General features: G+C 40.3%; 3 protein-coding genes across 6 annotated transcripts; 2 read left to right on the top strand and 1 right to left on the bottom strand.

Annotated features, from left to right (window-relative positions):
- Nucleotides 1-14980: 14980 nt before the first annotated feature.
- Nucleotides 14981-33233, bottom strand: DNAJB11 (DnaJ heat shock protein family (Hsp40) member B11). 3 transcript variants are annotated; one of them, XM_063722380.1, is made up of 11 exons: nucleotides 33039-33233; nucleotides 29669-30473; nucleotides 28381-28537; nucleotides 24905-25002; nucleotides 23005-23137; nucleotides 19275-19417; nucleotides 18710-18792; nucleotides 18014-18071; nucleotides 16807-16918; nucleotides 16194-16353; nucleotides 14981-15437 (listed from the first exon to the last, which is right to left on the bottom strand). In XM_063722380.1, exons 2-11 carry the CDS (start codon nucleotides 29734-29736, stop codon nucleotides 15373-15375), a joined length of 1077 nt encoding a protein of 358 aa, XP_063578450.1. In that variant the 5' UTR covers nucleotides 29737-30473; nucleotides 33039-33233; the 3' UTR covers nucleotides 14981-15372. The 3 variants fall into 3 exon arrangements, with proteins under 3 accessions (XP_063578450.1, XP_054409081.1, XP_002814428.1); XM_054553106.2 differs by having other exon boundaries at nucleotides 29669-30071; nucleotides 33039-33181; XM_002814382.6 differs by having other exon boundaries at nucleotides 29669-30135; nucleotides 33039-33159.
- Nucleotides 33234-33284: 51 nt separating this feature from the next.
- TBCCD1 (TBCC domain containing 1) lies at nucleotides 33285-59893 on the top strand. Of its 2 annotated transcripts, XR_010139323.1 has the most exons (9): nucleotides 33285-33369; nucleotides 36256-36634; nucleotides 42088-42243; nucleotides 43890-44256; nucleotides 45433-45619; nucleotides 45766-46263; nucleotides 49223-49373; nucleotides 53527-54087; nucleotides 55973-59893. XR_010139323.1 is itself a non-coding variant. In XM_024244487.3 (8 exons), the coding sequence occupies exons 2-7, from the start codon at nucleotides 36299-36301 to the stop codon at nucleotides 49350-49352; spliced, it is 1674 nt and encodes a 557-aa protein (XP_024100255.1). In that variant the 5' UTR covers nucleotides 33285-33369; nucleotides 36256-36298; the 3' UTR covers nucleotides 49353-49373; nucleotides 53527-54411. The 2 variants fall into 2 exon arrangements, 1 of the variants encoding a protein (XP_024100255.1); XM_024244487.3 differs by lacking the exon at nucleotides 55973-59893 and having other exon boundaries at nucleotides 53527-54411.
- CRYGS (crystallin gamma S) lies at nucleotides 56038-61876 on the top strand. The gene is made up of 3 exons (XM_009239626.4): nucleotides 56038-56161; nucleotides 60878-61120; nucleotides 61507-61876. Exons 1-3 carry the CDS (start codon nucleotides 56141-56143, stop codon nucleotides 61777-61779), a joined length of 537 nt encoding a protein of 178 aa, XP_009237901.2. The 5' UTR covers nucleotides 56038-56140; the 3' UTR covers nucleotides 61780-61876.
- The last annotated feature ends 8793 nt before the right edge of the window (nucleotides 61877-70669 follow it).

Here is a 70669-nt window from a genome sequence, read left to right as displayed (position 1 = left end):
GCATAGATAGCTAGTATGTTTTGTGCAGCCCCAGAGCCTCAGCCTCCTCCAAGCTGTGCTGCTGCTCTCTGGGAACTAGTGGGACAGACCACCTGCAGTAGGGCTGGCGAGTCGGGACCTACAGGCCTGGCCTGGTAACAGAGCCTCCGTGATCAATGGGAACAACAAGAGTGTTGCTTAGATTTGGCTTCTGGCTCAGCCCTACTTTGAACTCATATCCAAGTTCTGTTACAAATAAGAACTGAAGAGACTGTCCCTAGAGGACCCCAGGAAGTTCAGGTATCTCTGTTTTGATGCCTGTTGACAGCTTGTAACACAGCAGAAAAAAGAGGCCTTCTTCTACAGTCTGCACAGAGCTCTGGATGGCCCTGGGTGCTCCGTGGCCTCAGCTGGGGCAGGAGAGGGCAGGGTCCAGTAGCTGGGCAGTGCCCAGGTCGAGGAAGCGGTGCCCAGCAACAGGCCGCAGTGTCTAGGAGAAGGCAGCAGTGCCCAGGGCAGGCAGTCACGCCCTGAAGAAGGGAGTGGTCCTCTCATAGTTCCTATGTCATTTGATCACTGCTAAAAAACAATGTCCACTCACTGTATACTAAAACACAGCATATTCTGAGAAGTGAACAGAGAATACAACACTTAACCAAAAGAAATTTGGGAACATCACGTTTAAGAAGGGATAGGAAATGGTTACCAAGGACGGACATGTAAAGAGGAGATTGTAAAGAGGGGCAGCAGCATTATCTCTCTGTAGAAAATCCAAAACTAACAGGTCAAAGTTCAGTGACTTTCTGATGTAATGAAGTGTAAGTTCAAAGTCCTTTTGTTATTCAGTGTCCAGGGAAAAATTATTGACCAGAGAACCCGAGCGGGAATTGGGGCATACAGGGTGACCTGGAGTGGGATGGGGATGGGGCCTGGGGCACCCTAATTTCCATCAGCACTTCCCTTCCTTTGCTATGAATGATTGGTGTTTTCTCAGTTGAACATAAAACGCTATGTGAGTGCCACTTTGTGACATGTCAGCTGCCTCCCCACTTCCACCTCACCACCGGCCAGGTTACCTGAGCTCCACCCCTGAGTAGAAATTCTAACCCACCAGCAGCTACGAGCCTAAGTTCTGTCTCTGCCCTGCCACTCTCTGATGGTGTCTCTAACACACACACACACACACACACACACACACTCATGCCACATGTACTTTTCCACTTACAGACCAGGCTGTTTTGGGGTGCACAAGGGCAGAGCCAGGGAGCCTACTACTCTGGAAACAGGGCTATAACCATGAGGTTGTCAGGCTTTGATTTTTTGCAATTGCCCCAATTGCTTAGTTTTTTCCTTAGCCAAGGCATTTTGTTAAATATTAAAATAAGTGTGATTTACAGTTCCTATCATATCATTCTAACACTTTCCATTCAGATGCATTCATCAACAAGGAAAGAAGTCACCTTTCAGAGCACACGTGTCAGGTCTGGAGCAGCCACATCTTACCACTGTCCTCACAGTACAGGGCCTGCTTGGCACAGCTCCTCTACTATGGCCCGCTTCTCTTGCTGTAAACAGTGGTGGCCAGGGTCTGGTTCCGTGCCATACATAAAGGAGGTGGTGATGACATTTTCAAAGAAGAATGTGTGTGAAGGAGGAGGAAGGGGAGGTGGGAGGTGATGAAAACCATGCTGCAGGAGTGGAGAAAACCAGAACCAGGGCAGGCGCTGTGGCTCATGCCTGTAATCCCAGCACTTTGGGAGGCCAAGGCGGGCAGATGACGAGGTCAGGAGTTCGAGACCAGTCTGGCCAACATGATGAAACTCCCATTTCTATTAAAAATACAAAAATTAGCCGGGCGTGGAGGCGTGTGCCTGGAATCCCAGCAATTGAGCAATTCTCATGCCTCAGCCTCCTAAGTAGCTGGGATTACAGGAGGATTACAGTGAGCCGAGATCATGCCATTGCACTCCAGCTTGGGTGACAGAGGGGAAACTCTTTCTCAAAAGAAAAAGAAAACCAGGTTGGGGCACAGTGGCTCACACCTGTAATCTCAGAGTGATCTGAGGTGGGCAGATCACTCAAGGTCAGGAGTTTGAGACCAGCCTGGCCAACATGGTGAAACCCTGTCTCTACTAAAAATACAAAAAATTAGTCAGGCATGGTGGTGCACGCCTGTAATCCCAGCTACTTCAGAGGCTGAGGCAAGAGAATCATTTGAACCTGGGAGGCGGAGGGTGCAGTGAGCTGAGATCGCGCCACTGCACTTTAGCCTGGAGAACAAGAGTGAAACCCTGTTTCGAAAAAGAAAGAAGAAAGAAAGAGAGAGGGAAAGAAAGAGAAAGAAAGAAAGAAGGAAGGAAGGAAGGAAAGGAGGGAGGGAGGGAGGGAAGGAAGGAAGGAAGGAAGGAAAGAAGAAAGGAAGGAAAGGAAAGGAGGGAAGGAGAGAAGGAAGGAAGGAAGGAAAGAAGAAAGGAAGGAAAGGAAAGGAGGGAAAGAGAGAAGGAAGGAAGGAAGGAAAGAAGAAAGGAAGGAAAGGAAAGGAGGGAAGGAGAGAAGGAAGGAAGGAAGGAAAAAAGAAAGAAGAAAGAAAGAAAGAAAGGAAGGAAGGAAGAAAGGAAGGAAGAAAAAGAAAGAAGAAAGAAAGAAAGAAAGAAAAGAAAGAAAGAAAGAAAGAGAAAAAGAAAGCAAGCCAGACTCATCTTCAGCAAACCCCAGATGAGGATGCCTAATAGATTGGAAGGCACCTTCTTAAGCTGTGTGTTGGGAGGAGTCTGAGCTCAGGGATCTGCTGCGGAGGACAGGCTGGAGCACGGCCTGCACCCCACCCTGCACTGGCTGGACTCCTCTGTGTAGGAGCTGGGATCTGGGCATCCCTGGTTTCCCAGTGCCTCCTAAAGTTCATGCACATAGAGGCTGTTTAATAAATGTTTAAGCAACGAAGTATATCGTTTTAATCTTATTTTTCCCATTGAAGAAACCTACAATTGCTCCTGTTTCTTTATATCAAATGAAAGCTTTCACGAGTGAGCTCTCCCTCTCTCCTTTTAATGTAATTGTGCCCACTTCATCTCTACACCAGAGACCATGGGCTTTTCTCTGGCTGCCAAGAGTACAGAGAGCCCCTCCTTGAGTCATATGGGGAGGGGTGGGTATGAACAGGCCCGGGCAGCACTCAAAAGGGGAGTTAATATGACACTAGAATAACCTGGAAGCTGGACAGCAACCAATCGGTTTCCCTGCATGACTCTCCATAGTTGATAGAATGGGCACCGGCTCCATCCTTCCCACAGCAGGCAGTGCCCTTTCATGGAAATAGAGGAACGTTTTAAAAAATGTTCTTTGTGGCCGGGCGCGGTGGCTCATGCCTGTAATCCCAGCACTTTGGGAGGCCGAGGAGGGCGGATCAGGAGGTCAGGAGATCGAGACCATCCTGGCTAACACAGTGAAACCCCGTCTCTACTAAAAAATACAAAAAAAAAAATTAGCCAGGTGTGGTGGCGGGCACCTGTAGTCCCAGCTACACGGGAGGCTGAGGCAGGAGAATGGCATGAACCCGGGAGGCAGAGCTTGCAGTGAGACAAGATCACACCACTGCACTCCAGCCTGGGCCACAGAGTGAGACTCCATCTCAAAAAAAAAAAAAAATGTTTTTTGCTTGTTCTGGGCTTTCCTTCTTGAGGGTTTTTGCAAACTGTGCCTTCAAGCTCAGACTATGACAGGGACTCTCAGACCAGCCAGTGGGCTGCTGCCAGCTGTCAGGAATCCAAGTCAGCCAAAAATCTGAAATATCACTGTTTATAGCAAACAACTAATATATTTTATTATCTAAATTGTAAAAATCCCTTAATATTTACCTTAAGGAGATTCATGAAATTAATAACTACACAACACACAAAAAGAGACAAACAAAAATTTTTAAAATAATAGAGCAAACAGGCTGAGCATGGTGGCTCCTGCCTGTAATCCCAGCCCTTTGGGAGGCCGAGGCGGGAGGATCACCTCAGCCCAGGAGTTCAATAGCAGCCTGGGCAATGTAGTGAGATCCACATCTCTATATAAAAAAATTAACAGCATTTTAAAAATAACAAATTTTTAAAGGAATACAGCAAACAAACAAAAGTGGGAGAATTTTGCCAACATACAATTAGAAAAAAAAATTTAAAGATATTTTCAACCTCATCTCTACAAAAAATATGAAAATTAGTCAGGCATGGTGGCATGCACCTGTGGTCCCAGCTACTTGGGAGGCTGAGATGCGTGGATGGCTTGAGCTCGGGAGGTCAAAGCTGCAGTGAGCCATGACTGTGCCACTGCAGTCCAGCCTGGGTGACAGAGTGAGACTCTGTCAAAATATATATATTATATATATATTTATATATAATATAAAATGTTTATATTATATATATTTTATATATAATATAAAGTGTTTATATTATATAAATGTTTATATTATATAATATAAAATGTTTATATTATATATATTTTATATATAATATAAATGTTTATATTATATATATTTATATATAATATATATTTTATATATTATATATAATATATAAAAATATGTTATATATATTTTATATATAATATAAATGTTTATATTATATATTTCTATATAATATAAAATGTTTATATTATATATTTCTATATAATATAAAATGTTTATATTATATATTTCTATATAATATAAAATGTTTATATTATATATTTCTATATAATATAAAATGTTTATATTATATATTTCTATATAATATAAAATATATATTATATATTTCTATAATATAAAATATATATTATATATAATATAAAATGTTTATATTATATATATTTATATATAATATAAAATGTTTATATTATATATTTATATATAAATTTTATATTATATATTTATATTTTATATATAATATATATTTATATATAAATATATATATTTTTCCCTAGAGGCCTTTAAGCCCATAACCATGTAAATAGCCTATCTTCTTAGTGTGTATAAGTGTTTAACATTATTTATTAAAATAAATGGAAAACTGAAATGAAAACCAATTATAATTATGCTTATATTTTTATCATATAGTCAGTACATGCAATAATTTATTTATCTTTAATATAAAGGAAGAGGGTGTATATACAACTTGTACTAAAGAAAATTATTTTCTCCCTGTCCCCTGCATAAATGTGCAATGTAGAATGTTGTTTTCAGTGTGTGCCAATCTGTGAACCAGCTTGGGAAGGCTCTGCCTTGGTCTGGCCCTCCCCTGGCACGTGTTCACCTGGTGACAGTTGTGCTATGGTGCAGCCGGAGCTGGTCTCCATGCACAGCTCTCATGAGTTCCTCCTTCATGAGATAGTCTCAGAACTCAGCCTGGCTCTAGCCCCTCCTGTGCCTTCAGCCATCACTCTGCACTTGCTCGTAACAGTTCTGAATGACGTGAGCTGCTGGGGCTTCCATGCAAGCAGCAGCTTTCATGCTGGGGCTTAGAAGGATCAACTGTCCAGGTTTGCCTGGGACTGAGAAGTTTCTGGGACATGGGACTTTCAGTGATAAAACAGAAAAAGTCCCAGGCAAACAGAGATGATCTGGTTACCCTAGTGCTGGTGGGGAAAGGCAATGGGTCACACCAAGTGCTATAACTAATGGACTGCCAGATCTCTAGCAGTGAAGGTCAGAGGTCTGAGGCTTCCTGCTATACAAACACTCTGCCAGGTGGTGTGTCTCAGGCCAGCTCCTGAGACATCTGCTCTCATTTCTCCTGAGGCTCTGTGGCTGTTTTATCTTTCCCTCTTTTCATGTTTAGTAATAGCCCTCATAGCAGTTTCTGTTTCTCTGGGCCTACAGCAGGCTGAGAATGTAGGATTGGTTTCCATGTATTCTCTGCAGATATTCTTCAGCAGAGACATTCTTGGTTTTTTCCCAAGGAAGGGGTGTCATGGGGTCAGAAATCCACACCTGTGCAGGTCAATGAATGTTTTGCACTGTTTGACATTGGAGAAATGTGTTAGTGTTTCAAAAATATGTCTTAACAGAGATGCAAATTGGTTCAAAAAGTTTAGTCACATTTATTACATAACAGTAATAATACCTAATATTTAATGAGTGCTTGTTACATACCAGGTACTTTAAATATATCATATTGTTTAATCTTCACAGTATGAGTTGGGTGAGGAGACTGAGGCTCAGAGAGGTTGTCATACTTGTTCAAGGTCACAGAGCTAATAATTGGAAGAGAAGGGATTTAAATCCAGTCTCACTGCAGAGCCAGAACTTGGACTTAGAACTGTAGACTTGGTGCTAAGCACAATCACGTTTGAGCAAACCAATGAGAAGACTGCAGTTTCACATACTGCTTTCTGGACAACTGTGGGGTGTATCAATTAGGTGTGTCTCATTCCTGAACCTGGGTCTATGTAAGTGAGGGGGCTCTCAGTTTCTATAGCAAGAGTTAAATAAAAGACAACATGATATCTGTGCGCTAAGTGGATCCAGGAATTATCCACGGTTTGGCCACAATGTCAAAAATTTTGTTATCATTCTGGGATTCATATTCATGTGGGATTCATATCACCGAATTCCAGAGACACCACACTCAGGGCTGGTAGTCTATGGCTACTTCTCAGCTCAGCCAGTTCCTCTCAGAAATGAGCCATGCTGATAAAAGTCTGGGCTTGAAAATTCCTGAGGTTTGTGCTTCAAAGGCCACCATAGAAATAAATTTTAGAAACTGCATACTGTGATAGTTTGTGACAGCTCAGTTTTGCATTCCCTCCCTTGATCAAATTCTCTGTATGCACATACATGCTCAGATGAGCTGGTTTGAGTTCTTCCCTAGAGTTTCAAGTTCAGTGCATTCAAATATTACATCAATAGTGTCTTAGGGCTGGGCAAGGTGGCTCACACCTGTAATCCCAGCACTTTGGGAGGCCGAGGCAGGTGGATCACCTGAGGTCAGGAGTTCAAGACCAGCCTGGCCAACATAGCAAAACCCTGTCCCTAGTAAAAATACAAAAATTAGGCGAGTGTGGTGGCAGGTGCCTGTAATCCCAGCTACTCAGGAGCCTGAGGCAGGAGAATCCCTTGAACTTAGGAGGCAGAGGTTGCAATGAGCTGAGAAAAAAAAAATTGTCTTGGTCTGTTTTCTGTTGCTTGTAACAGAATATCTGGAACTGAGTAATTTATAAATAAAAAAACGTATTTCTTACAGTTACGGAGGCTGAGAAGTGCAAGTTCAAGATGCCAAATCTGGCGAGGGCCTTCCTGTTGGTGAGGACATTGCAGACTCCCCAGATGGTGCAGGGCATCACATGGCAAAGGGGCTGAGCATGCTAGCTCAGGCCTCTCTCTCTCCTCATAAAAGCCAACAACCCTATTGATTCACTGATCCATGAGTAGATGAATCCATTCACAAAGGCAATCACCTCATGATCCAATCGCCTCTTAAAAGCTCCCCCTCTCAATACTGCCACATTGGGGATTTTCAATATGAGTTTTGGAGGGGGCTAAAATTCAAACCATAGCAAGTAGAAATGCCTATTTTTAGGTTGTCCTTATGGGCTTCGCAGAGAATTTCTCAAAGGTCTTGTTCTGAGTTCTAAAATCTCTTTCATTATCTACAGTTTTACCATCTAAGTGGATCAAAAATCGAGGAATCCTTTACATTCTTCTTCAATGTCTTCAAAATGCCCCCTACAAAGGCAATGGCCACACATGAAGGGGACATAGCTTTAACCACTTGCTCATCAACAGACTGGGTTTGCGAGGCCCAGGGCAAAAATCCTGTGATGGATAATGCAGGCAATGCAGAGTGTGGCCTCCTTCTCTGTTTATTGGATAGACTGTTGAAACATGTTTTACTGTCATCTTTTTTTTTTTTTTTTTTTTGAGACAGAGTCCCACTCTCTCGCCCAGGCTGGAGTGCAGTGGCGTGATCTCGTGACCTCGGTTCACTGCAACCTCCGCCTCCTGGGTTCAAGTGATTCCCCTGCCTCAGCCTCCTGAGTAGCTGGGATTACAGGCGTGCACCACCATGCCCAGCTAATTTTTGTATTTTTAGTAGAGATGGGGTTTCACCATGTTGGTCAGGCTGGTCTCAAACTCCTGACCTCATGATCCGCCCGCCTCGGCCTCCCAAAGTGCTAAGATTACAGGCATGAGCCACCACACCCGGCCACTGTCATAATTTAATTGTAAGTGCTCTTTCTGTGGTAAATGAACTCAACTTTCCATAAGATTTCTTACTGGCCAGTGATTCAGCCTTTGTTAGTTTTGCTTGCTGGCTAATTAGGTGTGTGTGTTTTATGTTAAAAAGCTCTCTTATATATCCCAGCACGTAGCACAGTGCCTGGCAATCAGAAGAAATAAATTCAGTGATGATTATGTTGAGTCCTATAGAGTAGTAGAAGATACAATTTACTTGAAGAGACTTTTCTCATACTATTAGGTTTAAAAAAACAGATAGTTGTCCTCTCTTTATGGAACTGGGATCTGAGAGGTGTTGGCAGCTATAGTGAGAAACCAGATCTGTCATTTGACATTCCTTTCAGTTTTGAGTGTCCATAGCTTTGATCAGCATCTCTCATGTTCTCATTAATATCACTGATGTGTAATCCACATTTCCCAGGCCCCCCAGCAGAGAAAGGGATAATCCTAGGGGCCAGAATGGTGTGACATTTGCTCAGATCTCATCCCTGAAACTCCAGCTGCGAGAATGCTTTCCATCCTTGATGGCAGGGATAGGGGTTGGTACTCATGGACTTGCAAATGGTCACCTCATTCTTTCTGAATTCACTTGCCTTTTGTGAGCACCATGTGGCCCCTCCATGGCTGTTCTGATGTTTCACAGTCTCAGCTGCTAACTGTATTGTAGCAGGATGAGTCGCAGACAAAACTCTTCAGACACCAGATTAAAGAAGGAAGAGGTTTTTCATTCGGCCGGGAGCGTCGGCAGACTCGTGTCTTAAGAGACGAGCTCCCCGAAAAAGAAACAGCCCTTTTAAGGGCTTACAACTCTAAGGGGTCTGCGTGAAAAAGTCATGATAGATCAAGTAAGTGTGAGGAACGTGACTGGGGGCCACATACATCAGCTAACAGAACAAAAAGTTTTACAGTGCTTTCTTATACAATGTCTGGAATTTACAGATAACACCAGTAGTTTTGGTCAGGGGTTAATATTATTATTATTTTAGCCACCAGGGCCAGGTGGTGGTGCCAAGGTCATCTAGCTATTTATCTTACTTCTGTTTCTTTCCAACTTTTTGCTTTCTCCCTTTTCTCCTGTCTTATAAACTAGGGAAAAGGGGAGGTTGGGGAGAAACTGAGAAGGACAACAGGAGAAGTAGTAGCCTCATACCATAGTATGGCTGTCTCATTTGATCACCTGGGGAAAACTGTATTTTCCAAAAATGGCCACAACAATATTTGCAGGTCTACATACCCTTCAGAACCTTAAAGATTCTTTTATTGAAAGGTTGAGTCTAATTCTCCTCCCCAGGAAGAGGGATGAGCCTTTGTGGCTGCCTCCATGAATGAAAATGCGATGGAAACGATGCTGCACGACTTATGAGGCTAAGTCGTAGGAAGAACTAAAGCTTCTACCCGTTTCCACTTCCTTTTGGGAAACATGTCTTGGGAGCCCTGAGCCAATATGTAAGAAGTCCAGCTATGTATAGCCACCAGGCTGCAGAAACCACACAGAGATAAAGATTCGTGAGGAGTCTCCCCATTTCCAGTTCCCAGCTGCTTGAGTCCTCCCACCTCCCAGAATGAACTGTCAGACATGTGAGTAGAAATGACTCCAGACCCAGCCTTCAAGCTGTTGTCCCAGCTGACACCAAGTAGAGCAAAGGAGTTGTCTCCATCAGTCTAGCTCATATTGCAGATTTGTGAGAAAAAAACAAATGTTGCTGCGTTAAGCCGGTAAATGCTAGGATAATTTGTTATATGACAAGAGTAACCAGGACATCACCCTTATGTTATCATTACGTTCTCACCTTGCTTCTTGTGAGACCCTTGCTTTTCTTCTATACCAGTTGCTGAGAATTACAGGAAGACCCTTGCTCCCACCAATGTCAACATTTCTTTGCCAGAAAACACAGAGGCATTTAACTCATATTTCGAAGACTTACAGCTTCTTAGAATGGCCCTGGTGGTTATACTTTTTGTTCAACTGACTCTATTTTGTTACAGTTACTCTGCCCACAAAGTGCAAGACCCCTTGTGATTATGTTGGGGGACATCAATTCAAATGACACCGTGATAGCATTACTGTCAAATCATGCTTCCCTCTCAATGCTGTTGATGAAGCTGGTGCACCCCAACCCTGTTCTTACAGGTTAAGTTGCTTTTTCCCACTTGAAACATTGTACAACAGCCAAAACTCATCTGGTCAGTTTTAATGTGTCCTGCCCCTTCCTAGGACTTATTGCAATGACAAACATATAAGAGCTGTGAAAACTCTGTGACTTACACACAGTAGGCACCTGGTGTTTTAAGCTCTCTTCCTGAAATGCTCACTGACAATAAAAGTATTGAACAGATCAGGACTGAAAACATAGCTTTGTTTTGTGCCAGCAAAGACTCTCTTCTCTCCTTTCCAGGTTGACATTGAGCCATTAATCAACAGTATGTTCAACAGTAATTAGTGAGTTATGAATCCAACTATGTGCCTCTATTTTATCTCCAGGGGATATCACAAGATGAATCATAAAACACCTTGCTGAAAACATTATCGCATTTCCCGTTCTGGTTTAATGTTACCTAACTGGTAGAAAACACAGAAGACTTAATTACATGATTGCTTTTTTTTTTTTTGAGACAGAGTCTCGGTCTGTTACCCAGGCTGGAATGCAGTGGTGGCGCAATCTTGGCCCACTGCAACCTCTGCCTCCCGGGTTCAAGTGATTCTCCTGCCTCAGCCTCTCGAGTATCTGAGATTACAGGCACGTGCCACCACACCTGGCTAATTTTTGTATTTTTAGTAGAGATGGGGTTTCATCATGTTGGCCAGGCTGGTCTCGAACTCCTGACCTCAGGGGATCCGCCTGCCTCGGCCTTCCAAAGTGTTGGGATTACAGGCATGAGCCGCCGTGCTCAGCCTTGTTCTTAATCACCTAGTTTGGCCCCTTGCAGTGGCTTCCATAACTAATTCTCAGAAACCATCCTTTAATTTATTATTATTATTCTTTGGCAGAATCAGGCTCCCAATCAAAATCCAGCCTGTATGGAATCTGCCTTGTCTACATTAAGATTAAGGGAGGCTAAAAGAGGAGGGTAGTTAAATGCGTTATTATTTGAGTTTGCATTGAAAGTTATAATTATTATTATTTTACTTAATATCCTGATTTTTAGTGGCAATAGCTAGAAAATGGCTTAAAAAAAAAAAAAAGGGTCTGGGGCTCCAGAGCTGATAGCTCTCACGGCATTATTTTAGCGCCACCTTCACACAAACATCATGCATTGCAGAGGGAAGGAAAATTTTAACAAATCATAAGCCTCCCAAACTTTAGTTGTGCAACATATATTATTAACTTGTTCTTTTTTGCCTGCCTGTCCCAAGAGAGGCATCCCAGTTGTAAATGTCAAATCAACCAACAACTCTATGAAACATGTACTGTTATTATCACCATTTTACAGAGGGAGAAATTAAGGCACAACTAGTAAATAGTAGAACTGGAACTTGAATCTGATCAGTGTGATTCTAGACCATGCACATGGTAACCACTATGGTATATAAAACCTCCCGTTTTGTTTCTATATTCTGCCAAAAAATGATGTTTTCAATATAAAAGGGTAAAGTGAACATCAGTAAGAGGAAACGGAAGCCCAAGAGGGAAGAGGTGATTGATTATAAGAAACATTTTCTTTGAAGGAAATCCTGTCTTCTGGACTGGAGACAATTCCAGAATACTGAGAAAATCACCTAAGTGTGAAAGTGAAGATCCCTAGGGCCCAGTATGGGTTCACAAAGAGAGTCATATCAGACACACCTAATTTCCTAACAGGCTGTTGTCTAACTGGATTTCAACAAGATCTCTCAGCATACCCATGTGGACAAGATAAAGAAATATAGCTAGATGCAAAATCAATTATTTTTATGGAGGTTGATATGACTTTACCCTGATGTTCAGATGATTGTCAACCTGGAAAAAGCTTTCAGTGGCAAAATCTAAGAGCTGACTTCAATTCTTTGGCTAGGGCTTTTATTCACTGTTTAGATGAAAATCTTATGTCTCAGTCAATACAGTGCACAGATAACATCAGGTGGAGAGGTTCATACTGAATGACTGAATTGGAGGATCCCAAAACATGGTAACAGACTGGACCACTGGGCCGATTGAGTGAGGGGGAGGTAACTGAATAGGCGTGAATATGAGGCCCTTTATCCCAAAGTACTAGTCAACTTCTGTTGAGTGACCTGGGACAGCCTGGGCGAGACTCTTAGAGCAGTGCAATCCACCGAAATATAATGTGAACTACATACGTAATTAAAATTTCCTATTAGCCAAATTCTAAAAAGTGAAAAAAAAAAAAAACTCAGGTGAATTTTAGTAATATATTTTGTTTTTAATAATCTATTTTATTTCACCAGTTATATTCAAAATACTATCATTTAAACATGTAATCAATATAAAATTGAGACATTTTACTTTTTTTATACTAAGTCTTCAAAATCCAGTGTGTATTTTATGCTTCATAGCACCTCTGTTTGGATAAGCCACATTTCAAGTGCTCAGTTGCCACATGTGGCTACCAGATTGGACTATGCAGCTCTAGAGGGTTTTCACTGACACTCAGTGTGATGAGACTGCCCCCAAATTATGTCATTCTCAGGCTGGCCGCATTATTAGAGGAACTGTGCTTAAAGTTATACCACTCAGAAATATTTCATTTCTCTTAATGGAATAAGAAAGGGTCGGGGCTCTTTGACATCTAAACTCATGATGGAAGCTGTACTGGTGCCCACTGCCTGTGACCTGTGTCCAACCCTTCACTGTGAGTCCTGGAGCAATTTCAGTGACTAAAATACTAGAATTTAAAAAAGTGAACACTTACCAAGTGGTGTCTTCTCTCGCTTATCTTTCAGAGCCCTTGGATATCTTTTGTTCATGGTAAAGGTTGCTACCGGAGCCAATAGCAGCTTTTTTTCAAGGAACAGAATAAAATTATCTTTCCATTCCCATTTCTAGTAACACCCATTGGACCTTTTCAAACAGGTTTTAAGTTTCCAAATCCTGTTCCCTTTTCAGTGATTTCTGAGCACTAACATCCATCTAGGATTTGGCAATCCAGCACCTAACCAATAGTGAATGCAGCTAAGGGGCAGAAGCATATGTAAGTGAATAAATCTCTGAATAGCCCAAAAAAATGTTTAAGATGCATAAAAGACCAAGCACAAAAATACCCCCTTCATTATCTCCATTTTGCAGATGAGAAAACTGAGGTTAACAGGCTTCCTCAGTGTCATAGCGATTAAGTCTGATTCCAGGCCAAGCATCCTTTCAGCCTCATTGCATAGCTCCCTGGAATGGCTTTTTTCCTTGCAGAACTGAAGACACTATTATCTGTTCTTCCACATTAATTACCCAGCATCCTTCCTCTACAGTGTTTATTTTCCCTTCTTAAGAAAATCTATGGAACTTTAATATAAATCTTTCCAAATTACAATGTGCCTCAGATAAAGCACTTAAAGCTACCTGAAGCTCAGAGTCCAATAATGAAAGAATATTCTTTAACTTATTAAATCACGACAATCTAGACAATGGATAAGAAGGAGTGACAAAGCCCAGGAGTGACAAAGCCCCATTAACATTCTTCTTTGTAGGAAACACATTATCCCTATGGTGTCTTTCTCACCAAGACTAGCAGCTCTAGCTTAGTATCATGACTGACCCTTGCATACATCTTGGAAAAATGGGGATTAGTAAGTGCAAATAATGATCAAGACTTCTTCAGGGCTAAGATGTATAAAGGAAATGACGATCACTCCTGAGAAATGCTCAACTAGAGGCAATTCAGTACATAATGAATCTTACAGGTACAAAAAGTCCACTAAACTTACATACGTATTTGTGTGGTTTCACTTGATTTTTTGTTTTTTTAGAGATGGAGTCTTGCTCTGTCACCCAAGCTGGAGTGCAGTGGCACGATCTCCCCTCACTGCAACCTCCACCTCCCAGGTTCAAGCAATTCTCCTGCCTCAGCCTCCTGAGTAGCTGGAATTGCAGGCACCCACCACCGTGGCCGGCTAATTTTTGTATTTTTAGTAAAGACAGGGTTTCACCATGTTGGCCAGGCTGATCTCGAACTCCTGACCTCGTGATCTACCCGCCTCGGCCTTCCAAAGTGCTGGGATTATAGGTGTGAGCCACCACACCTGGTGATTTCTAAGATATGTATAGCCCAAAAGCAGGGATGCTGCTAGAACTATGCTGATGGCTAGAAGGCAGCTCCACACACAATACCCAACAGCAGTTGTTAAACAGAATTGAAATACTCACTAGCAGAGACAAAAAGTCCAAAGTACATGAAAAGTAGAGTGTGATGTGACTATATATATGAAAATGAGGGAGATTCAAAAGTCAAATGTACTCGTCACATAGCATCTGAATTGGGTGCCATGAGATGAGCAAACATAATTTGCAACTCTAAATTCCTTTTCTAGAACCAGTGGTAGTCCTTGTTCCTAAACAAACCAAAGGCTTTCTAACCATGAGGTCAACTGAAATTATGTACATGAAAGGTGCTTTCTAAACAGTAAAGTGTCCATATCAGATTATTATTCCCAAATTAAATGAGAGAAAATATACTTCCTCAAGGACAATTAGATCTTTGTGTAACCTTCATTCACGGACCCCAATCAACCATTCAGTTTCTTCCAAGCTCCTTTCTAGCAGATGCCGTATGTGTAATTGGGCATGGGGACTGGATCTATATCACTCTTTTGCATGCGTGTGCATCCATCTTGCTTGATGGGAGGACAACCCAAATAGCTCACAGAAGAAACAGGAGTCATGAAAAAAATAACAACAAAATGTATTTAAAAACAGACTTCTCCAGTTGGCATTTTGAATGAAATTGCTAACAACTCCAACCCTCTATGTTGTGTTTCTTTTGCTCCTGGAGTCCTCTTGCAGCTTTAATTCTTGAAACTCAGGCGGCAGCACCAGACATTAAATCCCCAAAGGGAGAGGTATTAGTAAACCTTTTGCTGGTCATTCTTTTCTGAATGCAAATGGACAAATTCTTAAGCCCTCTTATTCATTTCATGATGATCATTAGACAAAAAAATTAAGCCAAACTTGCATATTGAAAATAAAAACAAAAACACACACAAAAAAACCCTGCAGATAATAAATATCGCTTATTCACTTATTTTAAACAAAGTCCAATTTTATTCACTCTTAATATCCTTGCAGTCCATTGTATACCTTCTGCACTGACCCTTGTTTCAGTAGCTGTTTGATACCTGAAGAAAGAATGAACAAATGACTCCATTAACAAAAAAATGTTACTTTCCTAATGTTTAAAGAGCATATTTCAAGAAAAGGCTCATAAAAGGCCTTATGACAAACATGGATGTGAATTAAATAACTACCAGTCTCCAATGTAATCGCATGTAGGTAACCCCACACATGCACATGTGTGTCCAGGATGATCCCTTGTCTCTTTCTTTTAGGCCCACATACCACATACATGTCCCACAAAGCTCTATGAAATGAGGAATGAGAAGAGGCAATCAAAAGGGAAAGAAAACTCTTCAGTTCAGTCTTCCATTCCTTCTTCTGTATCCTCTTTTCAGTTTTTACCTCCTTCATTGCTCTCCTTTCTCTTACTATTTAGGACCCCCAGTGGGGCCCTCTTCTCAACCAGTCATCCTAGACATGCACCCATAAGCTTCTAATCTTTCTCCTGTCTACCTCATCTTCCCTTTTACAGTGTGGTCTAGTTCATTTGTTTTAAGTGATTCTGTTTCACTCCCATATACTCTATCACTCCCTAGGTTTCAAAGCACAGCTTACACAGACTTTTGCAACACAAAGATGCAGGATTTTTAATATATTGCCGTTACAGAGAAAGATTAGTTCATTCCTATCTTAGTGTTCTACTAGCATTAATGATTGATGTCTCATGTCACTGGAGAGTTCTTCTATTGCCATCCTTTTCTCATCACACACACACACACACACACACACACACACACACACACACTAATATGCCATACCTTCTCTTGCTTCCTCTGTTAACTGTTCTTTTGGAAAATCCACATCAAAAGTGATTATCAAAGAGCCCTTGATATTGTTGTTGTCAAAGTTGGGGAGCCCTTCCCCTTTCTTCCATAGCTTCGCTCCTGGCCTGGTGATCTTATCCCGGGAAATATGTACCTAGAAAACCAAAGAGAATGTACTGCAGCAGGAGCAGTACATCTGAAGTACATCACACAGCTTCTAGTGAGCACTGGTACACAAAGCTAATGTCACAGCTCAGCAAAAAGAAAGAATGAGGGAGTAAAGGAAATACCATTAGGACAATGTGAGTCAACAACAAAGGATTTTAAAGAAGAAAAATCAAACACAAAAACAAGTAAACAAAGAAAGGTTTTCGTCAATAGTAACTATAAGGACAAGATTGTCAAAGGCTGTGCAATCCATTCTGAGTAGCTGAAAGGTCTGGCACTGTTATTGCAGTATGCCCAGCAGCAGAGTAAGTACAGACGGCAGAATACGACCAAGAAAGGAGTCCATCTGGTTCTCAATGACTGAAACAGCTGATACATCTCAAAACTACCCACACGAAGGCTTCAAAAGGATGGAGAACAAGTAAATTGGTTTGTTTACCTTGTGACCATCCAAGTGAGTAATATCCATCTCAAAGCCAACCAGTGACTCAACTAATGAGATTGTCACATTTGTGTACAAATCATCTCCTCTCCTTTCAAATATTGGGTGCCTAAAAACAGAATAAGGTAAAAATTATTAATTTCCAACTTTAAGTTCAAACAGTTGTTAGAAAAATCTTGGAAAAAGGTGAACACCACTCTTTCAAACAATAAACATTTCTTAGACATACCTTTGTGTGTAGTATTAATCGAGAATATAAAGTTGTTTAAGTCTTATTAAATGCTACTGTTAAGGAACACACAATCAGCAAAAGCCAGAGTATAGGTAAAACTATAATCATTAGATTATGGAAAAGAGAGAAAGACAGCTTCTGGGGAGATCATCTTCAGAAATAGGTCTATAGAAGTTTTCCTGAGCTGGGCTCACAAGACTAAGTTGGCTGTAGAAATGCAGATAAAATGGGTGGAGGGAAGGGGAAATAGAGTGAGAAGGAATTCTGGCAAAGACAAGGAAGGTGTCAGGTTTATTCAGGAAACAACACATGTTCCAGTTTCTCTAAGAAGTGATGATAAAGACAAGGTAGGTAAAGAAGCTGGGGAAAACAACACTGAGATTAAAGAGTGCAGGAAGGCAAAGTCCCAGACAGTGGGGGGCCATTTCTCCATATTCTGGTGGGAACCCTGTTTTGATGACTCCTTACAGAGACAGAGATATTACTAGTTTCCAAAGTGGTAACAAGAGAGAAACAGTAATCAAGAAAGCCGGAGACCCAGGCAAAACTGTCTAAGCAGCACTTCATGCTGAAGAGAAGCTCACAAAAGAAAAGCTCTCTCTTTATAGAAACTGCATATTATGTAGAAGGTTCTGTCTATGGAAAAGTCTCCTATTGTTGTATGGTGCCATACTTCTTCAGCTAAAATCTCAGCTTTGACTCCCTATCTTGTTTGTTTCTCTTTTATAACTCCTTACTTATCAATTCTTTCCTTTCAACATCTCTTGCATTTTTAAGTCCTAAGTAAATAAATAACTGGGGCTCAATCCTAGGGCCCAACCCCAAGTTTTCAGCCTTGTAGAGGAGTTACAAATCATCGTTTAGGGTAATAAGGGTAAGAAACAGAGAAAAAAGTCTCTAACTGCTCTGGTGGCCACCTACGTCTCCATAATCTGACTCATCTGAGAAGACCTCTAAAATTAGATTACTTACTTGACAACTTTGATTCGGAACCGTAAATCTCCAGGCTCCCCATCCACATGAGGCTCACCTAGTCAGAGCAGATTACAGCATATTGTAAATCATACAAGTTGAATACCACAGATCTATTTGGCAACTGATACATTTTTTTAATCCACTACTTTGGGCATTGACCTGTCAAATCTGTGACGGCTGTGTCTCTGCCTGGTTATATCAAGTTTCAGATTATTAGAAATCATCACCTTTGCCTCAGATACAGCAGTACATAACTTGACCCATTTCCTAAACAAAGAATGATACCCTGGTCTCCTGAACCTAAGTCTTAAAGCTTTTTTTATTTTTAGAGTTTTAAACTTAAGTCTAAAGGTGAGGTCCTGAGAGCATCTTATTAATGCCAACTAGAGTTACATATCTTCTTTCATTGCTGAATTAAAATTCATTAAGGTCTGAACACCCTAAATTTTGATGAAACTTAGGTTACCTCATAATAACTTTTGGCCATGACATTCAAAGGATAAACGGTAATGCTACTGCTTCAGGTAAACAAAAGGTTTTGTATATCCTAAAATTGGCCGAAGAGTGTTGGAAATTATATACGCATTTACTATGTGAACATTAAGATGGAGTAAGGCAGGGGTGAGAGGTATTCACAAACAAGCAGAGAGCAGAAAGTTATCACAATAAAAAAATCAAATATCAATATTTCACCTTCTCCAATAAAGGGGTACTCCATGCCGTCTCTCACCCCAGGCTCTATTTCTACTTCCAGCGTTCGTTCTTCATTCACTAGTCTGAGGTAAAGAGAATTAAAAGAGGAGAAAAATAATGAAAATATAAACAAAACATCAGATATAGATAAAGTTTTATCTATTTTATCAGAGCTTTTTCTTGGAAGACTGTAGTGTGCCTCTACTTGACAAAACTATCAGATAATCATTTACATCTTCTATATGCTAAAATCCAGGGTGAAGCTACTATACATTATATAAACATATAAGGCTTCTCTAATAGTACAAGAAGGAAGAAAATGAAGCATTAATACTTGTTGAAAATGTACCAGAAATAAAGGGCACTGCTTGTTAGTTCAGAAACATAAAAGGAGATATTTAGAAATACTTCAGAAAAAAATGTACATTGTTTTGCTCTATCCTTTTGCAGAACATGGCAGTGGGGAGGGGACAGAGAAAGATCTAGTATGGACCATTAGCATTTGACTAGATGAATGAAATTAACAAGTGTTTCTTGGTAGAACAAAGAAGGTGCTTTCACTTACTTGACATTAGGGCATTCGTCGCAGACCACCTCCTGGGTCATTTGGAAGCGCCCAGGGCCCAGCTGGGTGGTCCGCATCTCTTGCCGACAATTGCACTTCCGTTTGCCAGGAGCCTGCCTTGCCACAGGTTTGTTTCTGACTACCTAGGAAGTGCATAAACAACATCAGCTTCTCTCTTGTGTAAAATAGCCTTTCCTTTCCTCAGTTGATCAAGGCTCTGCACATATGCCGGGACTGAAACTTCCCCTTCTCTGGCAATCTATCCCTCAGAGATCTAAAGCTGACAAAACTCTTTGAAGAGTACAAATCAGCCCCCAAACAGGAATGAAGCAAACACATACTTAAATGCCTCAAATTCTAAAGCTGGAGAAGTAGAGACGGGAGTAAGAAACAAGAGAACCGAAAAATAAAGTGTATGATATCAGCATTTCTAAGCCACAACTAAATGCTACTGAGTTAAAGTAGTTCATGTAATGATTATCTTTTAGGAAATCCGAGCTGTGTAAAGCATAACCCCTGAGGAACAATCACTGCCTTCAAAACCTGGTATGTGGCTACTATCCAGTCCTCTGATTAACCTAATGAAAATGTCTCCTTGTTTCAGGAAACGCAATCCAGGACTATTTTCTGGAGCTATCTCCATTCAGATACTTTAACACGTAGGAAGAGAAACAATGACCATCTCTTTGTAGTTGACTGCAATCAAACATTCTGATCCCTCTAAGAATGTAAAATTGATATATATGCAGAAATGTATTCCTAGTTTTGCCTGTTTAAATAGTCAAACATCTAATCACAAGGTATGTGCTCATGCAGCAGAATGACGAATGCTTGGAGAAAAATCCCTTAAAGCCTACCAACATATGAAAGGCCCAGGTCAACAGAGTAAATTATAGCAACAATAATAGTAATCAGAGCAAACACTTTCTAGCACTTACTACATGCCAAGCAATGTGCCAAACACTTTTACATATTCATTTAACCCTCACAACTGTATGAGACAGGTACTGTTATTACCCCCATTCTACAGATGAGGTAACAGAAGTATAGAAAGGTTAAGTAACATGACCAAGGCCACATGACTAATACATGGCAGAGCCAGGATTCTAAATTAGGCAGTCTAGCTGCAAAGTCCATGCTTCTTAACCATTGTGCTATCCTATTTCTCAAGGTATTTTTTTTTCTTTAAAAAAGAATTTACATACAGAAGGAGCAGGATTGAAAACAAGGAAAAAAAGAATTCAGCATGGGGTTACTGAACCAGCAAAGCCATTTACAGCCTTTACAATAGCTGGATTAAAAAAGACTTTGTTCGGGAACACATTAACAGCAAAAAGTGATGTCTACTGTGTATTACTGACAACTGCAGAACAGGCTTGGAAGGGAACATGGGCGCTAATTAGGCTCACCTCTTTCCTCCCATATAAACAACCTCACTGGTTTATGAAGATTTTTAATGCCCTTTTCTCCTGCAGCCTGAACAGTATTACAAGTCAGTTGCATCTTCTGTGATTGTCTATATCTCTTCTTTCAATTATTCAGAGAAGCAGCTACAACTAAGCAGAATACGCTTCTTGTCAAGATGGCACATATGCACAGGCTACCGGCTGTCTCCTCCAGTATCCTGGAAAAACTACAAGAAAACATGGATTCCAGGAAACAGTAACTACAACACAGAATATATGAGAAAATCCTACAGATAGAGGGCTGTTTTGAACTGTTTCCGATGACTGCAGAAAACAAAAGACTCCAGACAGCAAACAAAACAAAAAACACCCCAAGACACCAAACAAAACACAGTTAAAACCAGCGGGCCAGGGCTCAGCCCAGGATGCTCTGCAGGGAAAGGTAGTTGCTGGTACCTGTAAGGGAATATCAGCTCAAAGGCCAAGACAGCTAGATACCTGAGAAGGTCTATCATATGCCCCGCAAAAGACAACAAACTGAATAACACATATATTTTAAGCAATTGTACTTTGCTTAAAAAAAGATTAGACAGACCAGGAACTTAAAACAAGCATGATAATACTTAAGGAGGGAAGGCATTAGTAAAATGATATAGAGTAAGAAATAATGCAAGAATCAAGTAGAAATATTATGCATAAAAATATGAGTTGAAATTAAAACACAGCAGATGGGTTATTATTAGAATGGATATAGCTGAAGACTGAAGTAGTAAGCTGGGAGATCACAATGAGGTACCTCCCAGAAGGAAGCAGTGAAGGATAAAGAAACAAAATTTGTTTTTCATATTTAAAAGAAAGTTAAGAGCAGACAGAAGTAGGAGTGATAAAATAATTATAAAAAATAATGAGACATATTTTCCAGAATTTAAAAAAGATGAATAACCTCATATTAAAAGATCCCAGAGTTTTAGCAGAAAATATAGACAGACAGCTTTCTTATTTTATTTTAAAATTTTTTTCCAGAGATGAGTTTCAGTTATGTTGTCCAGGCTAGAGTGCAGTGGCTATTCACAGATGCAATCACAGGACACGACAGCCTCAAACTCCTGGCCTCAAGCAATCCTCCTACCTCAGCCTCCTGAGTAGCTGAGATTACAAGTGTGCTCCACTGCACATGGCTGCTTTCTTATTTTAGAACAAAAAGGAATTTCTTTAAAAAGACACAAAAACTAACCACTAAAGACTGATAGATTTAATTACATTAAAATTAATTAGTTCTGTTTGCTGAAAATTGAAATAAATCTTAAACATAATGAAAAGACAAGTTACAAACAGATAGGCTATATCTGCATTACATACAGCCAACAAAGAATTAGCAGCAAGAGTGAAGTACTCTTAGAAATCAATAAGAAAGAGGCAAAAGAAAGAACAGGCATTTCACAAGAGAGGAAACAAATATGGCCAATAAACACAGGAAGAGATGCTGATCCTAATTGGTAATTTTAAAAAATGTAAAACAAGACCATAATGAGATAATATTTTATACCCATTTGATGAGCAAAAATTAAGAAGTCTAATAATTCCAAGTATTAGTGAGGCAGTGAATCTATAGGATCTCATAAATTGCATGTAGAAGCATCAGTACAATCAATTTCAAAAACAATACAGTATTAACTTGTAAAAATGAACATTGGTTCATATTACCCAGCAATTCTACTCTCAAGCATATCCACCCAAGAGATATTCTTGTTCATCTGAACCTGGATATATGGATTAAAATGTTCATAAAAGCGCTGTTTGGAATTGAATAAAACTGGAAGAAACAAAAATGCCTATTAATAAATTATGGTCACAATATAGCAATAAGCAACAAGGGTGAATCCTAGTAACATAATAGTGAGTGAAAATAACCAGTCCCAGAAAATAATGAATAAAATACCATTTCTAAAAAATCAAAAACAATACAATAAACAATACATTATTCAGGTATTCATATATACATGATAAAATAAGAATGGCAAAAGAACAATAAAGACATAATTCAATACACTAGTTACCGCTGAAGGGAGGCAGGGTAATGGAACAGGGAAGTGGCATGTAGGTGGATTAAGTCATGGTAATGTTTTACTTAGTTCTTAAGCTCGGTGATAAAACAATGACATCAGTGTATCATGAACCAAGCATTATAATTAATTCAATTTTGTGCATTTGATCACTCCCTCTTACCCTCAAAAAGACAGAGAAGGTACATATAAACCTCTTATTTTTAGTCAAAAGTACAAGTTCTGGGAGTCAATATGAACAGCTATATTGTTTGAACTTACTTCCACAAAATTTCCTGCATATACTTCTTCCAAAGTGACTTCTAGATCTACAATAATATCACTTCCTCTTGGAATATTTCTGTCTTGCTGACGAGGGGTTCCTCCAAACATGAAACCAAAATCCCCGAAGAAGCTAAAGATAAGTGCAAAATCATCAGGAAAAAAAAATTAAGATTCCATGTTTCACAATTAACTCATTTTCTTTACATTGATAAACTATTGTTTCTACCAATGCATTGTGCAAAACTACAAGGTATTTTTTAATACAATGGAGTCATCTATCATACATAATTTTAAATTTATATACTATCAACCATATTGTAACTATATGGTCCCTTACTACAAAAAAATTCACTTTTTAACAAAATATAGCCCATACATATAGTACAGTACATACACAGACAGTATGCCAATGAATTCAATGTTGGACCCAACCAATGAAATAATAATCTTTCAATATTGGGAAAAATATTGGGAAAAGTCTGAATTTCAATATTGGGAAAAATCTGAATATGAAGACTTATTGAGAAAGAGTACAGTATACATAAACTTGTGTAATGCTAAATGTAATGGTTAATTTAAGAAATTTTTATCGGTAATTTTAACATATGTAGTGTTCTCTTTACATGCTTTTTAGAAGCTAACTTGTTGAAAGAAGCTACTGCTCTACACAAAAATCTTGAGTATGTAATTAAATAAGCTAAAAAAGCATCAGCCTTATTAAAATCCTAGTGCTTAAGGAGAAGGAAGTTCTAGCCTCTATAAGACCCAAACTAATTTTTGTAAGTAACAAGAGTAACTTGAGATTAACAAAAAAGGTGACCTTCAATCCTACAGGTGGTTTAATCTAATGTTAATTTTTGGTGTTATTAAGAAGCCTCACATATTAGCACAGCGATGATGATAACTATATAACTCCCCCTCCACCAACCAACTCAGGTGAATGAATTCCCTGAATCTTAAATAAAGGCAAGGGGAGAGAACAGGGTGGGGGCTGGGGAAACTGTTTCTCTTTCTGATATCCCCTAGGGATCACTTCAGCCAGCCAAATTGATCCTGGCGGGGGTGGTGGGGAAGATGTCCTAATCATGTTACTCACACATCTTTACAGGCCCTAAAATCTACTCCCCCACCCCAGGCCCTCCAACCAAGCACTAAATGGTGGTAACTACTATATGCAACAGTGATTCTTACTTCTTTTGGGGAAGGGTTCATAGAACCCTTTGAGAATCTGAAGAAAACAATGAACTCTCCCCGCAAAAAGGCAGATTCGAACATCTTTTTGTTTATAATTTCAGACCTGAAACCCCAGATTAAGGTCTCTTAGTATATGTAATCATCAGGGAATGTGGAAATTCAAATGCTCAATAAAGAGTGGTTCAAAGAGTGAGGAGGAAAGTGTTTATTATTCCAACCACCCAGCACTCCCAGAAAGCAAGAGATAAAGGTCCTCTACCCTAATTCCTTCCCCTAATGCTGCTTATTATAATCACCCTCACTTGCTGATAGCATGAGGCAGTGGCAGCTCTGGGTATGGGAGCAGGAATTTTTCTATCTCTGCTAACAATAATTTTGCTCATTAAGTGGTTTGCAGATTCCAAGGTAGCAAGTAGGCAAGGATGAACTGATTTCCAACACATGTCCCCACCACAAATTGTCCACACTGATTTAACTGATACGGTTGGCTAGATGGAATGTCCTTTCAGTGCCATCCATCTTTCCTGAAGCTTTGTGAAAATAGAAGACTATCTTCCCACAGGGAGGACAATAATTGATCTTTGGATCAGCTAAATTGTACTGTTCATCAAAAGCTTCTGAACTAGGGAATGAGAATAATTCTTTAATCGCTAAGTGACCCTCTCTCAGACACTAACACTTTGCAGATGGGTAAATTACTCACTGTGAAAAAATGTCTCCATGGGAGCTCTGATGACCATCTTTTAATCCCTCTTCACCATAAGTATCGTACTGTTTCCGTTTCTCACTATCTGACAGAACCTGGGGATAAAAGCCAGTGGAGGAAAAGATCATGAGTTGGTAATATCCAGTTAAGGCACAGTCATATTTATGTTTGTTTTTACTTTGACAATGGGTCTAAAATTTTAATAGAATGTAGTTTCCATTATGTACTGTATTAAGGCATATTTACAAAGTTATTTTCTCTAAGGCTAAATTCTTTGATGCATTGTTCATTCCACATTACTCCATTCATGTTTTTAATTTAAAGTTGTCGAAACTCACGTAGTCACTAAAAAATAATACCTGAGATTAGCAATGCAGCTGTGAAGGCCAGGGTGGTTACAGGAAAGAGGTAAGACGGATTCCTCAGGTTTACTTCCCATGCAGTTTGACTCTGGTGCTTATGCTGTTAACCACTGGCCCCACAGGTCTATAACTAACACACACACACACACACACACACACACACACACACACACACACACACACACACACACACACACACACACACACACACACACACACACACACACACACACACACACACACACACACACACACACACACACACACACACACACACACACACACACACACACACACACACACACACACACACACACACACACACACACACACACACACACACACACACGGAGATTGTCAAGTCAAGGAAATCAAATGACAGGCCCTCCAGAGAGGCCTACACTGATCTTTTCATCCTCCTTTTTCCATTTTTTGGTATATGTAGAAATTTTTTGGCATTTGTGGAAGAATGCTGCCTGCCATATATATATATATATATATATGTTTAAGTTTGTAGTGTCCTGAGTTTGAAATGCAGAAAGAGTAATAAGTCAAAATACTCTATGAAGGTTATTCAAGGTCAATTTCATTGCTTGAAATAATTCTTGAAGTTTTAAGTTTCAGAGAACTACATACACAATCATGACTATGCTTTCTCTCTGTATATTAAAGAATGTAACAACAAAATAAGCTTCCATCCTTTTCAAAATTTGCCTTCAACATGCAAAAATAACTTTCTCTTTTATTTAGAGCAATCTGATATATATGCACATATATACTTGTGAAAATTAAATGGCTTTAAAATCTTCCTTTGATATTTATAAACTCCTACTTAGACAGAGGCTGAAGGAGAGAGTTATTTCAAAACCATACTCATGGTGGCCCAGAAAAAGAGAGGTTCAAAGTAGATGTGGCTTGTTGACTTAAAAGAAAGGCATATTCACACAGGACACACTTTTGGCTTAGGGCCCAAATGAGGTGTAAGGAGTCATGGCAAAAATGTATTAACATTTAAGATATCCTTGAAAGGATAAATAGAAATTGAGTATACAAGAGAGTGAACATTCTTAAAAGCAAAGGCAAATGGGTTATTCTAGAAGTGACCACAGTACTTGATTAAAGCCACTATGATAGAAAAAGGGAGAGGAAAGAATGTTTTCACAAGTATCTTTAGAAAATACGTACTTTGGGGAAGCGGAAATGGGCACAGTTAACTTAAAAAAAAAAAAAACCCTTATTATTATCTGGATCTCCAATATTTTCACTTTTAGTCTACTTCTCTGATCTTATCTTGGCAAATAAACGAACCCTGCATTTGAGACTATAAAAAACACCATTTCGAAACCCCCAAAGACTAGTTTTAAGTCAGTTTCTTTTTAGACATCAGAGGCTTCTGTAATAACCCCCTAAAAACTACTCTTGAAGTCATTATCATTTACTTCCTCCTCACTTTTCTTCCATCAAGGAATGCAATTTTATTCCATGGTCTTGGAAACTATTTTAAAAGAAAAAAGGTTTTTAGTTGATTGGCCAACCAATACACAGATTCTCAAGTAATTAAAATGCCAGCAGTGATCCTAGCTCTGTAGAGAAAACAAATTTGTATTCACAAAAGATTCTTCATAACTGTAATCGGATTCTAATTTGTGAACACTAATTTACCTAAGACTAAAGGCAATCAAGCTTGAATGATAAAAAGAAAAAAGAAATTTGAACTAGTGGCTAAAAGGATTGTTATAGTTAAATAAACCACGATTTCATGACTGACCTTTGTATAGCCTGCCTAGGTCATGGATAAAGAACGTGAAGATTCTTTAGAGAGCATGGTAAATTCAGCTTCCCTAGAAAACGTTTTTGAGTATTAGGTTCCTAGCAAACAAGGGGACTATTCATGGAAAATACAGTGCAAAATATAGAATGCATATTATCAACAAGAAACAAAATATTACATATAATTTAGGATGGGCCATCAACCTTCTCAAGTTTATTGATGTGCCTCAGGTTAAGAATTTCTGTCCCTTGGCCAGGCACGGTGGCTCACGCCTGTAATCCCAGCACTTTGGGAAGCCAAGGCAGGTGGATCATGAGGTCAGGAGTTCGAGACCATTCTGGCTAACACGGTGAAACCCCGTCTCTACTAAAAATACAAAAAATTAGCCGGGCATGGTGGTGCACGCCTATAGTCCCAGGAGGGGACTTTTCTTGAAAATTTTCAACTTTTCTTGAAAAATTAAATCATCCAGGAACATACTGTTTGCATTTGTATGACAAAAACTGGCTGGGGTTGAGTAACAGCTGCTCCCTTGAAATGGGGCCAGAAGACTTCAGTTTGTCAAAGTCCTCAACAATCCTTATTGCTTCCCAATATGGAGGCAGAATATCTGCTGCCATGTTTTAACTTATACCTGCCCTGCATGTTATTTGTCTAGTTCATATGAACACACAGGTTTGCAACTCTCATGAAGGCTTTCTTTTTATTTTTGGTTCTAGCTCCTAAACTGATTGAATGACAGACCAATCAGTTGATCTACTTATTAATCTATCTTTTATTTATTCTTTTTCAGCATTATTCTCCTTATTAAAATAAATATTAATATCAAAAGGCAGAAAATGGCATCTACTAACATGAATGTAATATCTAGTACAATACAGCATCAAGTACTACTTCTACTTTTATCTACTGTCTATTTTTAAATAAAAGTGACTTGGGCTGGGTGCGGTGGCTCACACCTGTAATCCCAACACTTTGGGAGGCCGAGGTGGGTGGATCACTTGAGGTCAGGAGTTCGAGACGAGCCTGGCCAACATGGTGAAACCCTGTCTCTACTAAAAATACAAAAATTAGCCAGGTGTGATGGCATGCGCCTGTAATCCCAGCTACTTGGGAGGCTGAGGCGGGAGAACTGTTTGAACCCAGGAGGTGGAGGTTGCAGTGAGCGAAGATTGCACCGCTGCACTCCAGCCTAGGCAATAGAGTGAGGCTCAGTCTCAAAATAAATAAATAAAATAAATAAATAAATAAATGTGAGCTGAAAGGGGTCTTTCTCTGTATTGTATGTTTTTTCTAGAGCTACAGATTTTATTCGTACTTTATCACTTTTCCCGACTCACCTCATAAGCAGCACCCAGATCCTGGAATTTCTCCTGGGCTTGTGGATCATCAGGGTTCCGGTCAGGATGAAGCTGCAAGGCTAGTTTCCTATAGGCCTTTTTAATATCCTTTATAGAGGCACTTCGAGGCACCCCCAAGATCTTATAGAAATCTCGTCTGGGAAGTAGAGGGAGAGAATACTTCATTAAAGAGTTACATGTTATATTTTTCAAAATAAAAGATTTATTTGTCCTCTACATTTAGGTTTGTATCTGAGCAAAGAGGTACAAAAATGAAGGTTTATGTGACACACACACATACACAAAGAATGACTAAAAAGAGAACACCAGAATTTGTAATGAATCTTATATATTGAAGTAATCACAGTAAGAGGCTATATACTTCTTTTCGGATTATTCAAAACATCTGTGGCACTTTTCTTTCAGAACCACCTTCAGTCAATAAAACCACTTCCTTATTTTATGGTCTCATGTTATCTTTAGGCAATAACCATATAATCAAATTAACTCTTTCCCCTTTCCCTATACTGGCTTCAAATGATTTTGACTTTTCTAAAAGTCAAATAACACTCTCAAAGGATGATTTTCCTTATTTAAAAAGATTATGCCACATAAATGTCCTAACAGTAGCACTGCCAGAATGTTAAAGATGAAGCAACTTAAGATAATAAATAGCTCAAGAAGCTGGGAAGTACAAGGGCTGTCTAAAGAGTCTTTTTGCTCCCCTCCCGCACCCAATTTCGTTCAGTCCCAACTCGGCCTGGCATCATCCACTCACTTTAATGTCAGCCCCCCAATGGCTCTTCGAAGGCTTGGCATAGAGCATCGTCCGCTTCTCCACCTCAGCGAGGCACAGCAACTCACCTCTTTGATCAAACAAACGTCCATCCCCTCAACCTCAACCTGGCACTGTCACTACCTTTCCTTACAGTCAGGCATCCCTCTTTCTTCCCCAGCTCTACGTGACACTGCTTCAGCTCACAACCACCTTCTTTACCTCATCCCCCAAATGCCGTTTGGCAATGCATCCAACTCCCACTCCTCTGGGCAAATCTAGCTCTACCTAAGACCCTCTCTGGACCTAAGGCCCTCTCACTGGTGTCACCCACGGTTCTCCTCTCACCCCACTAGCCTGGCCCATACTACCCCTTCCTCCGCCACCCCGCCAACCCACAGCGATGCCCCTCTCCACTCCGTCAGTCTGGCAATGCCACTTCCCTCACCCCCTCCCACCCCCCAGCAAAGGCTGACCCAGGGGCCCCGTTGTCTGCGAGTGTCTGTTACTTACCCGGCAATCACGGCCCCGATGAGGTACAGCAGCAACAGGCAAAAGGTGCTCAGGTTCTGCGGAGCCATGGTTCCTCTGTCCCGGGTCCTGTTCCACACACTTCTCCCAGCCTCCTCCGCTGCCGAGTCGGCTCGCCAGCCCACCCGGCCCTGTGAGGCCGCCTCACACCGGGGGGTGCGGAGGTCTCCTCCTTGGTCCGCAGAGACAGCTAGCTAACCCCCTCCTCTGCCAGTCCACTTCCCGGGAGTCCCGAGTCCCGGTGAGAGAAGCCCCCGGTAGGCGAGAGCCAATCGTTGCCCGGGACATCACACGCGGCCGGCGCCTGGAAGCCAATCAGCGCAGTACACTTCACCTCCGAGGCGGCACGGGCAACCAGTTAGGCTTCAGAACTGCAGTCGCAGCTCTTGACCAATTAGAAGAGGAGACGTCAGAGGGTCGCGCCGCTGCAGGAACCCGCTCAGCCTGAGCTACCGCGAGTCGTAGAAAATTACGTAATGATAGGGGGCCGGTCCGAGTGAGGGCACCTGAGGTACACGAAATCTCTCCGGCTTGCCCACTTCCTCGGACTTTCCACCAATCAGGAGGCTCCTCCCCAGCACCAACCAATTGTGGGAGAGAAGTTTTCTCTGTGCTACAAGCCTGGAATTTCATTCATACCCAGCTACGCGCCGAATGAAGGAGCAGAGGTACAGCGGCCGAATGAGCGGTGACAGTTATTCCACGACAACTGTACATCGGACGCATTGCTTAGGCCTCTTATTTTACGTTCTCCGAGCAACTCCGTAAGACAACTGTCTCGGAAAGGCTACAGTGATGACAGACCGACTTAAATTCGGATTCGGCTTCCACCGCTTCTTAGTGGTGATACCCCCTACCCCTCCCCTCCTCCCAAGTCTAAGCCTAAGTTTCTTTATCAACAAAACTAAGGCAAAGCACTTATTGTCAGTTCTGTGAATTTTAACAGGGAAAAAAAATCTGTAAATCGTCGGGCATGTATAGTAAGCAGGCAACGAGTAAAAACCATTATTACAGTTCGAGCAGAACTCTTTGATTCCCCGTCTTCCCCCCGATTTTGCTCATCACAGTTACACAACACCTAGTTGATCAGGACAAAACTCTAGGTGTTTTTATTCCTTTCATGCATAAGCTATCCAAATCTTTACCTCTGAACTGTACTTGAATCTGTTCACTACATCTCCATTACTAGGATTCTGGGTCACAGTGTATCTCTCACCCGGCCAGGGCCTCCTAACTGGCCTCCTTGCCCCCATTCTTAATATCTTCCTTAGTACCTTAATATATGTTGCTCATCCCTGTCCCTCACTCCACGATTAAAAAAAAAAAAAAAGTCCGGGCGCGGTGGCTCACGCCTGTAATCCCAGCACTTTGGGAGGCCGAGACGGGCAGATCACCTGAGGTCAGGAGCTTGAGACCAGCCTGGCCAACATGATGAAACCCTGTCTCTACTAAAACTACAAAAATTAGCCGGGTGTGGTGGCGAGCGCCTGTAATCCCAGCTACTCGGGAGCCTGAGGCAGGAGAATTGCTTGAACCTGGGAGGTGGAGGTTGCAGTGAGCCGAGTTCCTGCCACTGCACTCCAGCCTGGGCGACAGAGTGATACACCGTTTCAAAATAAAAAAAAATAAAAAAATAAAAAAAAAAAAGTCAAATCATGTCACTCCCCTGCTTAAAAGCCTGGAATGGCTCTTCATTTGCACTTAGAATAAAATCCCAACTCCATGCTAGTTTACAAAGCCGTTTATGCTTTGTACTCTCACCTATTATACTCCTAACCATGCTCCAGCAAAACTTGCTTCCTTTCTTTTTTTGTATACACCAAGCTCATTCCTGCCGAGGGCCTTTGTGCTAGCTATTCCCTTTGCCTGAAACACTATACTCTCCCTCATGTGCTAACATGGGTGATTCCTTCTTTAACTCATATATCAGCTTAAAGGTCGCCACCTCAGGGAAGACTTCCCTGACCAATTAATCAAAATTAGCCCCTACTGAGTTCCTTACTCTTACACCACCCTGTTTTCTTTTTTTTTTTTTTCCTGAGATGGGAGTCTCGCTCTGTCGCCCAGGCTGGAGTGCAGTAGCGTAATCTTGGCTCACTGCAACCTCCGCCTCCCGGGTTCAAGTGATTCTCCTACCTTAGCCTCCCGAGTAGCTGGGACTACAGGCACACACCACCATGTCCGTCTAATTTTTTTGTATTTTTAGTAGAGACTGGGTTTAACCATGTTGGCCAGGCTGGTCTCGAACTCCTGACCTCAAGTGATCCACCCGCCTCAGCCTCCCAAATTGCTGGGATTATAGGCATGAGCTACCACGCCCGGCCTCCTATTTTATTTTTTTCATCCCTGGTCCCTAGACTTACACACTGAAATGCCAGTTTCGTAAGAGCATGACTCTATATTGTTCTGTTCACAGCTGTATAAAAGAGCACCTTAGAACAGTGCCTGGCATGGAGTAGGTGCTGAAGTACTTTTGAGTCAAAGTTACTTGGATGGTGATCATTGTATGGCTGGCTTCTTACTCTTCAGGCCTCAGCTCAAATTTGGCACCACAAAGTGGCCTTCCCTGACCCCCCGCCCCAATTTTCATAGCATTTATCACTATTTGAAATTATCTTATTTTATTCCTTAATATGTATCGTCTATTCTCCCTGTTATACACTCCAAGAAAGCAAGGACTTTGTCTGTTTTGTTCACTCCTGTCATTCTAGTGCGTACCACTGTGCCAGACACACAGTGGTACTCAACAAATAACAGCAGGGTCACTGAGCTAGTAAGTGGTGCAGCCTGGATCCTAACCCAGGTATGTGTAAATTTGAAGCCCCTGCTTTCAGGAAGATACCCAGTAGGGACAATGGCCACACAAAAGAGGAACTAAATTGCATTTTATGGTCTAATTTACCTTTGTTATCTTCCACACCTAGAGAGGCCATAAACGAACTAAAAAAAGGAGGAAATGTCCAGAAATCCTGAAATGGAAGTTTAAAGGAAGGACTGATGGCTTCTGCCCGGTAATCTGAAAAAGCTTCATGAAGGGGGAAACACGGCAGGAAAGCTAACAGAGTTAAGGAGCTGACACTGAGGGGCTGCAGGGAGTGCCAGTCTTGCTTCAGACGCCCTGGGTTTGAATCTTGGCTCCATCTCTTGTGTGACCTTAGGGTTGTGTTATTTTCACCTTTCTACGCCCTAGTTTCTTCATCAGTAAAACGAATGTACTTAAAGGGCTCTTGAGAAGACTGAGGAAATATACATAAAGTTGCTTTACACAGTGCTGAGACCATAGTAAGTGCTCTATAAAGGCAAACTGCCATTAGTATTAGTAGCATTTCTGATGAAAGCGTGCTGATCTTACCAGCAGCTATTAGCTGACCACAGTTATGCGGAGCAACAGAAAGCTTCCTACCCTCCCTGGGTTGAAAGGCGCGACACCAGAAAGCGGTGGCTCTGGCTCCAGGTTCAACTGTTGCCGACTCTCAACCCCAGCCTAGATTTTCTCAGACGCTTAAGCCGCAATCTGCCGCTCTAGCAACGGGGTCCGCCAGTTCTCGGTGGTGCTGGGCCTCGCGCTTGCGCAATGGGCACGGCGGCGGCGCGCGGAGGAGGGTGAGGGGCGGGCCCAGCGAGCGGACGCGGGGCGCGGCGGCGCGCGGAGAAGTGCGGCGGAGCGGCCCCTGCATTAGCAGGTAACGGCGCACTGGGTGCGCCAGGGAGGGTGGTGTGGATTAGTCAGGCTTCAGGCTTGGGCCGGGGAGGCTGCCTTCGCGCTTACCGCGTCTCGGGTCAGCTACCGACCCTGTCAGCGTGAGCGTCTGTGTTCCTGAAGTCCGGTCGCGACGCTGGGGCGGCCCACGCAGAGTCCCACCCCGGATCGCGTCCAAGGTGGCGGCGAAGCCCCAGGACAGCCGCCTTGGACCCACGCCGATCTCCCGATCTGAAAAACCTTAACCTCAGGGCACCGCCAGGGTCAGAGCCCCAGTTTCTGTTTGTTTACGGATTGAGCCCTCTCGATTCTCGGAGTTAGAATGGAGGGCGCATCCCTGGGATCTGGCTGTTGACAGCGGCTCAGTACCTCACAGAGCAGCCTCTTTACATTTTGGAGAGAACCGAGGTCTTCCTTGCCTAACTTTTATCGTCTGGTTTTACTCAAAACGACTCCAGTCTCTCCACATTGGAAGACAGCTGCCTTTTGCCCTTCCACGCCCTTCTTTTGAGTTTACTCTCCCTGGTTCTTTCACCTGGCTTCCTGTCTAAGCCTCTTTATTCTGGAAATTGTCTTCTGGATCCACTCCCGTTTTTAAGAGATTCTCCCAAAACTGGATTCCTAGAGTACATTTATAGTAATGCAGTTCTCAAGTCAGACCTGAATCCTAATCTAGGGCTGTGCCAGCTAAGTAGGTGTCCTTAGGGAAATCTCTTAACTTCGCTAAGCCTCATTTTTTTTTCATCGAAAATGTGTACAGTCTTAAGTACTGTATCTCCAGGTGGTTGTGAGGATGAAAGGAGGTGAAGTGTGCAAAATCATTAGCATGCTACCTGCTACATAGTAAGCACTCGACTGATGTCAGTTATTTTTCCGAACAGATGATTCTCGAGAGAAGCACAGTTGGCAGGCCGGGTGCGGTGGCTCACGCCTGTAATCCCAGCACTTTGGGAGGCCAAGGCAGGCGGATCACCTGAGGTCAGGGAGTTCAAGACCAGCCTGGCCAACATGGTGAAACCCTGTCTGTACTAAAAAAATACAAAAATTAGCCTGGCGTGGTGGCGGGAGCCTGTAATCCCAGCTACTCGGGAGGCTGAGGCAGGAGAATCGTTTGAACCTGGGAGGTGGAGGTTGCAATGAGCCGAGATCGAGCTATTGCACTCCAGCCTGGGCAACAGAGCGAGACTCCGTATCAAAAAAAAAGAGAGAAGCACAGTTTTCTTAGAATCAAATGCAAAATATAATAATAGCAATAAAAAAATTTTCATCAGTCATATAATTGATTTTTTAAATTAGTTTTTAGATTTTTTTAAAAATGATGTTGCTAATGTTGAGGAGTGCATAGTGAAGTGGGTACCAGAGTCAAAGGATGGTACAATTTGATAAAATCATTTGGAAACAACAAAGATATATTTCACAAGCTTTAGAAATGTCAATTACTTCATTTCACAAAAGTACATCTGAAAATTTTCACACAGAAATAATTCGTAATGCAGAAAATATGAAGAAAGATGGTAGTGATAGCATTATTTACACTGGTGACAACATTTGAACTTTGTAATGAAATTTTTTAACATACACAAAAATAGAATCAATGAGTCCCCCATGTGCCCATCATCCCACTTCAATAATGATCAGTATTTTGCCTATGTTGTTTTTGTGAAAAATCTGAAACCTAGTAAGGTGTTTAAAAATGGGAGAAGAGTTGAATAAAATGGGATACATTTATTTAGAACACTATAAAGCTTTTGAAACAGTACAGAATTGTGTATGTAACATCACAACTGTGAAAATTCAAAAACTAACATCTAATTTATATGTAGAAAAAGACAAAGAGGCCAGGCATGGTGGCTCAAGCCTGTAATCCTAGCACTTTGGGAAACTGAGGCGAGGGATCACTTGAGGTCAGGAATTTGAGATCAGCCTGGCCAACATAGTTAAACCCCATCTCTACTAAAAATACAAAAATTAGCCAGATGTGGTGGTGGGCGCCTGTAGTCCCAGCTACTGGGGAGGGTGAGGCATGAGAATCACTTGAACCTGGGAGGTGGAGGTTGCGGTGAGCTGAGATCATGCCACTGCACTCCGGCCTGGGCAACAGAGGGAAACTCCATCTCAAAAAAAAAAGAAGAAGAAGGAGAAGGAAATACAATAAAATATTAATTTTTTGCCCTTTACTTGTGGGGATTGTGGATGATTCCCTGTTTTTGTATTCTATAAACATTCCATAAAAATCATGTATCATTGTTACAACAAAAAAAAAAATCTAAAAAATCACACCTGAACTGAGCAGGATCAAATATGCCAGAGTGGGTTCACTGTATAGAGAATAAAGACACTGTAACTTCTCCTGATCTATTCTTGCAGTCTACGTTTACATTAGCATTCTTGCCTGCTGCCTCACATTAGCACTTCATATTGAGTTTATATGCTCAGCTGACATGTCCAGATCTTTAACCAACTGTCTTCTGTGTAAGTGATTTAACTCTGTGAAATGTATTTCCCGTATTTTGAACAGTGTTCCCCCTCAGAGTAGAAAAAGGTTTCCTGTGATAGGATGACTTTTTTCCCCTCATTCCTTTTCTTCCTGGGATCTTACTCAGACTTCATGCATCTACACACACTTCCTAAAACAAGGATTTCTAACAATTCAAGTAAGATCATTTTGTTTTATCACAATTTTTTTCTCAGATTATAATGAGATCTGATTAAAAAAACTGTTCTGCTCTTGGTTGGTGAACTAGAGCTGCCTTTTAAGCTGATGATGTAGTACATGTGACACAGTTGAGAGAGAGGAGTCACCTTCCAAGAAAAAATGCATAAATGAGACTTGTTTCAAATCAGTTTATGAAGAAACTTTGTTTCCTAGGTATGCAAAGAAGCCTTTTCACCCAGATGTCCTTAGAGATAATATGGATCAGTCCAGAGTTCTCCTCTGGGTGAAAGCAGAACCCTTTATAGTGGGTGCCTTGCAGGTCCCCCCTCCATCCAAGTTTAGTCTTCACTATCTCAGGAAGATATCCACCTATGTGAAAATCCGGGCCACAGAAGGAGCTTACCCGCGCCTCTACTGGTCTACATGGAGGCACATCGCTTGTGGGAAGCTGCAGTTGGCCAAGGACCTGGCATGGCTTTACTTCGAAATATTTGATAGTCTTTCAGTGAAGACACCTGAGGAGCGCCTGGAATGGTCTGAGGTTCTGTCCAACTGCATGTCTGAGGAGGAAGTTGAAAAGCAGAGAAATCAGGTATGGATTGATATGTGTGTATGCTTAATTACTTTTGGAAAGAAACCATTCTTTTTTAAATTAAAAAGTGTTTTTGCTTATTACAATTTTTAGATAGAGACAGTCTCACTTTGTTGCCCAGGCTGGTCTTGAACTCCCAGCTTCAAGCAGTCTTCCCGCCTCGACCTCCCAAAATGTTAGGATTACAGGCATGAGCCACCATGTCTCGCCCAATAAACCATTCTTAATTTTTGTATTAGCTGTAAAATTTTAGGTTTTAGGCTAATGGCCATTGTAATCTCAAGTTATCATTTGAGTTTTAGTAGTTCCAGTTTGGCAGTATTTCATGTATTCAATGAATTAGTCCTTACTTACCAGACCTTACTCACCTACTCCCAAAGCAGTAATGTTACAGGGACCCTGTTATTGAAAAAGGGAAATGTTTTACTGACTTTAAAAAGATTTTGGGGTGAATGAGTGTTATGAACAACTGATATGTTACAGTCAGAGCACCTGACTATTTTAAAATGAACATCTGCTACATGATGGGATTCAAAGATGATTAGGATAGTATCTCAGCCCTCATGGAGCTTATGGACTAGTAGAGGAAGCTGGTATTTAAAAAAAGATGCTATTTAATAGTGTGATATGTATAATAAAAGAATACACAAAGTACAGAAATTGAATAAAGAGTGATTTATTTCAGTGATCAGGAAAGACTTCACAGAGAAAGTATATTAATCAAGTAGACTGATTATAGTAATAGACAACCAGTATTTCAGTGGCTTAGAACAGTAACAGTTTATTTCTCATTCAGGCAGCAGTCTAACACAGATGCTCCTGGTTGGACAAATCTCTGGGCTGCTGTCATCCAAGCAATGACCAGGGATCCATGCTTCTATCACTTGGAGTCACTATTAATCAGCTTTGTTAAAAGCTGATTTCATTCATTAAAAACAAACAAATGAAATTCCAGTGGCTTACAGGGGAAAAGGTTTATTTCTTGCCCATTTTACATGTGGGCTTCATTTTTGCTATGGCATTTGTCCAGGCTCTGTGTTTCCCCATTTAGGGACACAGGCTAAAGAAATAGCTTCTGTGTAGATCATTCCCATTCTTATAACAGAAGGGAAGAACAACAGAATGGAGGAAACTCATGATGTCTCTTTTTAAATTCTTATTTTATGTATACAGCTCAATCAGTTTGGGGATAAGTATATGCTGTGAAACCATCATGACCGTCAAGGACATAGACATACCCATCACCCCCCATAGTTTCCCCCTCCTCTTTTATTCTTGTTATTTTGTGTGTGTATGTGTTAAGAACACTTAACATAAGAACTACTGTCTTAGAGAATTTTAAGTATACAACATATAATTGTTATCTCTAGGCAGTATGCTGTAGAGTAGATCTTCAGAACTTAATTTTCTTGCATAACGGAAACTTTGTAGCCTTTGACCATCACCTCCCCATTTTCCCCTCCTCCTAGCCCTTGTCAGTCACCCTTCTGTCTGTTTTTATGAGTTTGACTATTTTAGATTCCACATATAAGTGAGATTATATAGCTTTTTCTTCCTGTGTCTGGCTTATTTTACTTAGCATAATGTCCTCCAGGTCCATCCATTTTGTTGAAAATGGCAGGATTTCTCTCTCTTTCTTTTTTTAAGAGACAGGGTCTCACTCTGTTGCCCAAGCTGGAGTACAGGGATGTAATCATAGCTCACTACAGCCTGGAATTTCTGGGCACAAGCAATCCTTCCACCTCAGCCTCCTGAGTAGTTAGGACTACAGGTGTGTGCTATCACGCCTGGCAAATTTTTGTATTTTTTTCATAGAGGTCAGGATCTCACTGTGTTGCCCAGGCTGGTCTTGAACTCTTGGCCTCAAGTGATCCTCCCACCTCAGCCTCCCAAAGTGTTGGGATTACAGGCATAAGCCACTGTACCCAGCATGATTTCTTTCTTTTTTAAGGCCAAATGATGCTCCATTATATATGCATGCCAAGTTTTCTTTATCTAGTCATCCATCTGTGGACATTTAGGCTGCTTCCATATCTTGGCCATTATCAATAATGCTGCAGTGAACATGGGAGTGCAGGTATTTCCAGGATCCTGATTTCAGTTCCTTTAGATAAATACCCAGAAGTGGTATTGCTAGATCATATGGTGGTTCTATTTTTTATTTTTTGAGAAACCTCTATACTGTTTTTTTTTTTTTTTTTTTTTTGAGACGGAGTCTCGCTCTGTCGCCCAGGCTGGAGCGCAGTGGCGCAATCTCAGCTCATTGCAAGCTCCACCTCCCAGGTTCACACCAGCCTCCTGAGTAGCTGGGACTACAGTAGTTCATACTCAGCCTCCTGAGTAGCTGGGACTACAGGCACCCGCCACCACGCCTGGCTAATTTTTTGTATTTTTTAGTACAGATGGGGTTCACCGTGTTAGCCAGGATGGTCTCAATCTCCTGACCTCGTGATCAGCCTGCCTCGGCCTCCCAAAGTGCTGGGATTACAAGCGTGAGCCACTGCGCCCGGCCCTATTTTTTATAATGGCTGTACCAGTTTACATTCTCACCGACAGTGTACCAGGGTTCCCTTCTCTTCACATCCTTACTAATACTTGTTAATCTTTTGTTAACAAGTGTGAGGTGATATCTCGTTGTGGTTTTGCTTTATATTTCTCTAATGAGTAGTGATGTTGAGCACCTTTTCATATACCTGTTGGCCATTTGTATGTCTTCATTGGAGAAATGTCTATTCAGGTCCATAGTCCATTTTTTAATTAGGTTATTTGGTTTTTCTTGCTATTGAGCTGTAGGAGTTGATTATATATTTTAGATATTAACCTCTTACCAGATACATGGTTTACCTTTTCTTCTGTTGATTGTTTCCTTAGTTGTGCAGAAGCTTTTTAGTTTGATATAATTCAACTTATTTTTGCATTGGTTGCCTGTGCTTTTGGTGTCATATCCAAACAATCATTACCAAGACCAATGTCAAGGAGCTTTTTCCTTATTTTTCTCTAGGAGTTTTACCATTTCACCTCTTACATTTAAGTTTTTCATCCATTTTGAGTTGATTGTGTATGGTATAAGCTATGGTCCCAATTTCATTCTTTTGCATGTGTAGATCCAGTTTTCTCAGCATCATTTATTGAAGAGACTATTCTCCGTTTTGTATTCTTGACACCCTTGTGGAAAATTAGTTGACCATATATGTGTGAGTTTGTTTCTGGACTCATGATGCCTCTTAAAACCTTGCTCAGATTTGACATAAACTAAGACTGCTTTCATTCCATTGGCTAAGGCATTATTCCCATGAAGATAGGAAGGTAAACCACCTTTCAGGAGATAAGGAAAATCCCATGGCCATGGGTAGGGCTGTATAAGCCTCTTAGAGAATTTGAAAGTGAACAATAGCAAATAATAATACAATTTGCCACAGCCATGCCCACTGGGGCCTCAGAGTCCTTTTGCTTCCATTTCTTTTGAGAGTTTTATGATTAAGCTTGAAAGTGATAAAGATAATTCATTCACATTCAGTTGCTGTAATTCATTTATGCCATGTCTAACTCCAAGGGAAGATGGGAAATGCCATCTAATTACATACCCAGGAAGAAGAAAAAAAGTATTTAGTAAGCATCTAGCAGTCTCTGCCGTATAGGGTCATATCTAAACAATGTTTTGGAAATTGAAAAGAAGTTTGTCAAGCAATGAAGAGGTAAAGGGCAGTACATTTATTCATTAATCAAATATTTATTATCTACTATGTACTCGGTATAGTAGTGGATGCTGGGCATGTAGAGATGAATAAAACCTTCAGGAAGTTCCAGATTTTTTGAGTGCTTTTTATGTACCAGATGCTTTGCTAGTTACTAGGGGTATAAAAATGGAAAAGGCAAGGATCTTGTAGTCTCCATGAAGAAATAATGATAATGTAACAAATAATTGTTTAAAATGGAAGTATATATAAAATCAGGGAATTATACTTAGTGAAAAAAGCCAATCCCAAGAGGTTACGTACTATATGATTCTATTTACCTAATGTTCTTGAAATAATAAAATTATAGAGATGGAGAACAAGTAAGTGGTTGCTAAGGGCCTAAGAAGGGGTGAGTGGGACAGAGAAGTGGGTATGGCTGTAGAAGGGCAACATGAGAGATTCTTCTGTTGATGGAAATGTTCTCGTATCTTGACTGTATCGGTGTCAATATCCTGATTGTGATATTGTCCTATAGTTTGGCAAGATGGGTAAAGGGTACATGGGATCTTTCTGTGTGAATTCTCACAACTATATCTCAATCTACAATTATCTCAGGAGTTCAATTAAGAAAGTAAAAATTTATAAAATATACAAATTCATGGGGCTTCACATTGATAGTTGATTAAATAGGTCTGGGTGATCCTGAGAATCTGTACTTTTAAGTTTCTCAGATGATAGTGTTTTTAGCCAGGTTGGGAATCAGGGTGAATATAGCTGTAGACCCAGATGTATTACTTTACTTTTTTGCCTCTCCTGTATGGGGGTGGATAGAAGAGGGTAATCAGGAGCTTCAAGTCATGAGCTTCAACCACACCCTTCCTTGAATAAGAAATGACTATACGTCTATCAGACCAACAGTGTTTTTGTCTTAAAGTGAAACACCCCTTTAAGAATTTGCTGAAAACCTGAGACCTACTCCCTTGAAAAATGCACATATACTAAAAAATTACATACAATTTCAGGTATTGCACTGGTATCCTAAACTTTCTTGATAGGTTTGTGAGTCTTAAGTTAGACCTCTATGTCTTAACTGAATTTTCTTCTTTCTTACTTCCGTCTACTTATTTATTCAAATTACTAAGGTTGGTTTTTTTTAAATTGTAAGTTTAAACTTCTGAAATAATGTACTTAAAGTATGTACTACATCCTTTCATCAGTTTTGAGAGATAATTTCTATAGCCATAGACGTTATACAGCTTTCTGTGAAGGTAAGTTATTCCACTTTAATTCATTTTAGGAACTCTTGGCCAGGCACAGGGATTCACACCTGTAATCCCAGCACTTTGGGAAGCCAAGGCGGGCAGATCACCTGAGGTCAGGAGTTCAAGGCCAGCCTGGCCAACATGGTGAAACCCTATCTCTACTAAAAATACAAAAAAATTAGTTGGGCGTGGTGGCACATGCTTGTAATCCCAGCTACTCAGGAGGCAGAGGCAGGAGAATCTCGCTTGAACCAGGAAGGCGGAGGTTGCAGTGAGCCGAGATCGCATCATTGCACTCCAGCCTGGGTGACAAGAGTGAAACTCTGTCTCAAAAAAAAAAAAAAAAAAGAAACTCTTACATCTGGGTATCAGAGACATACATATCAAAACTAGTAATGTTTCTAAGTTGGCTTTTTTAGGATCAGCCAACTTGTGATTTTACTTCTACTTAGTTGTTAGACTAGTGGTTGATGTTTTAAAACATCTGTTCATCTTTTATTTTCTTCTTGGACAGCTTTCAGTGGACACGCTACAGTTTCTGCTCTTCTTATACATTCAACAGTTGAACAAGGTCTCCCTAAGGACATCTTTGATTGGCGAAGAGTGGCCCAGTCCCAGAAACAGATCTCAGTCTCCTGACCTGACTGAAAAATCTAATTGTCATAATAAGGTACTCCTTATATCTTGATCTCATTCTCTAAAAGGGACAATTTGTGAGGGAGATGGTTCACTTGCATTAAAAATTATGATGGGATTTCTTACATAAGCCAGTGATTTGATGGCTTGTTTTGTTTTTCACTTTTTTTAAAAATTATAAAACAAAATCAGTGTGTACAGTCTTAATCAAAATAGAGAAATGGTTTCAGTTCCTTCACTGATAGAAAAATCACTTGCTTGATTTTTGGGCAGATCATTCACTATATTCAATTAGCATTGCCATTTTCAAAATGTTAATGAATGTGAATCAACTTATTTGATTAAGGATCATCAAGAAGATGTAGTGCTTGCAAAATCTTTTGAAATCTACTGAAAAAAATTATAAAAATATCTTCTCATGTTGTTTAAGTAATTACATACGTGACAACCCAGAAGCTAAATTTAACTGCCTCACATTGTGAATTTTAGAGGATGTCTTATTGCTTTTTTTCTTTCTGTTTTTGTAAAGAGAACCAAAATATTTTTACTTGTTCTTGTGTAAGTATTTTGAAAAACTTTAAGTAAAATGTAGACCTCAGTATTAATGCCACGTACAAGCTCTTTAAAAATGTTCTAAAGCTAAGAAAAAAATATCTCTTTGCTATTTGGAACTCTTATAATCTCCTTTTTAATAAGTCACTCCTCCTTTATATTCCATGATGCTGTTACTCTTGGTTTTGCTTCTAACTCTCCCTTCTCACTTTCTTTCATAAATTTCTCTCCCCTGGCCCTTACAAGCAGCTATTCTGTCTGGGGCAATTTTCTCTTCTCTCCTAACTTACTCATTCAATATAATTCTTTATATTCCTATGACTTCATATATCTCAGTGACTCCCAACTTTGTCTCCTTCCCAGAGCTCTTCCTTTATACTTACCACTTTATATAGATGCCCTAGCTATAGCTTAAACTCAGAATGTTCAAGCCCAGATGTATTAGAGATACCAGTCACTACCTCTCTCTCCACATGTAGTTCCTGCAGAATGGGCACTGTTAGGAGACGGTGTTTTGAGCCAAGGTAGCCTCCATTCATTTCTACCTCTATCATTTAATATCATTTAGTCATACGATTTTAGGCAAGTCAGTTAACTTCTCTATGCCTTGGCTTCCCTTCTCTAAGTGAGGATAATAATGCATATTTCTGAATGGCTGTGAGACTTCAGTAATATATTAGCATGGGACTTGTTGCATAGTAAGCACCAGTAAATGGTGACTTTGGTTTATACTACAGCATGACCTCTCCGAGTAACTGATTGGACTGGGGTGGACACTTGGGTAGCCCATTTATTGCTATACGTTTGAAATTGGCCAGATTTAAAGTGACAATCTGGGCCAGTCAGTTCCCCCAGGAAGAAATTATGCATTGGTGATAGGTGTTTGAACTGAAAACCCGTTTGACATTGGGACTGGAATAGCCATCATGCTTGTTAATGAACTGGAGTTATAAGGGATTAGAAATTCTGAGGCCAAGCCGGGCGGATCACCTTTATAAGGTTTATATAACTACCTAATTCCTTTTGGGGGATGAGGCAGAGTATAAATACAAAATAATTAAAATATAAAAATTTTAGATCTTGTAGAATCTCTTTATTAAGAGTGCTTTCTTTTAACTTTTTTTTTAGAACTGGAATGATTACAGTCACCAAGCTTTTGTCTGTGATCATCTGTCTGATCTCCTTGAGCTGCTTTTAGATCCAGAACAACTCACTGCGTCATTTCATTCAACCCATAGTAGTCTAGTGTCTCGAGAAGCTGTTGTGGCGCTCAGCTTCCTTATTGAAGGTACAATAAGTAGAGCCAGGAAGATCTATCCACTTCATGAACTTGCACTGTGGCAGCCACTGCATGCAGATAGTGGCTTCTCAAAGATCTCTAAGACTTTCTCTTTCTACAAACTGGAAACCTGGTTGAGGTCCTGTTTGACTGGGAATCCATTTGGTACATCAGCTTGCCTCAAGTCTGGAAAGAAATTGGCTTGGGCTCATCAAGGTATTTTTTAATATTTTAATCTACATTAAATTAAATGACAAGTTAAGGAACCTAGTGTTTTCTAATATATTAGTGATCTTGTGTCTTCTCTAGAAGACCTAAAAAATACTGCTCCTATAAAAGAGAAAAAATATTTTTATTTTATTTGTAATAAAAATAAACAAGAAATGTTTTAAAAGAAGAATAATAGCATACTCATGTGACCTCCCAACATTTCACTAGTATTGTTTACAAGGGTGTCCCAGTGGCTTGCAGGGAAGTACAGTCTGAGAAGGCAGTCACGTAATGGTGTGACTGTTAGGAGGGGAACCTACACATATTTTTTGAGTGTCAGGTTGTGCAACACACTGTGTGTGATAGGAAGATGTGCTCTCAGATAGTAATGATCTTAGGAGTAAAGACATAAACTCAGGCTGGGTGCGGTGGCTCACGCCTGTAATCCCAGCACTTTGGGAGGCTGAGGTGGGTGGAAGGTCAGGAGTTCGAGACCAGCCTGGCCAACATGGAGAAACCTTAGCTCTACTAAAAATACAAAAATTAGCCAGGCATGGTGGCATGCACTGGTAATCTCAGCTCCTCAGGATGCTGAGGCAGGAGACTCTCTTGAACCTGGGAGGTGGAGGTTACAGTGAGCTGAGATTGCACCACTGTACTCCAGCCTGAGGGACGGAGTGAGATTCCGTCTCACAAAAAAGAAGAAAAAAAGGCATGAACTCAAATAGGATTAATGGGATAATGTGGTAAGTTAGGAAGGATACAGAATTAATATTATGGTAATTTAGAGAGGTGAATTATGTTTGGGATGATAAAGTAAAGCATCTTGGAGGAGAAGATATTTGAGTTAGGACAGCTTTGCCACTTACTAGCCATATGACCTTAGGCATAGACCTTAACTTGAAGCGTAGACACGAAAAAGTATCTTAGACCTATAGGCAATCTTGAATGCATTATAGGTTTTAAAATTTTTTTTATAACAAAAATGAAAATTCCAAACATACAGAAAGGAATAGAGAATAGTATAGCAAATACCTCTATCCAAAGCCCAGATCTAACATTTTTGTCCCTACATGTGGTATCTAATTTGAGACATATATACATGTAGACATGTGTAACCTCATACGTTTGTTTTTCTTTGATTTGATACTGTCTCATCTATTTATATGTTTTCTTAAATAGTTGAAGGGACCACCAAAAGAGCTAAGATTGCTTGTAATACTCATGTGGCCCCTAGGATGCACCGACTGGTAGTGATGAGCCAGGTTTACAAGCAGACACTGGCTAAGAGCTCAGATACTCTGGTGGGGGCACATGTAAAGATTCATCGTTGCAACGAATCTTTTATATATCTGCTCTCTCCCTTACGGTAAGCACAGTTTTCATGGTGTTCTGATGTTCTGACATTTTCTTTGGACTGTGACTGATTCTTTTTTTGCCATCAGATAATAATATTTTAGTCAAATTTTTAAAATCTTATTCAGAGGACTTCACCTCATTTTTCCTTTTTTTCAGATCTGTGACAATTGAGAAGTGCAGGAATAGCATCTTTGTCTTGGGCCCTGTAGGGACTACACTTCACCTCCACAGTTGTGACAATGTTAAAGTCATTGCTGTTTGTCATCGTTTGTCCATCTCTTCTACAACAGCTTGCATCTTTCACATTCTGACGCCTACACGCCCACTTATTCTCTCTGGGAACCAGACAGTAACTTTTGCCCCTTTTCATACCCATTACCCAATGCTAGAGGACCATATGGCCAGGACTGGCCTTGCTACAGTGCCTAACTATTGGGATAATCCAATGGTTGTGTGCAGAGAGAACAGCGACACAAGTGTCTTCCGGCTTTTACCACCTTGTGAATTCTATGTATTTATTATTCCCTTTGAAATGGAAGGGGACACGACAGAGATACCCGGGGGTCTTCCATCTGTATATCAGAAAGCACTGGGTCAAAGAGAACAGAAGATACAGATCTGGCAGAAAACTGTGAAGGAGGCTCATTTGACAAAGTGAGTATTTTTTACAAGTAACAGTTTGTGTTTTTTGTGAAACTCCATGGAGAAACAAATTAGTCTGCACATTTTTACAGCTGTGCTAAAGTAATAAAATATGTAAGTCTGGGCGCAGTGGCTCACGCCTATAATCCCAGCACTTTGGGAGGCCAAGGCGGGTGGATCACCTGAGGTCAGGAGTTTGAGACCAGCCTAGCCAGCATGGTGAAACCCCGTCTCTACTAAAAATACAAAAATTAGGTGGGTGTGGTGGCGTGTGCCTGTAATTCCATCTACGTGGGAGGCTGAGGCAGGAGAATTGCTTGAACCCAGGAGGCGGAGGTTGCAGTGAGCCAAGATCGCACCGTTGCACTCCAGCCTGGGCAACAAGAGTGAAACTCTGTCTCAAAAAAAAAAAAAAAAGTGTTTTTAAATTAAGGTTTGGATTTCAAATTAGTATTTCAAACACTGTTAGGTTGGGGATGGGGGTGGGTAAATATCCAGTATTAGACTCCCTTTTCTTAAGAAGCTAAAGTTTAGTTGGCAAATATAAGACTTATATGAATTTAAAAAATCATACATAGAGTATGCCACATAATCCAATACCATTCTAGGGACCTTCTATGTACTAACTAACTCATTTATTCTTTGTAATAACACCTTATTACAGGTGAGGAAACCGAAGAACTGAGGAATTAAGTACTTTACCCAAAGTCACACAGGAGCCAGGATTCACACCTAGTCAATCTGGTTCCAGAGGTTCTTTTTTTCTCTGTTCTGGCTTCTTAAGAACCAGAGGTTCTTAAATGCCTCTAGTGTCTTCACTGTTTTCTTTCAAATATTGTCATACCATATCATACTGTACAATAATAACATTATAATAATTTGTTGTAAAAATGGATGATCATGAAAAAACATTCTTATAAAGCAATTCTGTTGTTTGAATGGTTCTAGTATTTAAATGGTTAGATTCTCTACACTTGATCTCAGCCGAAAGGCCAAGAAACGATTAAGTGCTTAGATTCTCTTACATGTGAAAAGCTTATACATATGCATGTGCAGACTGTAGGATGTAAGCACTTAATAAATGCTGACTCTGAGTCAGTGTTTTCAAGTGGTGAGATCCACAGTGATCCCAGAAACAATGAAAGTAGTCAGTTTAACTTTGGGAATATAGGAAGACAGAAATCAGTTTGAAACAAATTGCCAGTGTGATCCTTTTAACAGTGATTAGATCATGTCATTTCCCTGCTCTGACCCCTCTAATGGCCTCCCATTATACTTAGAATAAAATCCAAAGCCTTTACCATACTTACCAGGCTCTCTCTTCCTCAATTTCTGCCATTCTTTTCCTCATTTCCTCCTTCCCGGCATACAGCAGTCATCTTTCTGTTACTTACTCACTGCCCTCTGACCAAAGACCACCAGGAACACATCTATAGAACAAAGGTGTATTGTGTTGACTCATGGAAAGGAGGGAGAGAAGTGTGTTTCATCTCAGTAAAAGGTTGGGGAACATGGAAAACTGTATTTCAACTCAGTAAATGGTGTTAAAAGGAACTTATTGTTGGATTTTGGCTTGTGTTAATGATTTGGGGGAGAGTTCTAGGAAGCAGGACTATCTGGAACTGAGAGTAATCTGTGATTTGGCAGTTTAATAATTTTTATATCTAAGGCAGGAGGAAGGAAGGAAGAGCTAAAACTGTAATTGTAAAGAAGTAGCCACTCCTCCAGGAAAGGAATGTTTGGTGATTTTATGGTTTGGGTGACAACATTTTTTTGGAGGTTGGTATGGGGGTTTCTGAACTGAGATACGATTACGGAGTGATCTTGTTCTTTCTTTGGTCTATCATCATTCCAGAGTGGCTTTGTCTAATGATGGTGGTTTAAGGTATTGTTTATGTTCAACAAAAGAATACAATAGCAAGTCCAGATCCTACACCAAGGCCTAGCTGACAGTGCTAGGCTAGCTCCTGGCTGTCAGGAGCTACTCTTCTCTTTCTTACCATGAACATGTGAAATATGCTCTCGCTTTAGAACCTTTGTACTTTTTTTGGTCTCTTCTGCCTGGTATATTCCTCTCCAAATACTCATTCTGCTTATTCCATCATTTCATTTAGACCTAAGCTCACATGTTATCTTAGGGAGGCCATCTCTGTCCATTCTTTCTCTGAAATAACATTTCCAGAATTGCTATTCCTTCACCCTGCTCTATTTTTCTCCATGGCACCTAGAACTACTTAACTTTATATTTTTATTGTAGTGTATTATATTTATTTATTTTGAGACAGCATCTCGCTCTGTTGCCCAGGCTGGAGTGCAGTGGTGTGATCTTAGCTTACTGCAGCCTCCACCTCCTGGGTTCAAGCGATTTTCCTGCCTCAGCCTCCCAAGTAGCTGGGACTTACAAACATGTGCTACCATGCCTGGCTAATTTTTATATTTTTTGTAGAGACAGGGTTTCACCATGTTAGCCAGGCTGGTCTCGAACTCCTGGCCTCAAGCGATCCACCCGCGTTGGCCTCCCAAAGTGCTGGGATTACAGGTGTTAGTCACCACGCCCAGCCTATTTATTTTATTTTTACCTATCTTTCCTACTAGAATATATAGTCTTTAGGAGCATGGATTACACAGATCACAATGTGAATGGTGCCCTCTGGAGTCGTGAAGTGTCATCCTGCTTCAACAGAGGCCTTGTCTCTTTATACATTTATCCCCATCAGTCAGAACAGTACCCAGTGTTCATTTGGTCCTTGGTAAATATCTGACGATGAAAAAGTAGAAAGAGGACATTGTATCTGATCAATCCTTTGTGGGGTGGGGGTGTCCAGTGTACTCTCAACAGTGAGAACAAAAGGATAACAAGAAATAGTTAATCATTTAACATTATCCTGTTAAAATATTGTATAATTGCTTAGAGTACAGTTTATATGAATTCATGTTCTTACATTCTTTTTACTCTCAATTGCAATTTTAGGGATCAAAGGAAGCAGTTCCAGGTACTGGTAGAGAACAAGTTTTATGAATGGTTGATTAATACAGGACATCGCCAACAGCTGGACAGCCTTGTACCCCCTGCAGCAGGCTCCAAACAAGCAGCTGGATAAGGATCTTACATGTAAACACTGGTAGGCATTTATACCACTTAAAACAGATTCTTCTGGGGAAATCTTTCAAGCATTAAAAAAAGGCACAGAATATTACATACTGAACATGTCCAAATTTTTTCTACCACTCCTACCAGCATACACAGACCTTTATGTACCCATATTTACCGTATTTAATAGTGAGAAAAACAACCAAAATATTCAGATGGAGCCTATAGAATTTGGGGCCAATATAATGGCCAAATTTTGTCTTATTTTGCTTTTTGCCTGGCACAAGTTGTACTGTCCAAAGATACCACATTCCCCCATACATAGTTTTAAGTTTTATTCTCCCTTTCTAACACCTTTCCTCTTTTCCATTCCCCTCACAAAAACCAATTTACAAATTAGCTGATCTTTGCTAATTACACATATGAGCAGTAAGAAATTACCAGAATTAATCCAAATGAAGATTTGATTACTGAACACTAGAAGATCATGGATTAAATAGAAGAGAATATGCATACAAACAAATTTACTGGAAGTAAATTTAATCCAGACATATGGTATTCTTTTTTTTTTTTTTGAGACTGAGTCTCTGCCACCCAGGCTGGAGTGCAGTGGCGCCATCTCAGCTCACTGCAGCCTCTGCCTCCTGGGTTCAAGTGATTCTCGCACCTCAGTCTCCGGAGTAGCTGGGAAAACAGGCATGCACCACCACAGCTGGCTAATTTTTGTATTTTTAGTAGAGGCTGGGTTTCACCATGTTGGCCAGGCTGGTCTCAAACTCCTGACCTCAGGTGATCTACTCACCTTGGCTTCCCAAAGTGATGGGATTACAGGCATAAACCACTGCGCCCAGCCCCGAACATATGGTATTCTTTTTTAATAGAGATTAGTATACTGTGTTAGTTTAAATTTTTTTTTTTTTTTGAGGCAGAGTCTCACTCTGTCACCTAGGCTGGAGTTGCAGTGGCACAATCTCAGTTCACTGCAAGCTCTGCCCCCCGCCCCCCCGGTTCAAACAATTCTCCTGCCTCAGCCTCCCAAGTAGCTGAGATTACAGGCATGCAGCACTGTGCCCAGCTAATTTTTGTATGTTTAGTAGAGACGTAGTTTCGCCATGTTGGCTGGGCTGGTCTTGAACTCCTGAACTCCTGAACATCCGCCCACCTCGGCTTCCCAAAGTGTTGGGATTACAGATGTGAGCCACCGGAACTGGCCTAAAGTATTTTTAAACACTAGCAATAGAAAACAGACAAAGGACAATAATAGATAGTTCACAGAAAAATACTTAGAGACACAAAAATGCTTACTTAAAATTAAACAAATGTGAAATACTTTTTTTTATTAGACTGGCAAAGAGCAAAAGCTGGTAGTACACAATACTGGCAAAACATTTCATTTACCACAGAGGAAAGTGTATATGTAACCTCTGTGGGGGGCAGTTTGACAAAATCAAAATTAAAAATACAAATTTTCTCTGACCCAGCGATTTCTTTTTTCTTTTTCTAGAGATCAGGCCTAATTCTCTTACAGCCTAAAGTGCAGTGGCACAATCATAGCTCACTGCAGCCTCAAACTCCTGCACTCAAGCAGTCCTGTCTCAGCTGGGACTACAGGTGCATGCCATCACACCCAATTGATCTTTTTATTTTTCTGTAGAGATAGGGTCTCCCTTTGTTGTCCAGGCTGGTCTTAAACTCCTGGCTTAAAGCGGTCCTCCTGCCTCAGCCTCCCAAAGTGCTGGGAGTACAGGCATGAGCTACTGCACCTGCCCTGATTTAGCAGTTTCACTTATTATTAGTAGAATTTATCTTACAGATAAACTCATGTATGTAGGGATCTATTAATTAATTAATTTTTGAGATGGAGTCTCACTCTGTCCCCCAAGCTGGAGTGCAGTGGCATGGTCTCGGCTCACTGCAACCGTCACTTCCTAGGTTCAAGTGATTCTCCTGTCTTAGCCTCCTGAGTAGCTGGGATTACAGGAACCTGCCACCGCACCTGGCTAATTTTTGTATTTTTAGTAGAGACGAGGTTTCACCATGATGGCCAGGCTGGTCTTGAACTCCTGACCTCAGGTGATCTGCCCACCTTGGCCTCCCAAAGTGCTGGGATTACAGGCATGAGCGACTGCTTGTGGCCTATTTATTTTTTAAATTGACAGCTGAATTGTGTATATTTATCATTTCCAGCATGATGTTTTGAAATATATAGGCATGTGGAATGGCCGAATCAAGCCAGTTAACATTAGAACCTCACATAGTTGTCATTTTTGCAGTGAGAATACTTAAAATCTACTCTCTTAGTTTTTTTCAAGATCACACAGTATTGTTATTAACAACAGTCACCATGTTGTACATTAGATCTCTTCAATGTATTCCTCCTAACTGAAATTTTGTAACCGAAGAAGATGTTTGATGTGGCATTGTTTAAAAAAACTGTAGACTAGAAACACCCCAAATGCAATGCATTTATATGCTAATTATAAGCCTAACAATCTTTGAAAGAATATAAAGAAATTATAAACAGTGTTTGTCTTTGAGGAATGAGATTGGGTGTCTAGGGTGGGAGAAAACTTCTTAAAAATTTTATTGAGATAAAATATTACCACATAACATTATGGGAAGTAAAATTCACCTTTTTAAAGTAAAGGATTCAGTAGCTTTTAAGTATATTCCGAAGTTTGTAAAACTATCACCACTAAAAAATCTAGAACATTTTCATCACCTTCAAAATAAAGCTCGTACACATTGTAGGCCACTCCTTATTCCTCCAACCCCTACATTTCCTCTTCCCCTTAGTCCTTGGCACCACTAATCTACTTTGTCCATTTTGGACATTTTATGTAAATGGAATCATACAACATGTGGCTTCTTGTGTCTGGGTTCTTTCAGTTAGTAGTGTTTTCAAGATTCATCCATGTAGCTGTGTATCAGTACTGCATTCTTTTTCATGGCCAGATAATATTCCATTGTGTGGATCTACCATTTTGTTTATCTGTTCATCAGTTGATGGACATTTGGCTTGTGTCTACTTTTCAGCTGTTGTGAGTAATGCTGCTGTGTACATTTGTGTACAAGTTTTTGTGTAGACATTTGTTTTTATTTCTCATGGATATATACCTAGAAGTGGAATTGTGAGGAATATATTTAACTTTTAAAGGAATTGCAGTTTTCCAAAGCTGTAAAAGTGTATTCTTTACTTTATATATTTACATTTCTTAAGGGTGTATTTTTTTTTTTAAAAGAATTTAGCACGCCTGTAATCCCAGCACTTTGGGAGGCTGAGGTGGGTGGATCATGAGGTCAGGAGATCAAGACTATCCTGGCTAACACCGTGAAACCCCATCTCTACTAAAAAATACAAAAAATTACCCGGGTGTGGTGGCAGGTGCCTGTAGTCCCAGCTACTCAGGAGGCTGAGGCAGGAGAATGGCATGAACCTGGGAGGCGAAGCTTGCAGTGAGCCGAGAGCGCCCCACTGCACTCCAGCCTGGGCGACAGAGCAAGACTCCGTCTCAAAAAAAAAAAAAAAAAAATTTAGCGATATTTATTAATAAATGCTGAGAATTAAGAATTAGCAATTTGGCTGAGCGCAGTGGCCTATGCCTCTAATCCCAGCACTTTGGGAGGCTGAGGTGAGAGGATCACTTGAGGCCAGGAGTTTGAGACCAGCCTGGGCAATATAATGAGACCCTGTCTCTACAAAAAAATTAAAAATTAGCTGAGCATGGTGGCACATGCCTGTAATCCCAGCTACTCTGGACACAGACTGGAGGATACCTTGAGCCCAGAAGTTCAAGGCTGCAGTGAGCTATGATTGCACTGCTGTATTCCAGCCTGGGCAACAGAACAAGACCCTATCTCTTAAAAAAAAAAAAAAAAAAAATTAGAAATCTGATGGAGATTATGCAAAGGAAATGTGAACTATAAGCGGGTAAAAATTTTTGTTTAATCTTCACTGCTTAACAACTTTTTACATTCATCTATGAATTTCTCTTTTATTATGATCTAACATTACACCTAGCAAAAAGGAATATTATTAACTTTAAACTTTGTGTATTTTATCACTCTAATCTATCATTTGACCTTGATAATATATGTGATTTTTTCAACGTAGAGTTTTAAAATTATTTACATGAAGCAATAGAAAATTAAGTGATTAATATTATTTTTTCTTTGATCTTCAGGGCCCTAGAAATACAAGGATAAATGGAGGATGGTGCTCATCTTGAAACTAAATTGGGAAGGTGCTGTTGCTGCTTAAGAGACATTGGGACTTTTCTGTCCTTTTTTTTTTTTTTTTTTTTTTGAGGCAGAGTCTTGTTCTGTCACCCAGGCTGGAGTGCCGTGGTGCGATCTCGGCTCACTGCAAACTCTGCCTCCTGGGTTCACGCCATTCTCCTGCCTCAGCCTCCTGAGTAGCTGGGACTACAGGCGCCTGCCACCACGCCCGGCCAATTTTTTTTGTATTTTTAGTAGAGACGGGGTTTCACCGTGTTAGTCAGGATGGTCTCGATTTCCTGACCTCGTAATCCGCCCGTCTCGGCCTCCCAAAGTGCTGGGATTACAGGCGTGAGCCACCACGCCCAGACTTCTGTTCTATTTAAGAACTTTGATTTCCATTCCATTTTCATTTATTACTGTTTAGGCCGAATTTTCGCTGAACTTCTGACTTTCGTATAAACATATTGCTTATAGAACATCAGAAGACTCATTTTTGTGATGCCCAAATGAAAAAGTTGGTGAAGGTAGTACCATTGTATGTATGTTAATATTAAAGCAACTGAGTGTAGATTTGCAACTATAGTATCTATCGTCATTTGTGTGATGAAAGAGTTTTATTCTTTCTAGAGTTAAATAAGAGTTTTGTAGTTCTTTGTAACTAAAAGGAAATTGCTACTCCTTTTAAAAAATAATTGGAAAGAAAGTATGATTTGTTGGTATAGAGACATAGAAATAGTTTTATACTATATTTTAGTCCTTAAAGTATGGAACTTAATGAAATTGTGTAAAAAAATCTTTATTTTTCACTTCCTGCTTCAAATTTTCAATAAACAAACTCTAAAGAATAATTTCCTTTTTTTGTAAAAAGACAAAGCTTTAGTTTTAATTTTAGAAAAGGTTTCCAGTGTCATTTCTCAAAATATCTAGTAAAGTTTACATTTACTTGGGAAAACCTTCCTTCAGATAAATGAGTGAAATTACCAAATTACCAAATGAGTGAAATGAATCAGATTGCTGATAAACATTGGTTCATATGCTCTCTGACCATTTAATTAGTAATTCTATCAAAAAAGTCTTTTGTATTTCTAAAGTAAAAATTAACCCTCAGAATGTTTAATTCTAATTGAAGTTTACATGGTTTTTATTTTAAGATGAAATTCAAGAAGCAGACCATTACCAAATAAACACTGGAGTAATAGAAATATATTTTAGATATTGCTATTTGTTAATGAAATAAATGGCACTCAGATACTTTTTTTAAAGTTTTGAAGTTTTATAAAATTTTATAAAATTCAGAAAACTAAGCATATAGCTTAATATTTTCTCAGTAATCTTTATATTAAGGCACATTTGCCATTATCTGAATTGACCATAATGCATCCCATTTATTAAAATATTTGTTAGTTTTGTTAATAGAAAGATGAGGGAGTTGGACTTTTGAGAATATACTTGATCAGTTAAAGTTAAAAATGGAGAAAAGTTAATTCGTTGGTGTTTTTTGTATTTACGTAAGATGCAATCTCATTCCTAAAGTCAGAGGTGTATTAGGGCCAAAAAATGTTCTCTGAACATGTTCCAATGTTGTATTGTGGGCAAAGAAGATGACCTAGCCAGTAGCTTGTTGTGTTTAGTTAGCTAACCCTTGGCAAATTCAGGAGTCCCACAGTCACTTTTCTACATACGGTGGCACCCTTCTTATGCATTAGAGCTCTTTTTTTAAAAAAATTGTTTTGAAAAAAATTAAATAATAGTTGCAAGAATAAGTCAGTGAACTTTAACATACCCTTTATCTAGATTCCATTCACCAGTTGTTAACATTTTGCTACATTCTCTTTACCACTCTCGACATGATAGTATTGTTTTATTTTTGCTCAACAATTTGAGAATAGGTTGCAGACATCTTGAACCTTTCTTCTAAATGGTAGCATACATGTCCTGGAAGCAGACATTCTCTTACCTAGTCATGGTACAATGATCAAATTCAAGAAGTTAAACTTTGGTACAATAGTATTATCTAATTTACAGTCCATATTAAAATGTTTTCTGGTTGTCCCAGCAGTGTCTTTATAGTGACTTTTTTCCCCAAACACAAGATCATGCATTGCATTTAGTTGTCATGTAAGTTTTGTTGCCTTTAGAACATGTCACTTCTGTCCAGAAATAGAGGTAGTCTTCTGACTCTTACCTGTCACAAGCTTTGTGGAAGAAAAAGGACATTAGGAATTTCAAAGAGGCTGCTTGCTATTAAAAAGAAAAAAAAAAAGAGACTCTTTTGTTCTTAATTTTTACAACTTTGTCTGGGTTTTGGTTTCTTGACTCAGCAAAGTCTATAATGCAGCACTGCTTGGTAAGCATTAAAGGCGGTACTGAAGCTTTCCTTTATTTTATAATCCCAATTGTTTTTTCTAGAAACCATCAATAGCGTCTAAATGACTGACTCAATTTTTGGATCGTATTCTCATGACTAAGCAAATGTTTGACTGAAACCAGACCATATAAATGTCACTGTGCCTCTAACTCTCTGTAGCCATTCCTGAATTTCTTTCAGCACTGGGAAAACCAGTCTATGCACCAAAAATGTCTAAAACTGGAACCAAGGTAAGTAGTCATACTGATTTTTAGCCTACCCGCTTTTCACCTAAAGATGCATTAAACACACAGAAAAGCTTTTGCTTCTTTGCCTAGAGGTGAGTATGATAGCGGTTAGACAACTGGGATTGAGAGAGAAGATTAAGAAATGCTTATTATATTTTCCACCCTTAACAGAATTACCGAACACTTTATTAAGGGTTTATCTTTATGTATGGTGCTATGTTGAATACTATACAGGTAAATAATTTATAAATATCATTATTATTTCTGCCTTCTAGCAGCTAATATTCTATGCAACTGATATTCTCCATAGGAATAAGGCATGCTAATGGGGATTATATTGAGCAGAAAACTTTTAATAATCAATTAAAATTTTGTTTTCTGAAATTTAGCTTCAACCATTTGTGTTCTAAAAGGCCAAAGTGGATGGGCCAATCAGGTGAATAAAGTCCTACATCTCTCCTCCATTCAAGCAATTATTTTTACTCGTTCCCCAAATAAAAGTGCTCCCTTACAGTCAGAAAATTGCCTCTAAAATATTTAACTCATAATTACTGGATTGGAAATTATTCTCTCAGGTAGGGCTTTGGGAATGAGGGACTATGCCTTCATTTTCTTTTTTGCGCTTCCACTGATGAGACAAAACTGCTGCCTGATTTTTACCCCCAGCTATTCGAAAATTTTCAAACCCATTGAATCCTCAAAGAATGGCAAAGAAATGTTGAATGAATATTTGTATATCTTTCACTTATATTCTCCAGTTGTTGACATTTTGCCATATTTGGTCTCTCCTATCTCCATCTCTCTTTACTAAACCATTTGAAAATTAGTAGCAGACTTTATTATACTTTTGCCTTAAATGTATTTAGGCATGTATCTCCTAAAAACAAGGGCATTTCCCTGTAAAAACACTGTATCATTAGCATGTCCCCAAGATTTATCATAAATATAATAGCTAATATTGAGACCATATTCAAATCTCCCCTGATTGTCCCCAGAAAAGTGCTTCGTGGTGGACTTTTCCCCTAATATAGGATCCAGTGAAAAACATGTATTGTACTTGGTTGTCATATCTCTCTATTCTCTTTAATTTTTTTTAGCCTCTCTAAAAAAGTCCCCCTACCCTTTTTGTTGTTGTTCTTGAGACATCGACATTTTTCAAAGCCTAGGTTAGATGTCTTTTAGAAAGTCTTGCAATGTAGATTTGTCTAATTGTTTCCTCATGTTTAGATTCAGAATAAATATGTTTGGCAAGAAAGCTACATAGGCAATGTTGTGTACTTCCTGTTGCATCATATCAGAAGGTACCTGTTAACTTGTTCTGTAATTTATTAGTGCTTGATTTTTTTTTTCATTGGAAAATAGAACTAATAATCATGCTTGTCATTCAGCAGGTTTGGGGAGAAAAATTAGTGTCTTCAGTGCTCTGAGGTTCTTGAAAATATACCGTGCAAATCCCACTAAAAAAGAATTTTTGGTCCTTAGAGGAGGGATATCCATGTATCCTTGAGGTAAAGCTGTTATACAACCATCTTAGATGAAAACATCTGCTTTTAAAGATTTGTAGAGTAGTAATAGTGTACTCTTTTTTATTTATAGCTGAGTCCTTCATTTAGTTAAGTAACTTTTGCTTGCTAGGGTAAAGGAGATGGTAAATTATTTCTTACTCTTTCTCATTGCTTCTTCCTTTCCCACTATCTTGCTAGCAGTTTAATCAGAGGAGTTATGGGCTTGGCAAAATGAATAGATTTTACTAAGTATGTTTTCATTACTTCTGGGATACTCAAGACATTTTTCTCTCTGCTGCATTGGATTAGTAGGCCATTTTTCCAAAAATAAACCTGATAATGATAGGAATTTTGTAATAATTTCTAGGAAAACTTTCTGCACATTTCTTAGCCTTCTCTACAAAATGTTTTGCCCAAGGGTCAAAACCTCTAGGCTGACAATAGCATGGATTTCATGGTTATTCTACAAAAAGAAATTGAGCACAGCTAGGTGCAACATTCTCTGGCTCTGAGATATAGAAGGTCTCCCACTGAAAGGAGAGCTTAGTCTTGGAGCTCAGTAATGATTCCATAGCAACAGGATGAGGGCTTTGTTTCAACTTTTGGATGGTTGGCTGGTCTCCTGGGAGGGTGGACATCAGGTGACCTTATCAGGCATCGTGCATATTTTTACTTAGCAGATACTGATAATTAGTCACGCAAATGTGTAGAAGGCAGTAAATGTGAGAAACTATGAAGTGAAATAGATGGTATTATTAACTTCATTTCCCATAGGATATCTTTTGCAAAGGCTCTTTTTGGTGACTGTTTGGTCAAAAACCAAAGGCAAATAGAACATACGAATTAAGGAGTTTAGAATCTATCCATTCTGAGAGAACATATTTGACTTTCCTAAAGATCTCTCCACAGGTCATGAGGAAGAGCCCCTCAGGCTTAGGCCCAGCCTTGTTCATTGTCCAAGAGAGTAAGTGCTGCCATGTTAAACGAAGCTAACTGGGTAGGCAGAAAGACAGCAAAGGAAAATAAAGTGAACAATAGTTTACTCACCAGGAGTTTTGCCTGCAGCCCACCAGCTTGTCTGCAACTAACTTGTAACTAGGTAGTGACATTAGGCCAATCACTTAACTTCTTCATCTGTAAAAACTGTAGCAAAAGCTTATTGCCAATTGTGAGTCAGCTATTAAACTAAATACTTTATCAACATCCCCTTGGACCCTCAGAGCATACCGTCTGCAAGAGACACTGTCATCCTGTTTTGCCAATGAAGAGCTGTAGAGAAAGGTTCATTGCCCTGTCCAAGGTCACGTAGCAAGAAAGCAGTAGTATTGGGACTTTTTTTTTTTCTTCATCCGTAAACTGAGGTACCATATATCTAAATCTGTACTGTGCTAAGATGGGAAGGGAACTGAAACACATAAAGAAATTTGGGCAGGGGATGAAGGAGATGAGGTAGATGATTTAGGGGTGGGAAGGAAAAAGGACCCTTTTAGGGAACAGGAAAGAGAATAATTAAGATAAATGGGAAGGGAAGGGAAAGATTAAGGTGGAGGGAAACAGTTATTAGTATATTAGTATCTAGATAGAAAGAACTACCCAGGATAGAGGAGAATGAGATTTTATAGCTTTTTATGAGTCATTCTTGGTTTCTTCCTCTCATTCCTTCCATCTAATTAGTCACCAAATCCTGAAGTTCTTTACTGTTTTCTCATCATCATTCACATTGGAGTTGCCTTTTGGTTGGCCCTCATCATCTCTCACCTGGCCCACAGCAGCCATCCGTTTCTAGGCACACACTAGTAAGTCCAGCTCACTCATAATCACCAAAGGGATTCCAGCATGATTCTGGTGTCATTTTTCTGGCTTTATTTTCTAGTACTTCACCACATATTCAACATGTACTGGGCTGAATGAACTACTTATTGTCCCTATAATGAGCCATGTTCTTTCACTTTATTCTTTTGAACATGTTTGTTCCTTTTCATTTGCCTCTGGAAAACACCTACTTATCCTTCAATGCTCAGCTCAAAGATCCTCTCAAGACAGTACCTGGCTCTGCTCCTTTCATCTGAAATGACTCACATAGTTTTCTCCCGTGAAATCCGTAAAGTAAATCAGCCACAAGGTGGCAGCATAATGCCAGGTAATTAACTGTTTGAAGCATGACACCTGTGGTTTCAGTTTATAACCTAGCATTGATCTGAAATTCCATCTTAAAAAAAAAAGATGAAAAGATTGTGGAATTATTGAATAACAAGGGACAAGCTCTGTAGCTCGTTTGTAATTTTCATCGTGGTTTTCAGGAACTGCTTGGTGAATCCTTGGGAGTTCCTAGGAACTCTGTCTCCTGTTTCAGCCCGAAAAGCTCTGAGAGTTGTTTTAAAGCCAGAACTTCCAGTCTGCTGTAGTCTTCAAATAGGAAGCTGAAGTTCAGAGAGGTGGCTGGATGAAGATAGTAAGGCTAATTGTGGAGAGAGAGCTCTGTAGTCCAGACTTACTGTTTCTGCTTTCACAGGGCTGCATATTTTTCAGTGCCCTCAGAGACTTACCCCAGGCATTGTGGTAGAAACTTGTTAAGAGTTGGAGGCAAAGAGGATTCTTATCATTTTGTTACTTTGCAACTACTCTGTTGGCAATAAACTAATAATAAAGAACATAATATGATACATTTTCATATATGAAAGCTCTACATCCATCTAAAATAAGCTCTGTAAAGCTAAGGTTCGTGCTTTATTTTTCTCTGTGTATCCTCCATATCACCTAGGAGTCGTCTTCATGAAACAATTATTGAAGTCAAGTGATGGGCACAGAGGACTGACAGCTCAAATAAGGCTTGGTACTTGCCCTTGGAAAAAGTGTACTAGGATTCTGGTGGGAGGGGTAGACATATAAATGGATAATTTATAATATAATGTGGTAAGTACAGAGAGCTGTGGGAACATAAAGGAAGGAAAATGAACTTGAGTCTGAGACTGCTCGCTTCTATTAGAGCCCTCTTCTGTTTTGCTTCATGTTCAGCCTTCAGGAAGTACTCATTTCTGTTGACAACTGAAGTTGTCTGTCAGAAAGCAATGTTGTAAGGTGACTTATGGCTACATATTTTTCCTCAAAATTGAGGAGAGAGGAATTTCTAAAGTAGGCATTATATTCTTAATTTTTATCTGTGAATTAAGCCACCCAACTCCTCAGCCCTTTCTCTGTTGACCCTCTACTTCAGATTACTTTCTATGAAGACAAAAATTTTCAAGGCCGTCGCTATGAGTGTGATTGCGACTGTGCAGATTTCCACACATACCTAAGTCGCTGCAACTCCATTAAAGTGGAAGGAGGCACCTGGGTTGTTTATGAAAGGCCCAACTTTGCTGGGTACATGTACATCTTACCCCAGGGAGAGTACCCTGAATACCAGCGTTGGATGGGCCTCAACGACCGCCTCAGCTCCTGCAGAGCTGTTCATCTGGTGAGTTTGGGGACTGTGTACTCCCTCTGTTTCCCACGCCCTCTGTCCGCTTTCTCTTGCTTTTAGGTGAACATTTTCTTGAGTTTTCTCTACCTCTTAATGAGTAGCTGCTTGTTGGCTGCTGAGGCTTGAGTAACATCTTAGAGCAACTCATCACAAGAATGACTACACTAATTTCCAGGGTGCTGTCTCTGCCTCTTGAGTGTTTTGAAGAATTAATTTTTTCTTATTGAAAGTTAGCTGTTTTAGTCAGTACACAGTGAGATGGGAGTTCAGATCATCTAGCTTTCAAGGTGATAAGTTCTGAGCAATACTGTTCTCTAAGTTCTTGACCTGCTAGTGATTTCCATAATGGTTTCTGTTCATTTTCTCCTGTGTCTTTTCAGCCCAGTGGAGGCCAGTATAAGATTCAGATCTTTGACAAAGGGGATTTTAGTGGTCAGATGTACGAAACCACCGAAGATTGCCCTTCCATCATGGAGCAGTTTCACATGCGAGAGATCCACTCCTGTAAGGTGCTGGAGGGTGTCTGGATTTTCTATGAGCTACCCAACTACCGTGGCAGGCAGTACCTCCTGGACAAGAAGGAGTACCGGAAGCCCATCGATTGGGGTGCAGCCTCCCCAGCTGTCCAGTCTTTCCGCCGCATTGTGGAGTAATGACATGAATGGGGCCGTATTCTTCCTGGGGCCCAAATGCTGGCTGGCCTTGTGGTCCAAATAGGCATCATCAATAAAACAGTTGGCATGCATCCCACTGCTGACTATAACGCCTCTCCTTAAATGCTTCTAGGGACCAGCAATATAGTGCTCGCCACAGTGGGCAGTCACACAAAGCAACACATCTGCCAGATCATCAATCTAGATCTTTGTGCCAAACAAAATGATATCTCATTAAAAGGTTAGAAAGTCATACTGCCATGTGGTGGTTCCTTTTGCTTATGTTTTGCATTAATTCAACAGGCACAGTAATAATTGCTACCATTTATTGAGTGCCTACATTATTTCATTTTCTCTTTACAACCCTGTGAGAGGTAGTTTGTCGGTATTTTATAAATAAGGAAACAGAGAAATTTAAAATTTGCCCAAATTCACCAGTTGGTGGATGGAGGAGCCAGGATTCAGTCCAGGCTACTTCTGCTCCCAAAGTCATTGTTCTTCTTTCTAACACATGCATTCAACACATTGGCTGGAGATCTGTGCATATAGTGTCTGTAGGAGCCCCTGGAAATTTTTAAAGGTAGAAAAGACAGGGTCCTCTGATGTTCCAATTGAGGGGACAGAGTATCTATCAAGAACAACCAGTGAAAATAGGGTTATTATTTGAAAATGGTGGAGCCATAAGCCATCTGAGCTCCTTGTTTAAGATCCAAAGACTGCTGTGTTAGTTACTTCTCAACTCTAAGTTTAGATTTTTTGTGTAAAGAAAGGACATATTAAAAATGTCCCTAAATTATAATAGTTGAAATGGAGTTTTATCAAGTTTTACTTGCTTTGAGTAACCCCTGAGATTTTATTTAATCTTGAAGGGGAGAATAATGAAGGAAACAGTATGGCCAGGAGTATTTAGTGAGCATTCACGTGAACCTGGGGATATGCAGAATGCACCCATCTGTAAATGAGATAGCAAAGCCCCTGTCGTCTAGGAGCCTTCCCCAGAAGGACAAATTAGAATTGCTAAATTCCCCTTGTGTATACTCTATAGTGCACAGTGCATACTCACCCCAAAATATGTTTATTCATGTTGTTATCTTCCCCTCCCTTTTGTCATTTTGTCTGTTTCAAGTGAGAGACTGAAAAAAGTGGGTGTAAGTAAGGGAGGGAAACATGACAAATGGAGAAGTAATGGGAAGCCATTTGCTGAGCTGCAAAGAGCTCTGGCCTGTGAGCTGACTGCAGCCATCAGCTCTGGATCTTGCCACCATACCATAAAGCTACCTTTCCTTATCTCCAAAACAAGGGAGTTGAGCCAAATGCTCTCTGGAGTCTCATCCAACACAAACATTCTAATTCCCCAGAGACCAGCAGGAGGACACTAAAAAACTAGCTGATGACCAAGGACCACTGACACTTAGTTTTAGAGGCACAATTTCCGGAAGTGACCTCAGAGATGCACTGATTTTTTTGCCAAAGACATAGGCTGTGATAAGTAAGTTAGTATCAGTCTCTTTTCTCATATCAACTGCTTGCCATGTTCTTTGGTGAGTTGGTCACAGTCTGTTCAACTAGAAAAGCAGTTCTGGCAGCAGGATAGGAAAACGAGAAGTGTCAGGATGACTAACCACAGTTTCAGAGAAGTAGAAGATGGCTTTTGACAGATAAAAGCAGGATTATTATTTTGGAGTGTTGCATGCCTCCTGGTTCATGCCTTGGTCCAGAAAGAGATTGCTGTCATTTTCTCCAGCTGCAGACACACCAATCAACTTTCTGCTTAAAAGGAATTTGACTAACAATTGATATTAGAGGTCAAAAACACTTTATATCCTTATCTATCAGTCAGTCCCAGCTCTTTTGGTAGAACATTCAGCCGTTAGGACAAGAAGCTGGTGTCTTACCTGTCACCCACACCCAGAACAGCACTTGATAATTCAGTTATCTCTCCCTACCTTTTATTGTTTTATCGCTCTGAAATGGGGGATCTCAATAAAATAAAGCAAGGACACCCTTAAACCATTTTAGCCCTATTTCCATCACAAGAATTTCTCTAAGACAAGTGTGAATATTCCCATATATGGAGCTCACTGTCTTTTGGGATAGAAAAATAAATATAAGTATGTCCCAAATGTTACATGGGACATACTTACTTATACTAAGAAATTGTCATTTGTCTGAAATTCAAATTTAACTGTATTCTATATTTTTATTTGCTAAATTTGAAAACCCTACTTCAAGGACAAGGCAAGTTACACAGGAGTGACATGGGGCTAAGAGCAGAGAGTGGTGCAAGCTGTGAAAACGAGCACATTCCCCAATAGAAGGGCATTTAAATACATTTTTACTGCACACCAACAAAATACATCTGCATCTGAATGTGGCTTGTGGACCACCAGTTTCCAATCTTGGCTTGTAGGACAGCTCTGAATATCAGAAATTGTTTTTTAGATTGAGCCAAAATCTGATCCCTGAAGCTTTCAAACTGCAATCCTAGTTTTCATCCATAGGATAGCTCTTCAGGTATTTAAAGATGCCTCCAGTTTGCTTCCATGCTGGCATTTCTACGCTGAGCAATGCCTGTTTCTTTCATCCTTTCTCTCTTGATGTGTGGGCTCCCAGACTCCTCCCTGGTGCCTCTCTTCGAGCTAATGGTCATGTCTCTCTCCCCACTGTCATAGCTGTATGTAGTCTGACCAGTGCAGACTACAGCTGGAGGATTCTGTTCAGTTCTTTCATCTTTTTTCTCTGATTTATGCTGTTCTTAACTAAGCTCAGCTCTCCCTGTGGCCCAGCCCTGATATGGATGACTGGCTACCTTTCCCTAAGAGCCAACTCTCCAGTCAAAGGGCTAAAGAGTTCTCTTCCTCTTTGGATAGTTAGACAGAAATGGATTGAAATTCTGCCACTTCCATATGTTAGCTCTAAGTCACATAATCTAACATGTATATCCTCAATTTTCTGTGAAACTAACATAACACCTAATTTGTGGGCATTAAAATGAGATAATATGTGAAAAATACGTAGCATATATGGTTAATTCTCATTATTTTCTGTAATTATACTCCATAAAAATACCTCAAACACTGAATTGCAAATATTGAATTATTGCTCTTAGATAAAATACTAGGTTAAGTTCCTGTAAGCCTCTGGTCACATTTTTGTCAACTGATCAATACATAAACTTTTTTCATATGTGTTTCTCTTTAAAGACTCTTGAATATATGTTGTGGATTCATTAACATGGAGCTCAGGACCAGCAGCACTATAACTGCTGCCTGAAGAAATATGATCTAACAGGTATCTCAGTAAGGCACGTCGCAGCCTTCTCATGCTTGGGAACACTAGACAGCCCTTCAGCACTACATTTGCGGATGTTTTCAACAGTGAAATTACCAACCAAGAACAGTGCAATGTGGAAAGCATGGCACTAAATAGGCTGAAAGAAGACTTGTTTACAGTATGGGAGCTGAAACAAGAAGGGGGAGCATTTGTTTGGCCTTAGCTGGGAATATGCTCATTGAATGACTCAAATTTTTCACTGCTCTGCTCATATCCATAAATGATCACAAGAACACCACAATTAGTGATTTTGTGATTACAATGAAATTGGAGGGAGTGGGTGAATTTGCAAGTATGAAATCTATGTTATAATGAGGGTCACCAGTTCTTTACCACCATGGTTGCCATATTAGTGTTGTTTCTGAGTACTAAAGTACTTCTATTATCAGTTTTGTGTGTGTGTGTGTGTGTGTGTGTGTGTGTGTGTGTGTTTTAACTTGTCTAGCTTTTTAAATCCCTGTTTCTACTTCCTAGTTGTTTTCAGAAAAGCATTTCTGCATTTTTGGCAGATGCCTCATAATTGGGAAGAAATATAGCAGAATGGTCCAACCCATCCTACTACCTTGAAAAAGAGCCGTATTTTTGTTATCATAGGAGTTCAGCCTTTTGTTAGCTCTCCCATAAGCTTCTCCCTTGGTTCTAGCTCCCAGCAATTTCCATGGCCAGCAGAATTGTCCCTAGAGTTCACACAAGTCCCCCTTATTTTTGTCTCTCTTGTCTGAGGTTCCTCAGGAGACAGAGGGCAGCTAATCACTGAGCTTTGGGTGACCAGCTTCTGGCACACACAGGAGAGGAGAATCCCTCATGGGCGTGACTTCAGAGCAAGGGAAACCTTTCTGTCCACAGACACCTCACACCTTTACCTCTTCCTTCAAGCCTCAAACTTCAAAGTCAGGCAATTTTAGAACAGGAGAGGCTGGGGCTTCCCCATATTCTGTAAAAACAGTGAGATGGGGCTTACTAACCCCAGTTTACAGATGAGGAACTGGGGCTCAAAGAGGCTAAACAACTTGTCTGAGGTCATTGGTTCCAAAGCTCTCATTCTTTCCACTGTACCGTGCAACTTCTGCTTCTCAACTTTCAAGACAGAGCCATGGTAACTTGTCTATCGTAGAATGAGCTATTTCTTTTTAAATAACTTTATTGAGATATAATTCACATGTCATAAATCCACCTGTTTAAAGCATACATACAATACAGTGGGTTTTAGTATCCTTACCGTTGTGTGTGTGCAATCATGACCACAGGCAATTTTAAAACATGTTCCGCACCTCAAAAAGAAACCCAGTACCCTTTAGGGATCACTGCCTTATCTATCTCCCCAGCCCCTCAGTCCTGAAGAACTACTTTCTGTAGATATCTGAATCTATTTTCTGTATGTATGTATTTGCCTATTCTGGACCTTTTATGTAAATGAAATGATAAAACACATGGTCTTTTGTGACTGGCTGCTTTCACTTAGCAAAATGTTTTCAAGGTTCACAGATATTGTGGCTTATGTTGTTGCTTCATTTCTTTTTGTGACCAAATAATATTCCACTGTATGGAAATTCCACATTTTGTTTATCCATTTATCAGTAGATAGACATTTGTGCTGTTTTCACCTTTTGGCTATTTTGATTTTTTTTTTTTTAAACAGAGACAGGGTCCCACTCTTTTGCCCAGGCTGGAGTGCAGTGGCATGATCATGGCACCCTGCAGCCTTGAAATCCTGGCCTCAAGCAATCCTCCTGCCTTGGCCTCCCAAAGTGCTGGGATTACAGGTATGAGCCACTGTGCCCAGACTGTGTGTAAGTTTTTATGTGGAGATGTATTTTCATTTCTCTTGGGTATACACCTAGAAGTATAATTGCTGGGCATCTGGGCTATTTATTAAATGCTGGAAGCATGCAGGGCCTTAAAGCCAATACGGACCTAGGTCGAATTCTACCTCTCCCACTTTCTAGTTGCAGGATTTGGGCAAACACACTTCTCTTAGTCTTAGATTTCTCATATGTAAAATAGAGGTAGTTATAACTACTTCACAGCGTTAGATGAGATAATAAGAGAAAAATTCTTAGCCCAGTGAATGACCCAAAGGAGCAGATCCTGAATAAAGGCAGCTGTTTTAAAATATGGAATCTCTGGAAGGAGGAGACCTAAGAGGAGTCCCTTGTGGTAAACAGATTGGGAACTAGAGGGCTGTTTGTTTCTCCAACCCCTCTCTGCGTTAATAATCAATGATTTTATGAGATCATTTCTGGGAGTAAGTGGAGGGGAGGAGGTTGGGGAGGGGAGGGGAGGTAGTGGTAGGGAGTACAGGAGAACCAGAGAGCTCCGTGCAGCTGATGGGGGTAGCTGATTGCACAGAAAGGGGAAGTTAATCTCCTCACTCTATTTCTGCCAGGCCTGTGCTGCCCACTTGGTCTTCTCTTATCTCAGCTAAATGATCTCATTTCCTTTCACTTTGGTCCTGTTTCCCCAGCACCAGTGTGCCCCTTTGTGAGTCTCAGCACCCTGGTTGAGTGGTTCTGGAATTGATTAGCTTTCAGGGGAAATACTGCCAGCACTTTGCCTTCTGGGACACAGCAGGCAGAGATTTATTCCTATTGTTCATGCCCCCACCCTGCTGAACAGGCCACATTAGCCTGTCCATTGAACCGTGGGGCCAGAACAATGGTGGGGCCTGGCTGTAGTGCTGACCTCCACAATTTCTGGGTACACACTTGATGGTTTGCTTGAGCTCACAGTGAACCTGGTGACCCTGGCTAGGCTAGTACTCCAGGATCCAGCACTCAAGACAGAAAGATGAATCTTTAGACTGTTTCTGTGAGCAGGGGGAGAGGAAAGGATGAAAGAAGCAGGAAGAGGGTTACCTGCAAGTTAGTTATAAATTAGAACCACTCACAAGCTTTTGGGGCCTCCCTAAGGGCCAGAGGTCCTAGCGGTTGTGAGGGAGTCACATTTACCTGCCACACTCACTGTGTCTTGCAACCACTTAGCAGCAGCTCATATTTGCACATACTATTTCAGAGTTTGTAAGGCTCTTTGACATGTGATGCCTCATTTGACCCTCACCATGATAACGTGAGAAACAGGAGATAGTTATCATTATTCCTATCTTACTCATGAATAAATTGAATCACAGAAAAGGCTCTGTGACTTTCAGGTGGATTACAGACTTTCTAGGCCCCCATATTTAAGACCTGCCTGTTGGTGTGATGGGGATTCATGCCAAAAGTCTTCTCTGTGATGTGACAATTTCAAGAAAGCCATTTTCCTCACACAAGTGTAAGGCATGCTTTCAGTGGACCCTATGGTTTCAAGTAATGTTAGTGAAATACAAGTGGGAAGTGGAGTGCTAGAGTTGGGGGAAGGTGTGAATGTCTGTGAGTATACCTGGAAGACAAATAGAAATGTATTTATCCAGAAAATGCAGCACATATACACCATGGAATACTATGCAGCCATAAAAAAGAATGAGTTCATGTCCTTTGCAGGGACACGGATGCAGCTGGAAGCCATCATTCTCAGCAAACTAACACAGGAACAGAAAACCAAACACCACCTGTTCTCACTCATAAGTGGGAGTTGAACAATGAGAACACATGGACACAGGGAGGGGAACAACATACACCGGGGCCTGTTGTGGGGTGGGAGGCAAGTGGAGGGGGAGCATTAGGATAAATACCTAATGCATATGAGGCTTAAAACCTAGATGACAGGTTGATGGGTGCAGCAAACCACCATGGCACATGTATATCTATGTAACAAATCTGCACGTTCTGCATATGTATCCCAGAACTTAAAGTTAGATGAAAAAATAATTAATGTATTTATCCATGGTTTTGCTGATCTTTTGCCCTCCTGCCCTCCATTTCTCTGGTTTCTGTCTGGGTCCTGCCATAGTGGAAGGATGAATTTGGCCGATCTGCAGAGCACAATGGAGGTTCGGGGCATACTCTTCAGGTACCCTTCCTTTTAAGCAAATCTAATCAGGAAAAATTTCAAATTTTCACAACCAGTAGATTAGGGGAAAATATTCACTTTTAAATGACCATGAGACTGTTTTAAAAATGTACACTCAAAATTTCAACAAAAATTCAGTGTTCATAGAATGTCTGTTATCAAATAGTTGTGTGTTAAATGAGAGAAAAATCCATAGGATGTTGAAAGTTGACCTATGCCCAGACTTATCAAAGCAGATTCTCTCAGTTAGTGACATTCTCACACTGTCCTTAGGCCCTGGGAAGAGGAGCCCTTCCCTGCCTTGGGGAGGTTCCTACATATCTCAAACTCTACAATAAAAAACACTTTCTGTCTTTCCTGTCTAAATCTTTCTGTCTCTCTCTGTCTGGTTTGGTAACCAGTTGGGCGAAGGGAAATTATGGGAGAGGGCAATGGGCTGGAATAGACCCTGTAGACTAGGGGATACGGATCTGAATGCTCAAGTAGGGAGGTGGGTGAAAGGAGAAAATCACAGCCTCTTCTCTGGGAAACCAGAGAAAGAGGGTCTGATTGATTGATCAATTGCTTACTAATTACTTATTTGAGGGGTTTGCTTTATTAAGGTATCATTTGCAAACTATAAAATTCACCCTTTTAAGTGTTTGGTTTGCTGACTTTTGACAAATGCATACAATTGGCTAACTACCAACACAATCAAAACATAGGACATTTTCATCACCCAGTTAAACTCCTATGTCCCTTTGCAGTTAATCTCTGTCCCTGCCCCCTCACTTCCTGCTGTGGAATCACTGATCTGTTTCCTCTCCCCATAGCTTGCCTTTAGTGTCATCTAAATGGAATCATGCAGTATGTAGACTTCTGTGACTAACTTCTTTGATTTAGAATAATGCTCTTTAGATACATCTATGTTGTTGCATGCATAGTGGTTTGTTCTTTTTTATTAGAGTATTATTCTACTGTATGTAGACATTCTACTGTATGTATGGATGTATCCCATTGTTTTTTCTTTTCTTTTCTTTCTTTTTTCTTTTTTTTTTTTTTTTTGAGATGGAGTTTCGCCCTTGTTGCCCAGGCTGGAGTGCGATGGCGCGATCTTGGCTCACCGCAACCTCCACCTCCTGGGTTCAAGTAATTCTTCTGCCTCAGCCTCCCGAGTAGCTGAGACTACAGGCATGCGTCACCATGCCCGGCTAATTTTGTATGTTTAGTAGAGACGGGGTTTCTCCATGTTGGTCAGGCTGGTCCCACTATGTTTTACCATTCACTAGTTAAAGGACATTGAGTTGTTTCCAGAAAGGCTACTATTATTTATAGTTGCTTCAAACCACCCAAAGTGGGTGTATAGCCAGGCTAGTTTCCCCAGGATAACTGTGCTCTTTCCCCTCTCTCTACTCCAGTGATGGAGTTTTGGCAGGTCCTTAGAAATACCTGGAAATCCTGAGTTGAGAAAATGACAAGTGAAGCCTATCTGCCTTGGCTTCCTGGGGATCTTGATTGTGTTAGTTTCTATCCTGGGTTCAGAAGGTCATCAGCTGGGAGTCCTGGAATTCATGTCCGGCTTTAGCCCCATCTTGTCCCAGCAGATCTGAGCTACTCCCAGGTTCACAGG

Source organism: Pongo abelii, chromosome 2, assembly GCF_028885655.2.
Source record: "Pongo abelii isolate AG06213 chromosome 2, NHGRI_mPonAbe1-v2.0_pri, whole genome shotgun sequence".
Taxonomy (NCBI): domain Eukaryota; kingdom Metazoa; phylum Chordata; class Mammalia; order Primates; family Hominidae; genus Pongo; species Pongo abelii.
This window is presented reverse-complemented; position numbering and strand designations above follow the sequence as displayed.

Excerpts from the sequence above, each read along its gene's own strand:
- DNAJB11 (XM_063722380.1), bottom strand. The coding sequence starts at position 29,736 with ATGGCTCCGCAGAACCTGAGCACCTTTTGCCTGTTGCTGCTGTACCTC. Across the intron at positions 23,138-24,904 it reads CATGGAGACATTTTTTCACA|CTTCTTCGGGGATTTTGGTT; the intron begins GTGAGTAATTTA and ends ACTTATCTTTAG. Across the intron at positions 18,793-19,274 it reads GACGAATGCCCTAATGTCAA|ACTAGTGAATGAAGAACGAA; the intron begins GTAAGTGAAAGC and ends TCTTTACCTCAG.
- CRYGS (XM_009239626.4), top strand. The coding sequence starts at position 56,141 with ATGTCTAAAACTGGAACCAAG. Across the intron at positions 56,162-60,877 it reads TGTCTAAAACTGGAACCAAG|ATTACTTTCTATGAAGACAA; the intron begins GTAAGTAGTCAT and ends CCTCTACTTCAG. Across the intron at positions 61,121-61,506 it reads CCTGCAGAGCTGTTCATCTG|CCCAGTGGAGGCCAGTATAA; the intron begins GTGAGTTTGGGG and ends GTGTCTTTTCAG.
- TBCCD1 (XM_024244487.3), top strand. The coding sequence starts at position 36,299 with ATGGATCAGTCCAGAGTTCTCCTCTGGGTGAAAGCAGAACCCTTTATA. Across the intron at positions 36,635-42,087 it reads TTGAAAAGCAGAGAAATCAG|CTTTCAGTGGACACGCTACA; the intron begins GTATGGATTGAT and ends CTTCTTGGACAG. Across the intron at positions 44,257-45,432 it reads ATTGGCTTGGGCTCATCAAG|TTGAAGGGACCACCAAAAGA; the intron begins GTATTTTTTAAT and ends TTTCTTAAATAG.